Source organism: Hyalella azteca, unplaced genomic scaffold, assembly GCF_000764305.2.
Source record: "Hyalella azteca isolate HAZT.00-mixed unplaced genomic scaffold, Hazt_2.0.2 contig7570, whole genome shotgun sequence".
Taxonomy (NCBI): domain Eukaryota; kingdom Metazoa; phylum Arthropoda; class Malacostraca; order Amphipoda; family Hyalellidae; genus Hyalella; species Hyalella azteca.
In genome coordinates, this window is record NW_025937692.1 from 1 (window position 1) to 71514 (window position 71514).

At 39.1% G+C, this 71514-nt stretch overlaps 5 protein-coding genes across 6 annotated transcripts; 2 read left to right on the forward strand and 3 right to left on the reverse strand.

The window, feature by feature from the left end:
* Positions 1-3276: 3276 nt before the first annotated feature.
* LOC108665091 (beclin-1-like protein) lies at positions 3277-11263 on the forward strand. 2 transcript variants are annotated; one of them, XM_018151813.2, is made up of 10 exons: positions 3277-3483; positions 4248-4398; positions 4844-4934; positions 5817-6023; positions 6375-6483; positions 7002-7080; positions 7734-7878; positions 8796-8924; positions 9537-9757; positions 10055-11263. In XM_018151813.2, exons 1-10 carry the CDS (start codon positions 3375-3377, stop codon positions 10245-10247), a joined length of 1434 nt encoding a protein of 477 aa, XP_018007302.1. In that variant the 5' UTR covers positions 3277-3374; the 3' UTR covers positions 10248-11263. The 2 variants fall into 2 exon arrangements, with proteins under 2 accessions (XP_018007302.1, XP_018007303.1); XM_018151814.2 differs by having other exon boundaries at positions 3443-3504.
* Positions 11264-12999: 1736 nt separating this feature from the next.
* LOC108665087 (PIH1 domain-containing protein 1) lies at positions 13000-18072 on the forward strand. Its single transcript, XM_018151809.1, has 7 exons — positions 13000-13135; positions 13803-13887; positions 15081-15193; positions 15524-15599; positions 15802-15948; positions 16877-17364; positions 18037-18072. Exons 1-7 carry the CDS (start codon positions 13055-13057, stop codon positions 18070-18072), a joined length of 1026 nt encoding a protein of 341 aa, XP_018007298.1. The 5' UTR covers positions 13000-13054.
* Positions 18073-20142: 2070 nt separating this feature from the next.
* Positions 20143-26591, reverse strand: LOC108665089. Its single transcript, XM_018151811.1, has 9 exons — positions 26366-26591; positions 25605-25920; positions 24905-25137; positions 23782-23952; positions 23042-23091; positions 21933-22083; positions 21122-21220; positions 20839-20977; positions 20143-20371 (listed from the first exon to the last, which is right to left on the reverse strand). Exons 1-9 carry the CDS (start codon positions 26423-26425, stop codon positions 20217-20219), a joined length of 1374 nt encoding a protein of 457 aa, XP_018007300.1. The 5' UTR covers positions 26426-26591; the 3' UTR covers positions 20143-20216.
* A 1133-nt stretch (positions 26592-27724) lies between these two features.
* On the reverse strand, positions 27725-43217 carry LOC108665090 (general vesicular transport factor p115). The gene is made up of 14 exons (XM_018151812.1): positions 43006-43217; positions 39215-39349; positions 38895-38991; positions 38433-38598; positions 37698-37892; positions 37006-37231; positions 36029-36258; positions 35342-35496; positions 33497-33615; positions 32695-32904; positions 31710-32354; positions 30310-30534; positions 29845-30042; positions 27725-29597 (listed from the first exon to the last, which is right to left on the reverse strand). The coding sequence occupies exons 1-14, from the start codon at positions 43081-43083 to the stop codon at positions 29418-29420; spliced, it is 2859 nt and encodes a 952-aa protein (XP_018007301.1). The 5' UTR covers positions 43084-43217; the 3' UTR covers positions 27725-29417.
* A 19244-nt stretch (positions 43218-62461) lies between these two features.
* Positions 62462-63538, reverse strand: LOC108665088 (DNA-directed RNA polymerase II subunit RPB1-like). The gene is made up of 2 exons (XM_018151810.1): positions 63179-63538; positions 62462-63142 (listed from the first exon to the last, which is right to left on the reverse strand). Exons 1-2 carry the CDS (start codon positions 63536-63538, stop codon positions 62462-62464), a joined length of 1041 nt encoding a protein of 346 aa, XP_018007299.1.
* Between the last annotated feature and the right edge of the window lie 7976 nt (positions 63539-71514).

Below are 71514 nucleotides of genomic sequence, written 5' to 3' on the forward strand. Positions count from 1 at the left end.
ATCTTGCAATATCTTGCTAAAATCTTGCAAGACCTTGCAAGATCTTGCTAAATCTTGCAAGATCTTGCTAAATCTTGCAAGATCTTGCTAAATCTTGCAAGATCTTGCTAAATCTTGCAAGATTTGTAAGATCTTGTCTTCGCCATGTCTTGTTCACTTCAACGGGTTAGCCGTCCATGTTGTTGTGTTATTGTACTTTATATTGTATTGTTCTTTTGTTCTAGCATGTTTTTTTTAATTTTTTCTTCTCTTATTTCAAATTTTATTTTATTTTTTCATTTCATTTATTTTATTTCATTATTATTCTTCTTTTTATTTTTTTTATTATTTTATTTTATCATGGTTTTTTTATTAACATATTTTTCTTTTTAATTTTCTTTGTTTTTGTTATTTACTTTAATATTTATTTCATTCACTGCTTTTATCCTTATTATTTGTCTACGTTTAATTTTTGTATCATTTTATTTTATTTAGTTTTACTAGGCCCTACTCACGATGATGTTGAGATGATGCTGGCATGCTGCTTCTTTGAGCTCTTTAGTTTCCAGGCCTCTAGGCTCCAGCCATCATCAGCAGCCTGGACAAAGGAGATCTCCCAAGTGGGCAATGATATGATTAATTAGGGAAATTTTCAATTATTGAAAGCTTTGGCCTTGCTAGCAATTTAAATTTATAACCTCTGGTGCAAAGTAGCCAGATACAGATAGCTGAAGCACTATCCTTTAATCTAGTTAGAAATATATCAGTGCCAAAGCCAAAATCATATGTGAGTATACAGAAAAGCCATTAATGAGCCATGGACGTATTTACAAAATCTATGCACGTGTTACCCCAAATCTCTAATTTTACCCTAAAACAGTTGAGCAAAATTAACATTTGGCGTAAGTGGCAACTGAACACATGATAATACAGTCTGACCGCTCTGACGTGACCGCAGTTATGTGATCTTCAAGGTAACATTTTGAGTTGACTTGTTATTATGTTTTGCACTATATTTTGGTGGGAATGTTGAAAATTTGAAACGAAAATTATGAAACGACATGTTTGTGAAATTGCAAACTGGGATTTTTCAATCTAACAAAAATATGACATTAGAGCTGTGGAGATTTCATACCTACTGAAATTCTACGATATTTTAGCCAGGATATATAAGAAAAAAGTAGGACTTTTCCAGCCCTGGCTCTGATATCATTATCATTTAATTTTAGTAGTTATGAAATCTCTTAGCTCTGATGTCATGTATTTTTGTTTGATAGAAAAAATTGTGGTTCACAGACAGTCAGGATGGAATTCTAAAAATTAAGGTTCATATATTATTTTCAATCCACCTCCACTGCTTTTTTTATTTAAAAATTTTAGTTGAGATAGCAAGAATAAAAATAGAAGGGATTGAAGTTACACCAGGTTAGGAAAAATCCTACTTTTTCCTGAAATATTGTGGCTCAAATATCATATAATTTCAGTAGGTATGAAATCTCACAGCTCTAATGTCATGTATTTTTGTCTGATTGAAAAAAAGTTGCAATTTGCACTTTGCAAACGTGTCATTTCATACAATTTTCAACTTCCACAATCCACAGTACGGTACTTCAACTCTCCTGCCAAAATATTGTGCAAAACGTACCGTCAACCGGGGCTACTCGGGACAGGCGGGGTAACTCAGGACAGTCCTCAAACACAGCGTAAAACTGTTTTAGTAGCAAAACTAATTGGAATATTGCAAAACTAAATATAGTGGCATAAACGTCAACATTTTTCCTATCTATGTAGTATAAAGGAAGGTTCAAAAATACTACATTCACTAACTTTGAAAAATTCCTGAAAAAAATGGTGAAAAACGATATTTTGAAAAGTTACTTCTGCTAACGTCTGTAGTAAAAAAAATTCACTGAATTAAAAAAGTTTACTTACATAAAAGATGCACCCAGATATCAGCTTGAAAACATAATTGACAGATTTTGCCTATCTCATTCCAAAAAAAAATGGCGGTCATTTCCGCACGGCGGGGCTACTCGGGACACCCCCCGGGGCTATTCGGGACACCACCAAAAGCGCATTTACAGTAGAACCTCAGTAAGCAAAGGCTCCAGTTAAGAAAAAATTGATCAAAAACGAAGAATATTGATTATTTACCTCGCTGAGCGAAAAAAAGTTCATTTATCATCACACAAATTACAAGCCGTCCTGTAATCTTTCAGATACAGAAAAAATGCTGTAAGGCTGCTGATATGAAGCTTGCAGTGAACAAGGTTGTTGTAAATGCTCAATGGCATGTTCATGGATATGGTAATATAGCATCAATAATACGGTAATCCCCGGCGTTTACGACCCCGTTTTTGTTTGCAAACAAAATCAAAAACGCGGCCAAAGTCACCCCAGTTGACGGTAATTAATGTTTATGGTAATATCATATCAATAAAGGAAAAACAAGTAAAAACCACAGAAAATGTCATTTATTCTACCTCTACATCATCTACAATGAGAGAGGAGGACTTCAGAGTACTTTTTGTAATGTACTAATGGGTGAATACATTATGCATGTTGTAAAAGTTTTAAAATTAAGTTTTATTGCAAGTGTCCCGAGTAGCCCCGTTCGACGGGGCTACTCGGGACACCCTTTTTTTGCTTCTGGCACCTTACGAATAGCATATGGAATTTTTTGACGATGCCATTCGATAGCCCTCGCAAAGAGCTATAAAATGAGCCTAAAGTTGTTTATGAAATGTTTCATCATAAGAAGATATTAACAGTTATTAACAAAAACAACGCTCAAAACTGTCCCGAGTAGCCCCGGTTGACGGTAATGATAACAAGTCAACCCAAAACGTTTCATTGAAGACTGCATAGGTAGTTGCAGTCACGTCAGAGTTATCAGACTGCATTATCAGCTGTTCAGTTGCCACTAAAGTAAAGGCAAATGTTATTGTTGCTGTTTGACCGTTTTTAGGGTAAAATTAGAGATTTGGGATATCACTCACACAGGACTTTGTTAATAAGTTCACGGCTTGAAGTTTATTAGTGGTCATTGATAAAATAATTTCATGTCACATGCAGTTTTTGCTCATTTTATATCCTTAGCACAATTTTTAAATCTGGTAATTTCAGAATAATTGCATGACATTGATATGCTATGAATTTTGCCCATTAGCTGTGTGGTATTGTTAACAACTGGCAACTGCTCTGTCAGGTTGCCAAATGACCCAGCTTCCACTTCCAGTGCAGCTTACATCCACAATAAATTTAAATTCTGATCAATTCTTTCCTTTTGAAATTTCAGAAATTTTTCAGACTTTTGATATTTTTCCCAAATTCCAACTAGAACATTTTTAAGAGGATATTATATAGATCATAATATACACCATATATACCTCAAAATGGATCCAAAAGTTACAATCAACTATCCCTGCTCTAAATGTGAAGCTCCTATTCAGCTTGATGCTGGATTTTCTCACATGTCCGAGCATATCAAGGCTGAACTGGCATGTGAGTAGTTGATTAGCAAAGGTAACTTATAAAATTTTTATAATGCATAAGGATTTATCATATACTATAGGTATATAATAATTTTACATCATAAACTAACTTAGTAACAGAATAAGTTTTCTACTGCACATGCTATACAGTATAGTAAATATACATACCATACTTCTATGAATGTTGAGATGAAACTCATCTGAACCTAATTTTAATGGTAGGTATATTTAGTAACATTGAATGGTTCTTTTTATTTTTGGTTTAAGGTATGTTTATCAGAAATGATTAATGGTGTGTGTTAATAGAAACCTATAAAAGCTTGAGAGTTTTAGTCGATGCTTGCATACAGTACATACATACTTGACCTTTTTTCTAATAAAATTATTACAAAAGTCAACTATTTCAAAACTATGCAGCATTGATGTGATTCATTTGTTACTATTGTTTAGTGCCCATGGCCAAATGTTATATTATTAGCTTCCTTGGCAAAAATGTCATGCCAAAATATCCCAAATAAATTCTCCCAGAGAGAATTTTTTGCCTCATTTCTCTTGTTAAATAATGTTCCTTGAAAGTTCTAGGTGAATTAACTCAAGATCTTTCTATTGTGGAACTAGACATTAATTTAAATTTAATTTCTTATCTTGCTTTTTTGTCTTTCCTTCCTGTTGACGAGTCACAAATATATATAGGTACTAGTGGAAATTTGACAAGCCTTTCATTTTTTACAGCACAACTCCTAATTTAGGTCTAACATCTGTTATTATTTGCAGTAAATGTCTTCAAAGGAAGTGAGTTCCTCCTCCCCTTGGAGGATGAGATGGCTGCAGGGTTTGTGGATAGAGTTGTGATGCCACTGACGCTGTCCCTACAGTCACATGAATCTAATGGTGACACTCTGCTACAGTTCTCAAATATTACAGGGTCAGTACAGTCACATGAATCTAATGGTGACACGCTGCTGCAGTTCTCTAATATTACGGGGTCAGTACAGTCAAATGGTGACACTCTGCTACAGTTCTCTAATATTACGGGGTCAGTACAGTCACATGAACCTAATGGTGACACTCTGCTACAGTTCTCTAATATTACTGGGTCAGAAATCTGGAACATCTGCACATATATTTGAATAGACCTTGAAACAACAAAGTAAGTTTGTCAGTGTTATTTTGTAATGTATAAAATGTCAACATTGGCCTGTAATTAGGCTACACATAATCAAAATAGTGGATAAATAAAGACATCTATTAATATCTGCTTTGAAAAGCTATCTGAATTTTAGCAATTGATCTAAAATTTAATTGGTCTCAACTATTATACTATATAATATATAGGTATTCGTTACTTGAATGTATTTATCTTCTCTCAGATTGGAGTGCAGCAGTTACTCGTATTCTGATCATGGTTATACAGTGCTTGGCTGCCCTTCAAATTCTATGGAAAAAACGCCAGCTCTCAAAGTGAGTGTCATTTGTTTTTAGCGCATTTTCTCATTTATGGAAAAAAGGCAATATTGTGCTCGCCATGTCCGTCTGTTCGTCCGTGACTTCAAGTTTTTGTCGACGAGAAAATGCGCTCTGTCACTCACTGCAGCGAGTACTGAGTTACGTATATTTTTTTCAAGTTTTTGATATACTTTTAAATAGTCCAAGATTGGTTTGAAGAGAATTGTTAGCAAAGTTGAGATTCTTGCTAGCACATTTTATCCTCTCCAAAAAAAATTTACAAACATATGGCTTCTTGGTTTAACATTTTTCAGAATTGTGTGAAGTAGATCTTAAATTATCTGCAAATAAAAATAAATTTTTGTTACACTAATTTGTTTTAGGTATGTCTTGTATTTCTGCTCATGTGAAGCTTGCCTTGTGAAATCCAAGAGCATTTTATTATTCATGATAATTATGTATTATTCATATTATATAGCCATTTTATAATTTATAACATGAATTTAATGAAGAGATTGGGAACCTATTATTTATAACCTGGGAGCATAATATTCTAAATATTACCACTTGTAAATACTTGAAGGATTGAAACCAGTGCACTCAATCCCTATATAAACTTCCTCATGGTATCATGTACACTGTTAGAAAAATTACCGTTAACGGTATTATACCGGCGTTTCAGTGGCTGGTCGGCACGTGAAAAGAAACACCGTGTCGCCGTTTTTATTCTAATTTGACACTATAAATCCGTAAAACATCTGATAAAAACGGCGAAATAGTTTATTTTCACGGAGCGACCGGCCACTAGGATGCCAGTGGGACACCTTTTTCACCGTTTTTTCTAACAGTGTACGAGAATGTAAGATCAGTTGTAACAAATGAACGGCATTCTTGCAGGTTGCCAACACCTTACTAGACATCGCCAGCACCAACAGCTCCATAGACCATCCATTGTGTGAGGAGTGCACCGACTCCCTCATGTTACAAATAGAAGAACAGTTACACTTCACTGCCAACAAAGCCAAGTCTTATGTGAGGTTATTGGAAGAACTGCAGCAAATGCCCCAGCCTGACACCAACAGATTAGAAGCTGAACTTAAACAAGTGAGTTTTTATATTTTTTACAATTTCTTCTCTAGGTTTCTGAAATTATCAATGCAAAATTTTTATTGATAACATTCTTTGCACGTTTTATTGTTTATTGAGTTTTAATGTTTCTTACAATTTCTTGTCTAGGGTTCTGAAATTTTCAATGCAGTACTAAATTTTTAATAACATTTTTTTGCATGTTTTATTGAAAGTTGTTCTTACTTGTATGAAATTTTTTGAAAAAATTAATCAATCAAGCCTTTAGTTATTAATCTCATCAGAATTAAATTTGATATTTTTTTATTTATCAAATTAACTACAGTGATTCTATGTCTTACATTTGTATATAATTGAATTATTCTGCAGCTCAAGGATGAAGAGTTGGCCCTGGAGGAAGAAATTGCCAAGCTCCTGCAAGAACAAAAAGAGGCTGAGAAAATTTTAGAAGAAAAGCAAGACCAGGCCCAAGCGTTAGGTAAATATAACCACACAATCAAATATCTACAGCAATTTCTGCTTTGAACATTATTTTAGTCATCAGAATTCTTTACTTGAAACAATCACCTTTGCTTTTTCAGCAACGCCCTAAAGTTGTAAAAGAGTTCTTGGTCTGAATGATTGACCATTAATTTTTTGGGGGCTTTTTTAGCTCATTTTCTCATTTATGGAAAAATTCACTATTGTGCTCGCCATGTCCGTCTGTCCGTCCGTCCGTGACCTCAAGTTTTCGTCGACGAGAAAATGCGCTCTCTGTCACTCACTTCAGTGAGCACCGAGTTATATTTTTTTTAATATCAGGATTTAGCCTGGCAATATTTTTAAGTTCTAGTGTGGAGATAGTTCAAATAACTTATTGACTATCTGTTATCCAATTCGAAACTTAAGTTTACCTTTTATGACTTTCCTGCTAAGTTTGACAATTGTATGCCCTTCAAATGTTATATTTCCCCCGTCCTAATGTTGTTTATTCTTGTTTTGTTTAACATTGTTCAGCGGATGAAGAGGAGCGATACCAAATAGAATACTGCAAGCAGCGCGTGCTTTGGTTTGATGTGGAGGAGGAGAGGATAAGGTGAGTGAACCTTAACAAAATAATTAATAACTCTGACAAGTGCTCAGCCTGTCTATTGCATAGTACCAATATTTTGCCACCAATAGCCTGCCATTAGCGTGAAGTTGTACTGAACATTTGCTCGGCACTTTTCATAAAACGGTCTTTTATTTTAATTAATTTTATCAAAGAATTCCCTTCTTTGTTTTAAATAAGAACATTAATGCCTGTTTTTCACAGTTTTCATATTATTTATCATTAAATAAATGCATTATTGCCTCCAGTTTCTTAGACAATGAAAATTTCTAAGACTCTTCAGTCTTTAAAATTGGTTTTTAAATTATAAAAAAATTTTCGTTCTATGAAAATTCAGTTGATATTATTCCCTAAAAAATCTAATTATTAGGGAAATTAAGAAAATATCAGTAATTAATATTGTACTGTGCGCATTATCTTCATCAAGTTATAAAACCTTATTATCAATCCGTTGATGGTTCTCATTTTTTTAAATTTATCATTAGGTCATTAACATAAAACTCTGGCATAATATTTTTATGCCACTTGACTGTTAAATTTTTTTCATACTCACATAAATTTCATCCAAGTTCGCTCTGACATGAAAATGAAATCGGTTGTGACTTATCGCCTGTGTCTAAAACATTGTTTTTTTGCAGTTTTTACAATCAGAAGGTTCACACCCACCAGCAGCTCGAGAAACTCAAGCAGACCAACATTTTCAACATTGCCTTCCACATTTGGAAGGACGACCACATTTCTACCATCAACAACTTCAGACTCGGCAGGCTTCCTACCATGCAGGTGAACCCATTACTTCTATTTAACACTAATTCTCTTTATTTCAACCAATGATCAAACCCTCTTTTAACTGGCCTGTATACCTAATCTTAACGTTTATTAGCTGTGCAGATAACTAGATTTTCCAGGTTTCTGCTGCATTTTTGTTAATTTATTCCATTGTAAAGGCATGTTGAACTTAATGTATTATGCTGGCTGTGGCTGCCATCAATATTCATTTTTATGTTGCTCATGTTGAGGCATGAGTAATAATTGAATTTATTAAAATACTGCTGCATATTTAAGTGTGCAGATGAAAATGTTGCATTTACTTAAATACTTGAGAATGAATCAATGCGTTTGTTCGGATTTTTATGTGAAAGTTCTAAGTTACAAGTTATATTCACTGAAACACTTGAAGTTGCATGTGAATTAAGCTATTAGATAATGAAAGTCAACTATGCAGACCATGAAACTATCTTACCCAGTACGTAACGCACAGCTACATACGTGTTTAAAACATCTTGCTTCCCTATATAAGAGTAGATTTGTAAGTGTGTCACTTGTAACTTTGTAAGTAGAAAGGATTCTGCATCTCCTTCATTTTTGGATTCTAGCTGCAAAGATTCCATGTTTTTGGCCAGAGTACATTCATGACGGTGTTTGTTCTGCAATTTCTAGTATCCTTTATAATTCCGTCAACTTAGTTTTTTTTATTTTTGAAGATATTTTTATTTTCAATGAACTGTTCAAGACCACAAAATAGCGCAATTATTTTCTCTGGCACCGTTCAACTAACAAACACTTGGGAACGTTGGCTCATTTAATTAGGTTTTACGATAAAAAATGGAAGATGTACAGGGTTCATACATTTACAGTTCATACAGATGTACATGGGTTCATACAGATGTACAGTTCATACATTTCGCTTGGTATTTCAGGTGACTTGGACTGAAATAAACGCGGCGCTGGGACAGATGGCGCTGCTGCTCGTGTCTCTGGCTCGCAGATTTGAGTTCAGTTTCTCTAAGTACAAAATTGTCGCGTACGGCAACCACTCCTACATCAAGGTCAGCTCCTCTGAATAAATTAACTATAGTCTTTTACCGCTTCAATGAAGAGTTTTAGATCATAAGAATATTCGCCCATGGTATTTTATTTATTTCAAATTCACTTTGTCTACATTCAGCTGATTATTGAATTAAGAATTGTTAGGAAAATTCATAATTTACTATCCTGAAATACATTATTGGAGCAACACTTGTTGTTTGGTTGAAGGTTTTGGACTAAATTAGCCCAGGCAATACCGCCCCATCTCATTGCTCTAGTAATAACATTAATTATAATGAGTGTGACTAACGTTTCTTGCCTTGTTGCTATAGTAATAATAATACTAATAACGAGTGTAACTAACGCTTGCTGCCGTGTTGCTCTAGTAATAATAATAATAATAACGAGTGTAACTAACGCTTGCTGCCTTGTTGCTATAGTAATAATAATACTAATAACGAGTGTAACTAACGCTTGCTGCCTTGTTGCTATAGTAATAATAATANTAACTAACGTTTGCTGCCTTGTTGCTATAGTAATAATAATAATATTAACGAGTGTAACTAACGCTTGCTGCCTTGTTGCTATAGTAATAATAATAACGAGTGTAAATAACGCTTATTGCCTTGCAGGTGTTGGACCAGAGCAACACGGTGCTGCCACTCTACAGCCACTCTGGTATCAAGTACATCTTCGACCACTCGTTCGACACAGCCATGACGGCGTTCCTGGAGTGCTTCATGGAGCTGGTGCGGGCTCTGGAGCAGCGCACCAACACCACGCTCAGCCTGCCATACCCCATTGACAAGCACTGCCTCCATGACCCCCAGGGCGGCGCTCGATACTCAGTCAAGTCAGTTGCCTTACACAGTCATGTCAGTGGATTGCATAAATCCAGTTAGTTGCTTTACACAGTCAAGTCAGTTGATTGCCTCAGTCGAGTCAGTTGCTTTACACAGTCAAGTCAGTTTTTGCTCAGTCGAATCGGTTGCTTTGCCTAGTCAATCCAGTTGCTTTGTTCTAAGTAAATATTTTTCGTCAACTAGACTCGTTTTTCCGCCTATCTGCGCCATTATTTTCGTCAACTAGACTAGGTTTCCGCCAATCTGCGCCAAAATTTTCTATCAACCGACTTGTTCTGTTTGGGCAGGACGCAGTTCACGCCTGACGAGCAGTGGACGAAGGCCCTCAAGTTCCTCCTGACGAACCTGAAGTGGGCGCTGACGTGGGTGTCGTCGCCGCTGCTGACGGGGACGTGCCCTGGCTTCGGTCTGTCTTCATCGTCGCGGTCGACGCCGCGCGCTATCAACGCGCCCGATCCTACACGTCGTAATCAGCGTTGAAATTAATTACGTTCCTAGTATTTGACCTTCGTTGATTTTGCTTTTTTAAATACCTTGGCAAACATGCATACAATTTTTTAGTGTTATTATGATGAAATGAACACCGTACCCGTCAATGTAATATTTTTCGACGTATTCGCCACATGGGACATGACAGAGACTTGTTTCTAGTCATTTTTATAGGAAATTATTCATGGCTGAGGTTTGATATTCCCCGTCCGACTGAAACAAACCTAAGCAATTTGTGATGTTTCTCTTATAAAATTGGAAAATGCATGTCTGGGATTTAATTTACATTTTTGATAATTTTGGGGATTTTTCTACCTATTTCATTCATTCGAACAACACTTGGGGCATTTGTCGCTTTGAAAAATGATTACCTACAAACACTACCAGTGATATTATTTTTACAATTAGTGTACGTATGTATAAAGTATTTAATGTTAGTGTTCAGTTGGATCAGTGCTAATACGTAGTACTTTTTCTTGTAGGTAGTGTTGATGGTGATAATGCAGCATGGTTCAGGCCGTGCGTTGAGATGATGGTGATCGTGCAGCATGGTTCAGGCCGTGCGTTGAGATGATGGTGATGATGCAGCATGGTTCAGACCGTGCGTTGAGATGATGGTGATGATGCAGCATGGTTCAGACCGTGCGTTGAGATGATGGTGATGATGCAGCATGGTTCAGGCCGTGCGTTGAGATGATGGTGATGATGCAGCATGGTTCAGACCGTGCGTTGAGATGATGGTGATGATGCAGCATGGTTCAGACCGTGCGTTGAGATGATGGTGATAGTGCAGCATGGTTCAGACCATGCGTAGTGATGATGGTGATAGTGCGCTACTTTACACTAGTTACTGGGAAGAAGCTAAGTAGCTATTCTCTCCTCACTTAAGTTATCGTGGTATAGCTGTACTATGTTCACTTATGTTGTTGCCTTAGTATCAAATGTTTAAATATCTTCATTGCAGTTCTGCTACTCTTATTTGACTTGTGAATAAATGAGATTTTGCATCAAAATTTTTTACTCCTCTACTTTTTAATCTTAAGGTTGTCATCCGCAGGGAACGTTGCTTTATCTTGAATATTACAAGATTGATTCATGAATTATGTCATTATTCATCTTCATCACATGTTCACTGATGAGAAATTAGTAGATTTATTGTGGCCTTTTCATTCAACTTTGCTGAATTTGATTGCATTTTGGCCTGCAAATCATCAATGTTTTTAAGCCAATGAATATTATTCTTTTATGCATTCTTAATAGTAATGTAGTTGAAATAGCGCAGTTTTTCAGTCACTTGTTTTGCCAATTAATTGTACGTCACGTAGCCGCAAGAACAACCAGTGCGCAGAAATTTTTTCCCTTCATTAAGGCCGCTTCTATTGTATTGAAGAATTGATTTCACTTTTAATAAAGCAACGCAGGGGGTGTGTCGCAGCAACCCCCCGGGCCCCGATCGCTGCTATCTAATTATACTTCATATTATTGCTGCTTGTTTTTTCCATATTTATAAATTTACAGGAATCTTCCTTCTCGGTGTTCATTCTAGTGTCGTTCTCTGGGTTCGCTGTTCAATATCCTGATGAGAAGTATCACTAGTCATCAACGTAACTTCGTAAACCATCACTAACTCCGGACCCATCGATGTACTAGCTGCAAGATAACTTCGAAGTGTTCCTGTAAACCGACACAAACTATTTCGTTCATCTACCTTCTTTACCTGATCCTCTCCAAACGATCATAACTTTCAGTCAAGAGCATGTTTAAAACATCTTACCGATCCTGCATTTGGAGGAGTGAGCACTGGTACGGCCTTCCTGACCTGGGGCCCATACTTTCAAAAAAGTTAAAGAGATCGTAAGTTCATCAGCCAATCATTGACAGCCTTTCAAGCAAAATCCACCAATCATAGACAAGAAAATAGATCGTAAGTACTTACGTTCACTTAGCGAGTTTTGAAAGTACTGGGGGTCTCCACTGATCATTATGACCAGGTCGAACTGCGATTTTCATGGGTACCTTGCATGGGCCGTATTTTAAAAAGCCGCTAATGCACGCGAGCGCTTATTTCTCGTCTCTGTTAAGCATGTTTAGTTTGAATAGATCAGTGATTCATTGAGGTTACTAACTCGTAACTATTGATGATAGTACGGCCTCTGAACCAGTTACTCACCTATCGTGAACAAGCGACTTCGCTAATGCTGCTTCATCATCGAATTGAGCAGCACTGCAAGTTTACCGCAATAACTGCAAACGACGGTAGCCACCTCCAAATGACACTAAGAAAATTACTTTGACATAATAATTACTTTGTAGGCTAGGATGACGCACATGTGTGCATAATGTGCGTATTTATTTAGACTTTGTCTCACTTATTTCTCTTAGTGAAGAAGCATACTACCGTGTACTGACGCGGCGCCGATGCTACAAATGGCAGAGTTTGTGCCGTATAGGGCACCGTCCTTCCATCATCCTGTAGCAACAAGAAAAAATAACGTACTCTCGTTATTCTTCTATCATTTATAATGAATATAATTGCGATCCAAAGACTGATGCTATATTTCGGTGATGGATTCTTTATTCCACACGTGAAGTTACTTACCTCTTAACTTCTAACTCAAGACTCTAAATCCAAGTTATTAGTGACAAGTCTTCTCTACGGTTATCATTGCCCAAGTTCCTCGGTTCGTTGGTTTTAGCCTACTTATGATAAATAATCTCATTAAAAATATGTCCATTGTTCCAGATCTGCGTTTTCAGAGCAGTCAATATAATTATTTTGATATAGCACATCACAAACAATGAAGGGCCTCAAGAAAGACACCAGCGCTACGCTGCTCGACGTCGACGAGTCTATCCTCACCAACAGCCTGCGTCTGCACGTGAGCACGTTCAGCTTCAGTAGTTAATTAATAAACACTACATTTTTATACAACAATATTTTTTGTGCATTTTCTCATTTATGGAAAAAATGCACTAATGTGCTCGTCATGTCCGTCCGTCCGTCCGTGACTACGTTTTCGTCGACGAGAAAATGCGCTCTCTGTCACTCACTGCAGTGAGTACTGAGTTATTTTTTTTTTACAAGTGCTATGTATCATCCAGTTATACCTTATCCTTGTTTAGTTCGTCTACGTGATACGATATTATTAAGATCAGGTTATAGTTTTATTTAGATACAGGGCGATGAGACGGATGAATGATGATAATTTGAGATAAACTTGAATATTAATTTCATTTTCACGCCAGGAGGTCATTTATTTTCTTTTAGGAGTTCATGAAGCATGGTAATATATTTTGTTCTTCTGGACGTATTCATAGCTGAAGCGCTAGTAAACCATTCTACTACTTACTTATTTATAATTATCGATAAGCATCGAATACTAGTGTTGAAATACGCTATAGTAGCTATTTATTTCATTATATTGCTTAGATTATTTCATTAATGAAATTAATGTAATTTCATTAATGTAATCTATTTATTTCATTATATTGCTTAGATTACATTATTAGATTGCATTGCTTTACCCTAACAAACTTTGGTGTCAGGGCGGTGTTGATGCACCTCAGGAGCTGTCACAGCTGCTGCCAGATCCACGTCTCGCCAACGCCATCACCATCTCCCCTCTGCCTGGTTTGTCTACACGTGTTTCCTTCACTACATTAGCATTGAGATTAGTAGAAAAAATCTATTACTAATGTTGATATCAAACATATTTCAGCAGGCTTCATGCCATAAAACTTATCGTTTGCTGCTCATCGTAGAACGTAGAACTTTTTGCTTTTTGATTTTTTTTGCGTAGCACTTTTTGCTATTGCGTTAAGTGACAATAATAATACTGTTTACTTTTTATCAAGTTTACCGTTAATAGTAAGGACCCCGCTACTTGGTATGTCTTCCACCGTCTCGCATGTGTAAGTGATGGCGGGAGTTCTAACATAAATGGTGCTTTAGTCCCCACAGCACTATCGTCGCCGCTCTTGCAATATAAACGATCTATTTTATAAATATAACTGAACCACAACTTTCTTTCGCTCTCGATACCGCTTAGTAGTTATTTTGTCTGGCCGGTTCAGTTGCTGTGATAGCCGTTTTTTGTTTTTTAGTCTTGCCGGTTCAGTTTTTTTTGTATTTTTTCTTGCCGGTTCAGTTACACTATAATATATGGACGCTGCGCTCAGATGAACCTGCTTGCACGGCAAGAATATGCGTCTGTATTTCCTTCAATTTAAATTGGTTTCTAAGACCGCGATCTGTTCAAACTGTTATGAGACTAAAAGTTTCGTTGTGTGCTTCAAACTTGTTATTAATTTATTTGTTGTCCTATTCTTTAATCATTTCATCTATTGTCCTATGAAACTTAATTTTTTTTAATCATTATCGTCTCGGTCAGATTGAATTTGCGTAGTATTGCAATTGTATTGTGTTGTAAGTTGCCACCAGGATAATGACAGTATCTTGAAAACAGATTAATTCAATTTTAAATATTATCCTGGCAATAATATAGATAGTTATCGCTCAGATCTCGAGACGATTTCTGCTTGAACGTAATTTACGTCTGGCAGGTATGTGAGAAATCGGCCGCTACGTGTGCCTACATGGGCCGCCACGTGTACGTGAGCGTGTTTTGATAGTACGGCCTCAGAGCTTTATATGTGATTTCTGCTTGAACGTAATTTACGTCTGGCAGGTATGTTATAAATCGGCCGCTACGTGTACTTGGGCCGCTACGTGTGCCTGGGCCGCTACGTGTACTTGAGCGTGTTTTGATTGTACGGCCTCAGAGCTTTGTACGATTCCTTATGAACGTAATTTACGTGTGTCAGGTATGTGCGTCAAGACGAAGCTGTTGCGAGGTGACAACAAAATCTTTATTAACGTCTGCACGAGCGGCACCATCCCGCCTCCTGAGGACCTCACTGACGACGAACTCCTCGAGGTCACTTGTATGGAGTTTGTTATCATAAGCAAATTATGTTACCTGTAAAAATTGTTAATGAAAATCAATTTTATCAGGAAAGTGTAATGTTTGTACAATCATCTTCTAGAAATTTGTGTTCTGTTCTAAATTTATAAGTGTAATATATTTATTTTATTAGAGATGCAAATATTTTCGTCGGATCAAGTTGTATGAGATGATGTTAGACTCTTATATGCCTTCTGGATGATAAATTGGCCAATTTCTTTTGGTTATTAGTTGGCCGGGAATGTTTTTGTTTCGTTATCGCCTATCGCAGCGTTTAAAGCTTTATCTTCTCTTACAATGTAGATTCTGAACAGCGACGAGCCGTCCGATTTCCGCATCCCGATGTCCATCGGAGCTCCACATGAAGAAGTCGACAAAAGTTAGTCTTATATGTGTTTATTTTATACAATATTGATATTACATATAGTTTTTCATTCAATTTATCAGGACTCAGGAGAGAAAACTTCTACTTTGATATTTTTCTTTAGTGAAGCTGGTAAAAATTTCCTCAAACTGAAGACTTAAATGCCATCGCTCTTTATAAGAATTATTTTTTAATATTTAATGTTCGATGACGGCAGAGGGAAAGTCGTGCACTGCGTACGACGTCGTGGTCAACCCCGAGTTCCTGGACAAGGCTCGCGACAATTTGCTGTTCAACAACTTTTTCGTGATCGCCACGTGCGAGGCGCTCGAGATGAAGTACGACATCGAACTCGACAAGAACGGTAAGTTTCGTCACTCACAGAAATGAGCGATTCATTGTCCAACTAGTAATGAACTTTTTGAACTTGAGCTCAACAAGAACGGTAAGTTTCGTCACTCAAGAAATAAGCGATTCATTGTCCAACTAGTAATGAACTTTTTGAACTTGAGCTCGACAAGAACGGTAAGTTTCGTCACTCAGAAAAATAAGCGATTCATTGTCCAAATATTAATTCACTTTTTTGAACTTGTGCGGGTCAAAAAGTGCATGACTGTGTTGTTGTGTTACGACGTAACCCAGTTCGGCAAGTCAAAAGGGCGTATCCGTGCTACATTCGCTTTCTGCTGGCGATGTGGTTTAGGAAGTGGGTCACTATTGGGATTATATGAGCCATTCATTTTTCTAAGTGTGTAGCTGTAGCTTGAAGGTACAGTGTATGTTCCAAGTGCAGCTTAAGCTAACCCTGGAACATGCATTGTACCTTCAAGCTATAGCTGATTTAGTGTACCTGTTTGTTATGTAAGTACATGAAAAGGTAAGTAATCAGCTTGAAGGTACCCTGCATGTTCCATGTGTAGTTGTAATGTATCTGTTGGTTGTGTACGTGTACATGGAAAGCATATAGTATTTGTTCATATAAGTGGCGGCTAATGTGTGGGTCAATTTACCGTGACTGTTAATGGCATCTGAATCTGAGTGTTCAACGCATTATTTTAACCGTCTTGTTAGAAGCAACTTTTAGTATTTCGTTTGACTCCGAAATCAATTATGTTTTGTAATATATCGTTTTGTCAGGTTGAACAATGTAGAAGAAATTGCTTAATTTCTTTGTCATTGAGAAGCTTTGAGAAGGTTTTCCCTGATTATTCCAATGGAAACATCAAAACTATTATTTATACATAGGAAACCTTGAAATTAATGCATGGTCTTAATTATTTTCACCACACCAGGCTGGACCATCTTGAAGAACAAGCTGTACTTGGGTACTCTGGAGAAGCAGTCTGTGCGCACCGCCGTGCCCCTGGTGCAAGAGCTCAGCGGCAAACGCCCTGCCCCGAAGTCAGACTCCACAGAGTCTAAAGAATCTCTGCTCACTGTTAGATCATCTCGATCTCTGACAGAGTCTAAAGAATCTCTGCTCACTGTAAGATCATCTCGATCTCTGACAGAGTCTAAAGAATCTCTGAAACTGAACTCCACAGACGACCTCAAGAACATGGATGTGGAGGATGTTGTTTCTCAAAGCAGCAATCCAATAAGCAATAAAGATAAACACGCGCGACAACTAACCCCCCTGGAGACAAGAAAGTTACAAGGGGATAATGAGACAAAGAAGAAACTCAAACCAAAGTGTGAACTGAAAAGACTGTTGAGCGAAAATAAAGTTGGACCCAAAGAAATGATCGGCGTTGCTGCGTATATCGAGCTCCCTGGCCAGGTTCGTGTATTTTATTTCATTGAAAATTTTTGAGACGCTTGAGAATCAACCTATTCGATGCGTCATTTGCCATGTTACTAATTAATTAATGAATTAACGAAGAAATCAATAATGAACGTTGATATGGACAGTTAATTAATTAATAAATTAACGAAGAAATCAATAATGAACGTTGATATGGACAGTTAATAAATTAACGAAGAAAATAATAATGAACCTTGATATGGACAGTTAGTAAATTAAGGAATAAATCAATAATGAACGTTGATATGGACAGTTAGTAAATTAACGAAGAATTTAATAATGAACGTTGATATGGACAGTTAATAAATTAAGGAAGAAATCAATAATGCACGTTGATATGGACAGTTGAATAAATTAAGGAATAAATCAATAATGAACCTTGATATGGACAGTTAGTAAATTAAGGAATAAATCAATAATGAACGTTGATATGGACAGTTAGTAAATTAACGAAGAATTTAATAATGAACGTTGATATGGACAGTTAATAAATTAAGGAAGAAATCAATAATGCACGTTGATATGGACAGTTGANGACACTACGCATCATTTGTTGATACACTAGACACGACGCATCATTTGTTGATACACTAGACACGACGCATCATTTGTTGATACACTAGACACAATTCATCATTTGTTGTGCAGATGATGTTGGTGCGCGCGCCACTTCTCGCCACATGAGGGATCAGTTGATCTGAGCGGCGCTTCAATCAGCAGGATTGAAACAATGTTAATAATTTCGTCATCTTACTCTCATTATTAATGTATAGTATTCACTTATTTCCCATGGTCAAAGTAATTTATCCTGTGAAGATCCTCAATGGAAATATCATCGTTAAAAACAATCTACTGCACTATCCTGAATAAGAAGAGATTACAATTCAGCACAATTATTATTATTATATTAACATTATCATTATTATATTAACTGGAAGCAAGACAATTATTTTGATTTTACTAAATATCCATTGAATACCACTAAGACGGAGTCAAACACAGCTTATCTTGTGTACTCCAATCCTGATTCTTTTTGCACCTAGAAAATCTGATGAATTTGAATTTCAAACTATCATTTTGTTTTTTTTTAAGCTCCTCAACGTACTTGAAATGTTAAATAAATTGAATCCTAATTTGAAAATTTTTTTTCTTTATTATAGACGCCGTTTTTCCTAGTATAGGTTAACTTTAAAGCTACAATTGTATCAATAATATACTTTATTGAGAGGGACAGCGATGACGCGAGAGCATAACTTGACGTGCCTCGACGCGATCGGTGAGGGAGCGGTAGGGTTAATAACAAAAATTAATAAGAAACTTTTATCTTAAACGGAATAGTTACGAGGACATTTTATATAGTATGAACAAGAAGTACACGAAGTAAGTGAATGTTTACAAATGTGAAACAAAGGCTCTAAAATAAATGAACGCTACCGTCAGAGAAGCAACATTTGTATAAACAACAAGCAGCGCTGTTATAAACGTGGGAGGTTCCATTGGTCATATTTTTTTAAGCAATTCACAAGCAATAATCATTATTCTTTCGCAACATCGGCACAAAAATTAGAGTAAGCGTTTGGAAATTTAAATCGATCTCTAAATTCCAGTTCTCAATCTTATTTTCTTTTATTACCAGCGTTATGGAAAAACGTCTGAGAATCGTTCGCACATAAATCATTCCATGAAATATCAAACTCATGTTGAGTGTGAGAATTTCCACAAAAAATGGGTTATACCAGCACCCGATCGGACATTTGAGCTCTGCTCAATCTTATACAGGTTGGGGAAAATATCCAAGTTGAACAATACAATAACAATATTGTTATTGTTAACAAACAATAACAAATATTGACCTCAAAACTACCATTCTAGGTAATTCATCAGTGTCAAAGCCTATACCACTTCGAATTGTGGAATAAGAGATCAGTTTTAATTATTAGTGTATACAAATTTTTGACCTTAGGATAAAAGTTAGTTATAATTAAAACCTAACAAACGATCAATAACGTGAAATACATCAAGTGACCACAAACTGCGCAACTACTTTGATGCCACAACATAATCACTGTAATAAATAACATATAATAACAATGAAATCTTTAACAACTACTTGACTCCAATCTGCAATGTACTGTTAGTTGCACGAACTTCGAATTTTTTTTTTTTTTTTTTTTTTTTGTGGAGAAGTCGTAATCAATAAATGAAATTTAACGTAACAAATTTCCAGCCGATTCAATCCGCCTGAAAAGTTATATTAAGAGCCAAGCGAAACATGAGTGCCGTTGGTTTTTATTTCCATCTAAATCCTCATTGAGCGTTGCTTAATGGGACTTATTATTTGGCTCTCTATGACGGTAGCCAACTTAATTTATAATAATACAGTACGGCCAATATTATATTACTATACGGACAATACAATATTTTTACACGGCCAATATTACATTACAATAGAGCCAATATGATGATACTATGCGACTAATATAAAATTGCAATGCTGCTAATGTAACATAAAAATTCAGCGAATCTAATATGATGCGGGGCCAATTTAAGATAATAATAATAGCGGTCTCAGCGTTTAGTAGGCCGTAGGCCTGTCGCCAATTCTTAACATCGCAGAACATTCACAGCATTTTGCGGTCTCGAACTCGCAACGCACTGCTACAATTCTGCTGTGCTTAACCGCCCGGCCTCCTCGCCGATTCTGACCAGAAACTGGCGCACAGAGCTGGGATCGAACCCACGCCTCTCTGCGCCAATCTTGGTACTCTGAACTTTAACCACTGGGCCACCCTGCCCAGTGCCCACCCTGCCCAGATAACAAAAACAATTCAGCAAGAAGACGGGTTAGACAAGTCGTGGCAGCAGTCAATGTTGTAGCGCTCCTCGTGGTACAGCTTCAGGATGAGGTTGATAACGCCCGTGGTGTCGGGGTCGCTGAGCCACAAGTTAGCGTTGCTAGGGTTAGAGCACAACGCCAGCAACGCTGTAAGTGCAAGCTTGATGAGAACATGGTGGTGGATGACGCTTTAAAACGTCAACACGCTTGATGAGAGCATGGTGGGGGATGACGCTTTAAAACATCAACGCAGTATGACTCCGACAGAGTTCAGATGATGATACAAAACGAGTCATGATGATGTTGATACCGGACAACCATGTTGATATGGACCAATCAAGTTGTAGTTTACCGTCAACTTCTAAAAATATTCTTATCTCATGAATAGTTTACTATTAATGTTGAAAAGCGTGCCACGGTTAACTCGGAAATGGAGGGCAAGGCTCGCCCGTTCTTTTCACGAATAAATGGCAATTGCCTCCAACAATACAAAATGAAATTGCAAAAATAAATTAAACAAAATTAAACTCCAACAAAAATAAATGAAACTGCCTCAAACAATACAAAAAATATAATATTATTTTTTCCCTTTAGTATTGTAATATGGGCCTCACCGTACAGAACTTTGGGCTTCTGGAGGGCGACCTGGACGACGGAGGCGGCCATGATGCTGGCCATGATAGGGTGGTGGGGCGGGGGAGGCGTGTACAGCAGGTCACAGTTGTGCTTACGCTCCTCCTCTAGCACATCTCGCTGAGCCAACAACCAATCATCAACAATAAATTATCAATTAAGTATGAACATTAATCAATAATTTCTTCTTTTCAAAATTATTTATTTACTCACACCCTAATTTTGTTATCAAGTAAATTGCCGATGTCGCGACGCGGTACTCACGGCGAGCGTCTCGTCGTTCTCTGCCTGCATGAGCGCATCGAAGACGCGCGTGCTGGAGAAGCCGCGCCCCACCAGCCGCTCATACGACGCTGTGTGAGGCTGTTGAAGAGGCGTAAAGAGGCGTGTGAGGCTGTTAAAGAGGCGTAAAGAGGCGCGTGAGGCTGATAAAAAGGCGTGTGAGGCTGTTAAAGAGGCGTTTGAGGCTGTTAAAGAGGCGTGTGAGGCTGTTAATGAGGCGTGTGAAGCTGTTAAAGAGGAGCGCCCCACCAGCCGCTCATACGACGGCGCGTGAGGCAGTCAAAGAGGCTCGTCAGCGTCAGGCTTGTGAGCAGTTTTGATCAACGCGGAATATAAATACCGTCCGTCAATTGGGGATATTTGGTCAGAGTTTGAGTGATTTGGTCAGAGTTTGAGTGATTTGGTCAGAGAGTTGGGATAACTTGGTCAGGGTTGGATGACTTTGCCGGGTTCGGGAGGACTTTGGCGGAAATAGAGATGACTCGGTTGATATTTTTTTTTGCCTTAAATAATAAAGATATAATTTACTGTGATCAGTATTTTGGTGAATCTGTCCAGAATTATGGTTCCTGTCGACTGGGATGCCTCAAAGCAGAATTATTACAATTTTGGAATAAAAAATCGTATCTACCCCAGAACGACGATACTGAAGTGTTTTTTTCTGGTTTTTTGGGTCTCATCATTATTCGAACTCGGACGTTTGCTAGCATGTAATTATAATTCAACTCGCTCGCATTTAAAAAAAATAATTCAAGTATAATAAAAAAAATTGAAATATACCGTAATAGCTCACCACAAAGAAAGTCCTCCTGAAGTGCCAGAAGCGCGGCATGAGCACCTCGACAGGGTCGTCAGCGTCGGTGAGATCAACGAAGGGCGCCGTGGACGGCAGGTGCTTGTGAGGGTCGTTGTCGGTGAGCCAGCCGGCCGCCTCCTCCACGGAACTGAGCAGTGAAATTCATACGTCACTTATGTCGTCACTTATGTCGCCACTGCCCGGAACTGAGCAGTGCAATTCACACGTAACGTCACTTATGTCGCCACTGCCCGGAACTGAGCAGTGCAATTCATACGTAACGTCACTTATGTCGCCGGCCTTCAATTGAAACTATTTATTTTTAAGCCAAACTGATCAACAACTTTCGATCAAGATCGAAACAGCTTCGTAATCATCATGTGGCAATCAAACTTTACAGATCATTANCCACTGCACGGAACTGAGCAGTGCAATTCATACGTAACGTCACTTATGTCGCCACTGCGCCGAACTGAGCAGTGCAATTCATACGTAACGTCACTTATGTCGCCGGCCTTCAATTGAAACTATTTATTTTTAAGCCAAACTGATCAACAACTTTCGATCAAGATCGAAACAGCTTCGTAATCATCATGTGGCAATCAAACTTTACAGATCATTATTCTGGCCGATAATGTAAGATTTTTCATGAGTATCTGCTCATGCGTCATTGACGGTAACTTTATCTTTCGGAATTAACAACGAAATGCACAATTCGTCACAAACGATCAACATTTCAATGGTATCTTTCAAGGATGCCAGCTACTAAATTCGTTGCATATGTTGCATCTAAACTAGGAGGAGTGTAGGCCGGCCTCTCGCTACACCCCGGTGAGTGGAGTGGATCCCAAGTGCCAGATGATACTTGTTAAATTGTTTCTTGTTTAATAATTGTTTAGCCATAATGATAAGGCATCAGTACTAACTATTTTCTAACTATATCCAACCTAACTTTTCCAACTATTTCTAACCTAAATATTGAATAACAAACTAATTGATCAATAGTATACCAACTCTCAATGTATTAGTACCTTCGAAACATATCCACAGAGAATTTTGGTGTACTAGAGGTGTAACACACTAGAGAACGTAGACCGGCCACTCACCTCTTGAACTTTAGAGCGATGACGGCTTTAGCTTCACTAAATCCCATGTCCTGTGAACACAAGAAAATAATTCATATGATACGATGCATGAAATTTGACAAATAACTGTTTTCTTTCAATTCTGAACAAGACTTCTTGTAAGCAAAGCTCAAAAAAAAACAATTACCGTATTGTAGTATAGTTATTTTCGTATTAAGAAAGATTATGGTGACGACATCGCATTAATGATCGTGTTTGCAATCGCGTCGTTTTTTGTCTGATTAGCTATGAACAAGTGATTTTAAGCAAGGGATTTTTACGCCTGAGCTAAAAATGCCCAACATATAATACCTTCTTACGTAATGCGTGAAAAATTTGTTACAAACTTTCACTAAATATTTCAAGTTATAAATTAACTGGAGTATAACATTTGAATTCTAATACCGGCGTTAGGAAAAAGCACATCGTGTTCATCTCAAAAAACAATCGTAAGGATCTTGATGGTGCTGAGCTTCATAATAACTGAACTCTATGAGATCTATTAATAAAATCTTCATCAATTGTATTTGGATCAATCGAGATCTATTAATAAAATCTGTATCAATTGTATTTGGATCAATCGAGATCTATTAATAAAATCTGTATCAATTGTATTTGTATCAATTGAGATCTATTAATAAAATCTGTATCAATTGTATTTGTATCAATCGAGATCTATTAATAAAATCTGTATCTATAAATAAAATCTGTAATCAAATAACCTTGAGCTTCTTGATGCTGTCAGGCTTCATGCTGCTGCGGTGGCGGCGCTCGAGCTTGTCAAGGATGGCCAGGAACGCGTCCTGCGTACTGCGCGCGTCTCCCAGATGGCGGAGGCTGCAGTGTGCCATACCAAGCAGGATACGCCTCAGCAACAGGTGCTTCCCGTGCACCTGCACCACACAAACAAGTTCTAGCATCTGTCTGAACTTGGGCTTACATGGTTCAGAGTTGCAGCAACAGGTGCTTCCCGTGCACCTGCACCCCACAAACAGGTCTAGCATCTGTCTGAACTTGGGGTTACATGGTTCAATTTCAGCCATGCGATGGCTATAACAACCCGTGGACGCGACGGTCTAATTTCTAACTGAAGTGACAGTGGGAGGAATGTCATAGTAAGGACTGACCAGCAGCAGGAGAGATAGAGAGACTTTATACAACTTAAGCTTCTTTCTACACGATACTAACAATCCATTATTTGCTATATCATTACTGTGTTATTGTTATCTAGTTTCATAGATTATTAAAAACAACTTTCATAAGCCGGCATAAACTCCATACACTTTTTTAAGAGGCAAACTGTGTTGAAATTTATTTAATCATGGATTTAGAACACATGAGATGGTACTACTTAACTGCAGGTACTACTAACTTTAGGTACTACTTAACTGTAGGTACTACTAAACTTTAGGTACCTCTTAGCTGTAGGTACTACTTAACTTCAGGTACTACTTAACTGCAGGTACTACTTAACTGTAGGTACTACTTAACTGCAGGTACTACTTAACTGTAGGTAATACTTAACTGAAACTAATACCCCAATGCCTCACCAATTACGGGTGCACTCAAGTGAGAAAGACGACAACATTGTGGATGCAATCGAAAATTGTGGGTCTCTGAGACTCACATGTGGTGTCTATAGCTTAAGATAGCAGGAGCATGTCACTCAGATAAAAATAGGTCACGTTGTACAAATAGTGGTAGACTTCGTAGAACTCATACGCCCTCATTCCGGACAAAGGTAGGTTAAGGATGTCCTACAAAACGGCAAGAAGAGCATTAATATTAGGACAAAGTTTCTCTATTTTTCTGACTGTAGAGCTAAATTCATAACGGGTACAGCACCTCCAGAGTTCTGCAGCTACAGGTGTTGGTGCTGGCAACTCTAGGTTCGTAGGGCACGTCTGCCGTGGCCCGCCGGATCTCGTCTTCAGAAGGAGGACCTCCGACCAGGTACTCCGTCATGAGGCCTTGTTCCTCTGCCTGCCTGCGCAGCGCGTCCAGGCTGTCGTCGGGCTGGATGAGGCGGCGAGTTGCCTGAGACACTTGCTGCGGCCGCTCAAGTAGCAACAGATTTGCTGGTGAAAGAATTAAAACGAAATAATTTCCCTTCTGAAGCTATTTATTAATAGAATTAAAATTGTTCAAAAAGCTCGGATAAATTTTGGAGCACTCTACACGTCCCGAAAATGTTCGAGAATGATAAACCTTATGAGGCAATCAAGAATGGGGATACTTCTAGTGGGCCAATCGAGTTATTCAAGACGTCACCGAAAAAAAACACTCAACAGAGTAACCCCATAAATGTTCTTTATTTAAAGACAGTTTAAATAGCCGGGTGAGCACACGCTACTTTTGCAATTATTTCGACGCTTTTAAGCGCATTTTCTCATTTATGGAAAAAATGCACTATATTGTGCTCGTCGTGTCCGTCCGTCTGTCTGTCCGTCCGTGACGTCAAGTTTTCGGCGACGAGAAAATGCGTTCTCTGTCACTCCCTGCAGTGAGTACTGAGTTATATTTTCTATTAAATGACGTGACATACCTCCACTGCGAACATCCTCCTGTGCTAGCGACGATTCGTCTGCCAACTTGCGGCGCTGGTCAGCGTGAAGCAGCAGGTACTGAGGAGTCTGCTGTTCAGCGGGCGTCAAGTTCAGCTGATCAGCGGGAATATGGTACATATGATCAGTGGGTGTGCGATACATCTGATCAGCAGGCATCTGGGGCAGCTGATTGGCCACGGCTGCCGCTGGAGTTACAAAGCGCCCCACCAGCAGCCGCTTAAGCTGCTCCACAGTCATGTTCGATGGGATCGTCACCTCGTACTTCTCTCTGGCGTTGCAGAACCGCGCGGTAACCTAAAGTTGCAGATAAGCGTTACTAAATTTTGCGCTAACCTGGATTAAATTATCATGGTGACAATGTTTTTTTTTTGCAGTCAGGGTCGGGTAAACATCACATATTGCACCAATAAGTGTAAATTGAAATGAACTAAATGAGTTAGAGTTGTGCTGCATCGTTAGATTAGATGAATGGCATTCACATTGCAACTATATGATGTGTACGTACCATTGAATCTATATGGCATTGCAGCTATAAGACGTGTGCCACGAGCGCAACTTCCCCGACCAACTACTGTTATTTTCCGCTCACAAGAAACATATTTTTCGCTATTAGGTAGAGAGTAAATCAGTAACCATACAAAACAATAGTAACATCTCTACACAGAAAAATATCTTACTTAAACAGTTATTAGACGCTATGAAGCAGCATCAATATTAACAAGGTGGTGTGAAGGCTCACCGAAATGGTGTTATCACTCAAGGCTGAGTTGAGCGAAGCTGGCATCGTCTCCATCTTCATTGCTGTCGCAGGTACAGAGTTAATTATTGGTCACTGTTGTTCTCCAACTGATGAAATGAACAAGATATTAACTACGAGAGATCTCATTTTCAGGAGTGATATTTCTTTACAGTTCATTTGTTCCCAAACTCAACTGTTATTGACTACAACTTTTGACTTCGCATCTGAAAAAATGGATGAAAAGCATAATTGCGTTTAATCTCCACGAAATATTTTAACTTCTTATTCCAGTTGCTTTGCCGTCGTTGTTTTCCAACGACAGCTCTACCGAGGCACAAAAATTCAAGCTTGGAGGAAAGTGAAATGTTTTATTTTGCTGACCAAGAAGCAAGTTACAGACGTTATCAGTGATGATAAAATTTAGATCTCGCACAGAGTTCCAAATTGGTTCGTGCGAGTTCCACTCGCACCCGGTAATGCGAGTTCCAAATTGGGACATCGGGACCGGGGGATCGAATAATCCCCAAGTAGGAGTAATCCCTACCCCCTGCGGATGTGTACTTAATATTGCGTGTGAATTCAAGTGCACGAGTCCGAGACATTCTACGTGTGTATGTCGTGCCGAAATCGCGGAATTGCCGATTCTATGGAAACGGCAGCCAGTTTGCAGAATCTGTAGAATCAGCATTTCGTTGCTGATTCAGAAAATTGGATGTTAGAGTTAGAACATGAATCACAGTTAGAGTTAGAAAAGGTTAGGTCAACTTCCTTTATATTTAAATATTTAAAAAAAACTTGGCTGACTGACCTAACCCCAGATTCCTTTAATACAGAAATGCTGAATCTACCGGTTCAGCAAACTGGCTGCCGATTCCATAGAATTGGCTATTCCGCGATTTTGGAACGACATATACACAATGCTGCGTTCACGCATCGTTGTGCGTGAACCCATAATTGTGCATGCGTAAGTTACTGTGCGCGGGCATGTAATTGTTGGTGTGGGTTAAACTAAGCATTTCTCTGCTATGCCAAAAATACAAGACGCGCGCTTTTCAACATATTATTGAACTGAAGGCACTTATGAAGCGCAAGTAATGTTCAGAACAAGCAGATCAGTCTCGAGTTTTCTTTAAATTACAAACTTTATAGCGCTTTTCCATCTGCGATTGTTAAATTAACGATTAGACAAGAATTAACGATTAAAGAAAGAAGAATTAACGATTAAAAATAAATTAATAATTATTAAGCATCTTGTCAAGTCATCATTGGATTCACATTTGACAAGAAACATTTAAAACGAGTAAGAATGAACCATAAATCTAGGCACGACTTATGATAGGTCAGGAGAAAAATACAGGGTTCAATAAATATTTACTGTATAGTTTCCCGATAACCTCAATGTTTTATATTAACTTAGATCCTGGCTTGGAAACGACATAGTGTTTCGATTTTGTGGGCACAAAATCGTTTTGCGCAAAATCGAAAGTGAAGTCAAACTCTCCTCACATCAACACAAAAGGCAAGATTCGCGACAAACAGCATCATCCTTGCTAAAATAAAAATAATTCAGTATACAGTCACAGGATATTTAGATGCACAAGCTAAAAAAAACATTCCATAACTCCACTAGAAAAATTAATTGAAAATATTTTGTTGGTAAAAAACACGATATATTTTGGCAGAAATTGTATACAAATGGGTCAGTTGTTTCGATGTGATTAAAAAAACTTGTGTTCACTTGCCAGCAGTTCACTCAACTGCTCGCCAACAGTCCACTCGTTGTACGCATAAAACAAATGCAGCACAAATGTTACACACGTCCTTGCATCACAGGAAGCACAAAGCCCGATTGCACTTCAGTAAATGTACATAACTCCTGGGCAAATATTGCCGTCAAACAAACTAATTTGAAGTACCCGAGCTATGTGAAAAAATCTACCCACACTGTACAAAAACTGCAACTACATTCAAAGGTATAAAATCTACTGGAAATGAACATATATTAACATTATATAAAATTTCTACATGTAGAAAACAAGAACATAACAACCAAAGAACATGGACGTTCACATGCCAGATCTTATAATATAACTGAAAAAGATAAAGTCACGACAGCAAAATCCGAGAACAAGCAAGGATTGGTGGAAAATTCTACACAGTGTTTGGTTTCCTGGCTTAGAAAATATATAAGTTACAGATGAAAATAGAAAAATGTATTGTGATGATACTTCCCGGAACGCTATTATGATTACCGGTATTGTTCTAAATTGTAAGCCGGTTATGGGATCGTTCACATAAGTTGATTCTAAATTCTAATTCCTGTCTTGATCGAAACTTAGACAATATTTTGGGCTACAAAAGACAGATGCAAACTGACGATAGAGGTTCACGGTTGAAGGTGAGGGTGGAATCTCATTAGCAAGAAAGTGGCTCCCTGGAACTTGTTGCTCATAAGAACAATAAATGAATGAAATGACTGCGGCATCGGCAGAGAACACTGCAGGGAAAGCAACCGCTAAATTGATAAAAAAATCTTTTCTCCGTCATTTCGAAATGAATCTTATCGTATCAGACTTTCTTTTAGGTATATGTTAGAGATTTCATCACTCTTCTACATCACCAGAGTAAAATTTCAGGATTGGGATCATCTCACATGACTCAAACGTCTCGTACTATTCCTGGTATATCTCACAAATCTCTACGCTTCTAACTGCCATGTAAATCATCAACTAACCACTTCATGCTTCCCCACACTAAAGAGGCAAACTATATGTCTTTAATTAACTACTGTATACCAAATAATAGCACACGCTCAATACAACATATACATGCATCTTTGTCTGCAAGAAATTCATGTTCAACTTCACTTAAATCCTAATCGCTTTCTTTACTCCGTAGGCAAAGAAAAGTTATTTGCAGCAATCAATTACTCTAACTTATCCCTTTCGTGACTGAGGAAGAACTCTTCCACGGCGATGCCCCGCTCGTCTCACTGAAGAGACACGTCGTCTCACTGAAGAGACACGTCGTCTCACTGAAGAGACACGTCGTCTCACTGAAGAGACACGTCGTCGTCCTCGTCCTCTTCCCCATCATCACCCAGCTCCTCCCCTGGCGGGGGCGTCACGCCTCGCATGGTGAGGTGACTCTTGTAGCGCTGCAGGCGGCCGTCCTGCTCCGTCAGCAGCAGCAACAGATCCTCCTGCTCCGCCTGCAGCGAGCTCAACTCCTCCTGCCACATGAATATTGTTAGCAGGGCACGATTACCACTTATTGGCTCAACAGCGGGGCACGATTACCACTAATTGGCTCAACAACGGGACATGATTCCCGTTAAGAGGGGGCTACATCAAGAAACGCTACAGCGGGACACGAGTACCGTTAAAAGAGACCACATTGGGACACGAATATTTAGAATAAATTTTGATTCGCTTATTTATAATTCATGTCTCATGATAATAAAAATCCTACTTCCTGACCTGGATTTTTAGTCGCTTTTTACGTTCTGCTTCAAGTTGCGCAGCAAGACCGTCATCGCTACCTAGAGTCTTGTTCCTGTCCTCATCTTGAGTCTGAAGTCTGAGCTGTTGGAGTTGATTCTCGAGCGCAGAGTTGGTTTCTTGTAACTGAAGGACTAACTTCTCCGACTTCTCGAGCTTCTGCTTCAGATCCTCCAGCTAAATGCCAAACAATGGGTTGAAATTTCAGGGGAAAACATTTATGGATGAACAATTAGTTGGGTAAAGATAGGAATTGTGGAATGGATCGGAATCACACAATCACAGATAGGAATAGTGGAAAGACAGGAATCACACAAGATTTTCAGAAATACAAAATTTATTTCATGTCAATTGATAGCTAATTCTATGCTTTTGTTGATACTAATTAGATTGAAATCAGACGTCATTCATATTCGCAAGATAGCTTCACCAAAGATGCCCAACCTGATGCGAGTCTCCTTCAGCAGAGCCATTGTGAACATTTCCTTTCTGTAGCTGGTACAGAGCCTCGTCTTTTTTATGCAGCACCAGCTGTAGATCTCGCAGCTGGCACCGCAGAGTCTCCAGCTCAGGATCAGCTGATGCTGGCTTCGAGTCTCCACTCTCTGCCGTCTGCTGCTCCTGTTCAACTGACTTCGCTGCAATCTCTCCCGCTTTTTCAAGATGTTGCTGCAGGCAAAAAGTTTAAATGAAGATACAGCCTTAAGTTTGAACACATTAAACAATAACAGTAATTTAATTTATGAAGCAATCCTTAGGTGCGTTGCTCATACGAAAAATAAGATGATCTGCGTAACATAACATAGTGATGTCGGCGCTGAAGTGTAGGCCAGATGTGGCCTGTCGCCGATTCTTGAACTTTTCGTGACTTGTTCACAGAAGATCTAGAATCGAGTCATTTGACCGGATCTTTTCATGACTGGCGATAGTTTTAAGTAGCTACTAGACTTCCACCGGGTTCGATATGGTGCTAGGCATTTCAAGGCTGAACATATATTTTTCCATGCAAAAAATTCATGTTAGGAAGGTACAACAACGGCAGGTACAGAGCCTCAGCTTCTTCTGCTCGAGCAAAACGTCGGCCAGAAACTGCCAATCCATAGAAACGAGACTGACCTCAGAAGTGGCTGTGAGCTAACAGCGCTATGACCAGTTTAGAACTTATGGCATGACCTGGTGCGGCATGACCTGGTGTGGCATGACCTGGTGTGGCATGAACTGGTGTGGCATGAACTGGTGTGGCATGTTGTATTCCTAGCGTGGTCTGTGGATTTGTAGCTCTGAGGCTGAGTGTAGCTGTGCCTGTTTATGCTGACCGTGAGTTGCAAGGCTAGTCCAAGACTTGAATGTATGGCAAATTATTTTTATTATTTTACAATATTTTAAAAATATTGTAAAATTATATTTTACAATATTTTTGACAATATTTTAAAAATTATTGTCAAGACATTTGCTGCGCCCTCAATCGAACATGTGAGCTTAGCGAATTTTAAAATCTTGGGTTGATTTCAAAAAGAAGCCCAGTCCCAAAAATTACATTTATTTCTCATTTGGTGCTAATTTACGTTATCTTGTTTTTCACTTGTCAAATTAACTTTAAAGATCTACTTTGTGAATTCACTTGGGCTAATTTATTATACCTTTATTCAGGCTATTCAAAATTATGATGAATATCGATTCCTGATCGCTATCCATGAAAATATGACGAATTTTCATGGCAGAAAATTTGCTTATGAGTTCTCGATAATATGCAATTGAAGCGAGAATTTTTAATACTAGAACTCCATTAATGAAAGTGAACAACATGAAGGTGAGATATACCTATAATAATGTTTTAAAATCACCTGAATTTGTTTGTCGCGTTCGATCATTTGGTAGTAATAGTAATCCCTGGCGTACGTGAGCTCTGAAACTTGTTGTTGCAGCATCACCATCGCTCCGTCACTACCATCTCCGCCTCCATTACTGCTGCTATTTTGCTGATGAAGTTGTAGCTGCTGCTGATACTGCATCTGCAGAGCATGTTGCTGCTGTGTCAGCTGCTGCACAGTGGCTGACAGGCTCTGCTTGTCAGCTGTCAATGAAGCCACCTGTTCAATGGCAGCTGACAGCTGCGCCTGCAACTCCTTCACTTTCTGAGTCAGTAGCTCGGCTGTGTCAGCCTCGCCGATATTCACGGCACGTAGAATGCTTCCCTCAAGACTCCTGAAGGCGACAACAAAGGAAAAATCAAAGCAGAGATCCGACTTTTTCTTGGCGGAAATTTTGGGAGATTTTCCGCCTAGCAAGAAGTGTTCAGTTCGTGCCAGAGCCTCCAGTTTGTTCCTGAAGACGTGGCGGCCGATGCGATCGGTTACCATGGAGGCGAGCTTCTCGCGCGTCAGAGTGCCAGGGGCGCCTTCGTTGTACAGCGCACACACGCCCAACACGAACGCGCTCAGCCCTTGCAGAGCCTGGCTTTCGGGGTCTTCTGTTTCACTGCTTGATATCTGCAAGTGTGAGCGGTAAATATGAAAAAATATAACTCGGTACTCACTGCAGTGAGTGACAGAGAGTGCATTTTCTCGTGGACGAAAACGTGAAGTCAGGGACGGACATGACGAGCACAATAGGGCATTTTTTCCATAAATGAGAAAATGCGCAAAAATAGGATCAAGGATCATTTCATTAAAATTATGTTTTCTATCGATATCGGAGGCAAAAAAAAAAATTAAACAAAAGCTGAATATGACAGTGATTAGGTCATGGAAAATATAAAAGTAACACTAACTATCATTTCAATGACAGAACAAGAATATAATGAATGCACTACTAATGGGCACCTCGTACCTGAGCCGTTAGGTACGGCATGACCTGAGCCACGTTCAGGAACTGAGTGACGGCTCTGGGACACTGTACGAGCCACAGAGCCAGCAGCTGCAGCAGCCCAACCTTGGCTAGGAAGGCAGGCGAGCTGAGGAGAAGCGAGCAGCACTGCTGCAGCAGAGACACGCACGATCCTCCTCCTCCTGTAGCCAGCTGAACGCGCAGCAGCTGGTCCTGGAACGCAATGTTAACATGGTATTACTGAAAGAGCAATATTCCAGCAGTGACACACACACTCACGCTACTTTTCATGCAGTCATGTATGTCCATTCTATCATCACAGTAAAGTTCATTTGAACTTGCTCTCAATAATTGTTCAAACACACAAGAGATGAAAGAAACATTTCTCCCTTCGCGAGATTCGTCACTGTTACAGCAGTGACACTCACGTTCCTCGTCATGCTGTCATCTGTAAACAGCTTGTTAGAACACAATTAATTGAACATTTGTACCTGGAGTTCTCCAAAAATCACACCAACATCAAGATAAAATTTTTTCACAAAACCTGCACATGTTCTCATCTGTATCCAGTTTATTAGAGCACAGACTGCACAGTTTATTAAAAATTTGTAGCTAGAGTTCTCCAAAAATCACACCAACATCAAGACAATTTTTTTCACAAAACCTGCACATGTTCTCATCTGTATCCAGTTTATTTGAGCACAGACTGTACAGTTTATTAAAAATTTGTAGCTCGAGTTCTCCAAAAATCACACCAACATCAAGATAATTTTTTCGTTCACAAAGCCAGCAGGAAGTATTGCACCTTCTGCGCGGTGTTGTCATGCAGGGCGTGTGAGAGAGCGATGGCACACAGCCACGTAGACGCGGCGTCGTTGGAGAACAGACCGCCACACAACAGCTGGCCACTGCTGATGTCTGTCGCTGTAATAAGACAACCAGAGTTTCAACATTCACAAGAAATCAAATGTAACGGCAAAGAGAATATTGAAGTTTTATCGAAGTAAATGAAAATGAAAGTAATTTGTAACTTCATTGCGAAGTTTTAAAGTTCTAATTTTGATAAGTAACCATACAACTTCTTCGAATCAACTTGAAAGAGATTAAATGCATTTTACTCATTATGAAAACTTTCTAAACAAAGTGTAACTTTAAAAAATCAAACGATTCCTCCCGTAACCATGGTAATGCAGAGATCATGTGGACAAAAGAATGCAATTTATAATAAATATTCCTGTTGTAAAATCAAAGCATTTTGCATGAATTTTTACATTTTCCTTTATAGATTAAATTTCGAAAGAAATGATTAATTCTCACAACTACGATACCTACTCACCATAACTCCACGTATATACTGTTTAGACAAAATAAACGAAACACCTGAGAAATCCGCAAAATATACCTATTTTAGTACGGTGTAGACAGTCTCAATTCTACGAGGTATTGATTCATACAAATTGTGAATTATTTCTGAAGAAATTTTAACCCGTTCTTTAGTTTAATACTCCCTCCAACTCTTCTAATGACGATGGCGGCGGAATCGACTTCTTACTTGCATCTCTTAAATCGACCATAAATGCCCTACAATATTCAGGTTTGGTTATTGTGGTGGCCAAATGAGATGCTCAACTTCATTAGAATTTTTCTTGTGCAATTTTTCAACAATTCCAGCTGTATGGATCAGGGCATTTTCATCTTGAATGGCGTTACCCTCCGGAAGCAGTGTTTAAACCATTGGAGGAACTTGGTCCTCCAAAATTCCTAAATAATCACGGCTGTTGATTCTTCCATGAAGAGAAATCATAGGTCCGCCGGATACCCAAGAAATATCACCCCACATCATGACAGATTCTCCGCCATGTTTTACGGTTGGGAGGAGGCAGGCGGAATTAAATGACTCTTTTGGTCTCCAAACGTAAACTCGGTCAGAGGTTGGAAATGAGCCAAACGATGAATCGTCAGAGAAAATTACGTTTTTCCACTGGTCGAGGGACTAATCCAGGAGGTTTTTACACCACTCTAAACGCTTCATAGCATTTGCATTTGAAACCAGAAGTTTTCTAATTGCAGCTCTACCATAGGATACTAATCTGTGCAGCTCTCGGCGGACAGTCTTTATGGGAACTGGCCTCTGTATGTGTCCATTGAGGTCTGCAGTAATTTTAACAGCCGCGGTCTTTCGATTGTCCCTTACAATTCGATTTAGGTGGCGACGGTCTCTCTCAGACAATTTTGACTTTCGGCCAGACCTGTGCTTTGCTGAGGACGTTTTCCTTCTCTTTCATAAGCAGTCATTACTCATAACCATAAGACAGTACTTTGAAAATCAATACTGTTGTAGACAGTACTTTGAAAGTCAGAGAGGATTGCTATCACTAGGTTATAGGTTAGGCTATAGACTCAAAATTTACTAAAAATATCTGTGCACGAATAAAATTGGCAGCCAAAATAAACAATGACAGATAAAAATATGTCACATTTTCATTGTTTATAACATTTTCAAAAATTCCGATATCAAAATGTCAGGTGGTTTCCTTACTTTGTCCAACTCCTGTACATAATGAAGACAGATTAGTAATTTCCCCAACTTGTTGGCCTCTGGTCTATCGTATGTGCATATTTTTCTACTCGGAACTTGACTGTGACTCACACTTGGCTGTCTGGGGCAGCAGAGTGGCGACGAGAGCAGCTTGCAAGGAAGGGTTTTTATAGAGGAGGCAATGCAGACAATAAAGCACCGCGCTGCGTAAAGTTACAGGCTGCTTCTCGTTCACCAGCGACATCAGCAGCACCACCACAGCTGGCCTGAGAGATCACCACAGGTATTAACTATCATAAATGTAGAAGCTCAGAACATTATGGCTATACATTATAATAGCGGTTTCAGCATTTAGTAGGCCGTAGGCCTGTCGCCGATTCTTAACATCGCAGAACATTCACAGCTTTTTGCGGTCTCGAACTTGCAACTCACTGCTACAATTCTGCTTTGCTTAACCGCCCGGCCTCCTCGCCGATTCTGACCAGAAACTGGCGCACAGAGCTGGGATCGAACCCGCGCCTCACTGCGTCAATCTTGGTACTCTGAACTGTAACCACTGAGCCACCCTGGGCCACATTACTCATCTTCTACATGAACTTGTTGTTTGGGTTATATTTTCTTTCTAATAAACCAAAAGTTCTGTTTAAATCAGTGTTGAAGATAGAACATTGATAAATTCATTCTTAAATAGAGATCAATATCACAAATATTAACTGTTCTATACAGGAGCAAGAGATAGTGAAATTTCATGTAGATTAATTCAAAGTAACCATGCGAGACCATAAATGGAGAGACAACCTGGGCGGGTTGGATGGAGCCATGACATTATTGAAGAATTTCTGATTATCCTCATTAGCCCTGATGACGTCAGATAGCGTGGTGATGACGAGGGTGAGGGTGATGGCGGGCACCCCGCTGGCGAGGAGCATGCGGCACAAGGACGGCAGCAGCCCCGACACTCGCAGCACCGACTGGCACGCCTGCACCTCCGAGCTGCAGCCTTCCGGCTGAACAAGACAGTCCACCAACTGCAAACATAATTTCGTGCATGAACAAACTTTATGAAATTTTAATGAAATTTAAAAGCTACAAAAGCAAAAATGCTGCTGGCTTTACTGTAACTGCAAACATAATTGCGTGCATGAACAAACTTTATGAAATTTTAATGAAATTTAAAAACTACAAAAAAAAACACTACATAGAAATGCTGCTGGCGTGAACCAGAAATGTTGCTGATGTGAAAAAAAATTTCTCATGTTTCTGATGGCTGGAGAAGGCAATCCATTAACTATAATCTCGTTAGAGAAGATCGACGAGCTTGAGAATCTAGCACTGAGCCCTGAATGGGCAACTCACTGAGCTTCAGTGCCCAAGATTCAAGAAGCGAACGATGCTCAAATATAAGTTCACATCAAACTTAAATTTATCATGCAAATGATAAAATCATTAAAAGATATAGTACCACTCTTTGCACATTTCACGAATCCATGAAAGAAAAGCTAGTAGGATCAAACACTGCAAGAGATGTGATCTGATAGGCTAGGATTGTTTGACTCGACATTTTCACTCAGTCATTCAAGCAACAAGTTTTTTCCTAAGAAATGATGGAAGATTTCTGTAAAGGCTCACATTTCAAGCACTTTTTAATTCAGAACATAGATAACATTCCACTCCCAGACTTTATTTCAATTGAAAATGTCACAGTGAAAAAATAAATCCTAAACAAATTGAATAAAAAATAATTTGACGATAAATGAGTTCTACTAAAGACACACCTCTAACATTTTATGAACATTGGCCATTTTTTGAGCAGACCAAGCAGAGGACGCTTTAGCTGGATCCTCAGCCTCGTCGAGCAAGACCGTGAAGAAGCTGGTGAGCTGAGCCACGTGGTTGCCTTCCCTCAGCAACGTCTGGTTGGGGGGACTTGACTTGAGCAACGTCACCAGCAGCTCCAAGCAGTCCTCCACCACAACGCTGCCTTCACTGTAGCCTTCCTCTCTGTTAGACATTAATTAACATGGTAACTTCAAGGTGTCGGGGCCATAATACGTCTCCTTACAACGGACACGGAAAATATTGTGGAACATGCAATAATCAATTAGCTCATGCGATGGCAGTTACATCATAGCAGAATATCTCGCTTCAAATGCAAAATTATTAGTTACCAAAACTGTTTATGAACAATGTACAATTGTTTTACATTTCATAAATACATAACATATTACATGCATTAGGTATATATCTATGTCAAGCATATAATAATGTCAATTGGTACAATAGTATTGTACTCAATGCATCACTGTCGTACTTGATGCACCACATGAACTTAACTTAGAGTTGATCAAATTTCATCAGGGTTGCTTGTGATATCATTATCATATTGATTAATTTAATCCAACAAAGTTAAGTAAGATTTTCTTAACAGCATAACTGAAAATATGCCTTTGGATTTTCATGAACAAACCTGATAATCTCGAAGATGATATCATAAACGTTCTCAAAGACGACAATTTTCTGCAGGGTTGGGTTGCCTCTGGTGAGGTTAGTGAGCACAAGCAGCATATGGTTCCTGATGACTTCTCTGTTGTCCGATAGCAAATCCATCAGCTTGGATACTCCTCTTGGGACTTGCAGCACTCCATCTTGTACCCCACGAGCTCTGAACGTATGGACTCATATTAAATCAAATACTGGTAAAAAGAAGCAATTTACAGATGCAAATTGGCCTTGCAGAAAATAAATGAATAGCATCATGCCACGTCACTGAACCTGTCCTGAAATTTCAAAATAATTGACATGAAATAAAAGTTCTCAAACGGCCAGTTCATCTCAGCGGTATAGCTGTTGGGGATAGAAATGATAAAAATTAATATACTTATTTTTAGTACAACTGAAGCTAATGTACTGCGCATGAATTGGCTAACAAAGCAGCACAACATGTAACGACATCTAATGGCACCTTAAGTTACATTACGAGCATTAAATTAAGTCATATCATTATTTTCCTTAATTTCCTCACAAAAAGTTCATCCTCAAAATTTATCTAAACAAGGAAGTTCAGCAAACTCCGAAAAGTAAAGCCATTACGGTTGCGTGTATTTCCTTTCAACAAAAGCAACAATTATTGAAAAAAATATATTGCAGTTAAAACAACCAACAACTCAGTACGTACTTCAGAGGCACTCAAACTAAAACAAACCTGTTCTCCAGTAGATTGCTGAGTAACTTTATTGTAGGGAAACGAACTTTAAAATCAAATTCGTCCAGTAACTCTAGGAATAAAGCAATGTTTTCAGTTTTCTTGGTGACAATTTCAGTGAACTGCTGGCCTAGCCCTCTGCAGGCCTCAGCACTACCACTTTCCTCTGCAAAAATAGAAGATTTTGTAGCAAGTAATGCTTAAATTAGTCACCCAATCTAGAAATTATTAAACATTTAAAATATTAACTAACATTTTATATTACAAGTACACAGAAGTTTACAGGATAATATATATTATCCACATATTCATAACTGAAATCAAAGTAATTCAAGTTTTACAGCCATTGTAAACAAAATATTGCTGCAGAAAACACAAATTACCAATTCCAAAAGACTATCACAAAAATATTCTGTGAAGTGAACAACACAACTGATACTCCAATTCTATACCCTGCCTGACCTATTTCTTCCTCAAATGGCTCCGGAGATGTGATGGATATGAGAGTTTCCAGAGCATAGTTTACCAGCTCATGATCAGACCGATCATTTGATAGAGCCTGAAAGTAAAGAATGGTAGAAAATTGAAATGAATTGATGGGCAATTAAATAAAATAATGGCTCAAATTCATGGCTCTCAATAGTGATTAGCATAACTCTAACATGAATGAAACTTTATAACTCCATTTTAAATGACAAATTTAGAAAATTTCAGAAAGGCATATTCAGAGATAATTTTGAGTAATTCAAAGAATTTCAAGAAAAAACTCAATGGCAACTCACATGAAGCAATGCATCCATTGCATGAGCTCCAACCAATAATCTGTACTTTCGAGCCAGGGCTCGTAAAGCTCTGCAGCCATCTCGTCTGTCCTCAAGTAGTGAGGAGGAAACCACTCGCTCAACAACTCTCTCAACCTGTAATAATATGATGCATTTAGTATACAATTGTAGGAATTATACATGTAAAAAAATATTATGACCAATTAAATGTTGTAAAGAATGTTATGTATTCAGAAAATTGTATTTTCACAACTATAGCACATGTTGCTTCTTAAAACACACATTGCATTCAAAGGCTAAGTATTTGCTACTAAGATCTTGGAAGACTACAATCTCCTGACTGGCCCAAATAAACAGTCAGATTCTGTGTATGTATGCCAGAAGGAAATTTGAGGCATACTATAATATTCTTCAGTACCAAACTATTTGCACACTCATGGCATTGTCCTATGGATATGTATCAGGTTTTCCATCAAGTTATAAGCTACCCAGACACTGCATGATATCCAGACAGAAATGAAGCATGACGACTGTTCAATTCAACTCTCTGTCGACAACAATATTTGATCAATTATATAATTCACTGCATAAAGTGTTCATGGATGCTCAGGTATTTCACTATTTTAGTGCCCTGGTGCCAACTGACAAACAGTAGGATGCAGAAATTGAGTTAATATCTAAAGATGTTTGGCAAAAAAAATCAGCAGCAAAATTTATGTCTTCAGAAGATTTTGCCAACACACTTACTTTGAAATTATTGGCTTTTAAAAATTTCCACATCTTTGGCAATGATTACAGCTGAAGCAGAACAAAAGAAGGTACAGTGTGGCTGAGGTATTTTGCAATCCATAAATTGCAATTTACAATTGACATGACTGATGCGTAAGGATCGGCATGGGTGTACACACAGTACGATCAATATGGCGGATGCATGATGATAGACATGGACATATGCGCACTATGATCAATATGGCCAATACGCGATGATCAGTATGGCCGTACACTCACTATGATTAATATTGCTGATTTGTAATGCTCAGGTACAGACATATGCTCATTATGATTGATATGGCCTATTTGCCATCATTGGCACAGACATAGGTAGTGCATTACAATTACTGCGGGTGATAGATACCAGCAATCAAAAAATGGGGGAAATACATGAGGAGATGGCCGAATACTGCTGGAAAAACTTAAGGTTTAAAAAACACATCTTGCCAATGCATTTGCAGAAGTCAGGCAAAATTTCCTGACAGAAAACTATGACTGGAGCCATCTATGAATGAGCCAAAATTGCCAATGCTGATGGATAATTTGATCTGTTCTTAACATGTTGAGTGTGGTACAACCCACCAGATAGCTTAAAAACAGCCTAGTCAGAGGACAAGAAAGGCCAAAAAAGCCTGTAAGTCAATATTTACTGGTAGATTTGTGGGTTTTGATGCAAAAATTTAATTTAAAATTTTTCATACTTTTTAGAATTTAATATGGGAGTACTGGTAGTCATCATAAATTTTTGTGGGCTGTTGCAATTGAAAAAAATTTATGTAATTTGTCTGAAAAAAAAGCCCCTGCAACCCACCAATGGGTTGTATCACACTGAATGTGTCAAGGCTCTTGCCTAATTTCTCAAGTAAAAATTACAATTGTCTCATTTTCATTCATGACTTCTGAAAATCACATGTGAAAAAAATTTATAACCAATCTGGAATATTTTACATAATTTTCTGAATACTGAACATAAAAATTATCATTTCATATGTACTTTTTCATAAATTATTTGGCAAAAATACTTGTTTTTATAAATTTTTACATAAGAAATTAGACAAGGGCCATAAAAACAGGTAAAATTGATGATTCAAGTGTGAGTCTTTTGTCTCATAGTCCTTTACTCCTTTATGGGCCAGAGTGCGCTCAGTGCAGACTTTCAGCAAATGAATCACCAAGATATGGTTTTTAAGTCAAAAATATTGCCAACAGTATTCAAAATGTCTCTCTGAATCATCAGCAGAATTTGGGAAGTGTTGCCAATTGCCAGCAATATTCAGCCATCACTGCATGTAATGCCATCACTGGGTGTTTCTCCTGCTTGATTTGATTGCTTGTATCCATCATCATAGCAATTTTAATGCAAATATGTCTGTGCAGATCATTGTGCATTGGCCATATTGATTGTAAACCAGGTACCGTAAAATGGGGTAACTTAGACCACTTTTTTTTTATAAATGATGCCATTTTTTTACTAGCTAAATTAAACTTGAATTGAAACATGCAAAATACAGGTCTATACTCTAGCTTCACTCACCATAAATTGCTGGCTCCTGAGCCTCAGTATTAGGCCTTTAATGCCCATTGACAAAATTTTTCTATGTCAAATAGTTTTTGAGTTGTGGGGGTTTTTGTTAAAAAAACGAAAAGTGGTCCAAGTTACCCCGCCGGTCTAAGTTACCCCATTTTACGGTACATCTATGTTCATCATTGCCAATCATTGCGCATTGGACATGGGTATCAATTGTAATATGTATGTGAATGCCATTCATCCCACATCAGCCATATTGATTGTAAATTGCTATCTATAGATTGCAATGAATCTCAGCCACCAGTTTAACTTCTCTTGTTCTGATTTTGCAGTAATCAACTAGTCTTTGCCAAAAATATGGAAGTATTTAGAAATCAATATTTGCAAAGTATATAAATCCATTGGCAAGATCTTCTAAAGACATAAATTTTGCTGCAGATGTGTCAACAAAGATTTTTACATATTTGTTTACTTTCTGCATACAGGAGACTGATCCACGGTTGGCTCAGGCATGGCATATATCTACTTGGCGAGTTGCTACTGAATTTTTTAAAGCATTGTTTTATGGATTTGTCAGCCGTGATTCCATTTCTTCAAGCCCTGAATTTCATATCTTGGCCATGAAAAGCTATTCACCAGCCTTGAACCGTTGAACTTATTTACAAAGTCTGTTTAAGTCTTGACCCAAATATCTAATTTTACCTTAAAAACAGTCAAAAACTGTGACAAACAGCAAAACTAACATTTGTCTTGACTTAAGTGGCAACTTAACATGTGATAATGCAGTATGACTAGATTGACTACTCTGATGTGACCGCAGCTATACAATCTTCGTGGAAAGGTTTTAGGTTGACTTGTTATGACGTTCTGCAGGATATTTTGGAGGAAACATTGAAGTACTGCAGATAGTGCCATCATTGCGGAAGTTGAAAATTTTATGAAATGACTTTTTGCAAAATGCAAATCCCAATTTTTCCAAGCAAACAAAAATACGAGATTTCATACCTACTGAAATTGAAATAATATTATATTAGAGCTGCAATATTTCAGAAAAAAAGTAGGACTTCTCCAGCCCTGGGTTGGCTAACTTGGCTTGTGCCCAATTTTTAGGAAATTGGACCAGAATATTTTTTACCTATAGTTTTTGGTTCGGTAATTTCCTATTCTATTGATATGGTCTATAAAGTTAGTCCATAAAATTAGGCACTTCTGGCTTATTCAGAGATTGCAACACAATGTTATGATTCAATCATTTCCATGTAATAAGTATGAGCTCAGCAGAACAGTTCAACAGATTACATATGATATATATAACAAGTATAACAAATATAAAATTCTTAAATCCATTACAGTTCCATCATTCAATCTTCTTCCCCATATCAACTGTTATCAACAGTATTTTGACCTTAATGCCTACCGCCTGGTAAGAATGAGTTACTGCAAGTAGACAGAAATTAATCCCTTCAAATGAATATTAAGGATTAGGCCTTACCGTTTCTGCACCAGTTGGAGTTTGATCAGCCTGCACATTTCCCAACACAGTTTGGGTCATTGAGCGGATCATCTCCATGTTTGAAGACTATAGGCGTAACCAAACAGCAGATATTAAAATAAACATGCTCAAAAAAATTATATCTCGAAGCGAGAGCCTACGCAGCTAATACAATATCTTCCATCGGATCGGAAAGGTTGTTCGTCCACAAACCACAAGGCCACACAAAATCCAGTTGTAAACAAAAGATGATGCCACTTTCGGATGGAAAATCTTTTCGAAAGTAAGTAATGTCGTTAAATATACATGCTTAATGGCTTCGAACTGTTTCAAAAGCTTGATGTGGAATTTTATTATTTCCCAATGAAAATCAGACAACGATCCAATTCAGTTAAATTGTATAAATTATTTTCGAAGGGTTTAACGAATCCCAATCCATGTCCCATTAAAACAACAATAACAACTTTTCACAAAATATTTGTTAATAGAAATTCATCAGGCGTTCTTGATGGATACCCAGCACTGATTTTACAATCATCTTTCAAAACTGTATGGAAAATAGCAGCTGACTGATGATGTATAACATGACGAACCTTGGCGGTTAAGACCTCGATGTGTCAACACTGAAATTAAACGTCACCTCCTGCAGAGGCAAGTCACTGGATCAACGTTCCTTCAAGCTCAACCACGAACTCGTCAGCCGACTCAAACGCAATTTTTGCACAAACGAAAAGCTCATACGCCCTTCAATTCTGAGCAGATCTTCCTGAAACTCAGAACAAAAGCTTGCCTACTTGTTGCCGCTTAAGGGAGTGGCAGACATGCTTGGTATTCATAATGACTTAAACCCACAACAAAGTCCCGCAGTCAGACACCGCAAGCAATGTGGCGGAGGCACTCGATGATCCCGGGGGCCGGGAACGCAAAATCCCATAGGCATAGGACTTCTGACGATCACACAATCATGAAGTTGACATATTGAACTTTTCGTTTATATTTCACAATAAACTAGCGTATGCGAGACATTTTATTTTTTAAACGCATAAATCAATTTTCTTCAACAAATCATGGGCAGTGTAATGTTATAAAACTAAATTTTTATTTACTTAAGTTTCTAAAAATGATTTCGTTCCCACATATTAACACTATAATAAAGCTCTTTCTCCCACTCGACATTTCTTCAAACTTTTCATTAAGTTCAGTCGGCAATTTGCCGCAGTTCAGTATAGTGTCCGAGTCAATCAGAAAATGGTCGCAACCAAAAACAGAGGCGGCCGCTCCGTTGCACTTCGATATAGCGCTGTCGTAATCTTACCAGAGCCAATGTACTATGAATTACGTAGTTGTGTCAGGAAAGCGCGACACGCAACTTCAGTCTTCATCACCATTTAAATATCGGTTGCCCCATATATTTGATACGTTGTCTTATTTGAGTCTTCGTTTTTCCTCCGTCCAGTTTGAGCAGGTAAAGTTCATCCTCCAAATTTCTTCTCCTGCTATTCTTTAAGGGCCGCTAGCTTTTAAATTGTCATCATTTTTAGATTTTCGCTTGCGGATTCCTTCTATTTTAGCTTTTCGCCGACTTTTCGAAGCTTATTACTGCTTTGAATGCGGTCCTCATATTCTATAAAGAGCCTCCCAAATTATGGACTCATTTTCTGAAGAACTTATCTGATCGAATAATTCTTTCATTTGAGAATAATTCTTTCTTTTAATGGTGACAAAATAGCAGACCACGTTTAATAACTCAAAGCGCTTTGGTTAAATTTAAATTGGTGCAGTCATTATAGTCAAACATGGCCGTTCGATGTAAGGGTAACATTTGTAGTCCGAGTCGGTCACACATTTACGAGATCCTAATTTTCGCAGATATTTTTGTTTATCAATATAAAAATTAACTATTCATAACTGATAAACAAAATTTCTAGTCATTATGTAACTATTCTAAAAAATTTTTTTTTACACGGGAAAGTCCTAATAGCACGGCCGAATGATTAAAAGTGAAATGGATGCGAGCACTACTGAAGTAAGTATTAATAGTAATAATAATAATAATAGCGGTTTCAGCGTTATTAGGCCGTAGGCCTGTCGCCGATTCTTAACATCGCAGAACATTCGCAGCATTTTGCGGTCTCGAACTCGCAACTCACTGCTACAATTCTGCTGTGCTTAACCGCCCGGCCTCCTTGCCGATTCTGACCAGAAACTGGCGCACAGAGCTGGGATCGAACCCGCGCCTCTCTGCGTCAATCCTGGTACTCTGAACTGTAACCACTGGGCCACCCTGCCCGTACAATAATGAATCACCTATCATGCTTGAGTATCAAATTCAAGGCCTTAAGTGAGCCTTGCTTAATTTTAGATCATTGAGAGGCATTCTGTATCTCCTTAGTTCCACTAAAATTTCAGTACCAACTAAATGTGATCGTGACACGACCATGATAAACAGTAAAGAAAATTATTATACATTAAATATAAATAAGAAATGCATCAATTCAATATAATACTAAAGTGACTGAATAGGGAATAAAGATTGAGCTATAAGAGGCCCTGGGCCTATTTCTTCAACGCCGACACTTCTATTCTATTCTATTCTATATAAGCCTATAAATATATATATGCACTATGTACCTCTCCGGCAATAACCTTTTCTCTACTCGTAAGATAAAAATCTGAATTTAATGTTCATCCAGCTATTTATTTGGATTATTTTACGTATAATCAATAATTAATTAATTTCAGTCTATAAATGAGACATCCAGGATCGAAATTGTTTTTAGAAAAATGTATTCATAAAAAAAACTATCTCTAAAGACCAAAGTTATAAACATCGACTCATATTTTTTGGAAATTATCATTAATATCTAATAAAGCGAGAAGAAATAATTCAAAATTGGTAAATCTATTCTAAGAAACTCATTATAGATTATCACTAAAATATCACAAATGAAAATTATTAAATCCGCAATTAAAAGTGCCAGTGATCAATTGCGATCTCAGAAGAGAAAAATGCTTGTTTACTGGATCGATTCTTCGAGCTCTCCTCCGAACTCGGACAGCAGACGCGAACGCAAGACTCAACATTTTCGCAACCGAACAACTCAAAACTCCCTCAAAACCTCAATTCTGTACGTATTTACTTCAAATTTAGAATATGAGTAAATAGCAGCAATAGGCCGAACTGCAAATAATTACAGATCATTTTGGCATTTCGTTTCTTATTAAAATGAAAAATTCAAATTCTGAGCAACTGAACACTATGCTCATCAATTCTGAACAGATCTGCATGAAATTCAGAACATAAATATTAACAATTAAAAATAGCCCGTATTGGAAATGATTACATCTTTTCACGTCATTTTATTTTCAGTTACAATGAAAAAACTGAACAGCTCATAAGTCCCTAAATTCTGAAGTTATCTGTTATAAAATTAAGAAAATTACAAATTAATAGCAAAACGCCGAGATGGAAACTTTTAGAAATTTTTGCGATAATTAGTTTTGAACAAACCGTCAAAAATTTAGATAATGTTAAGTTAACTTAGGTTAGGATTGGTTAGATTTCGCAATTTATTTTTAAATCATAATGATATGAACGATCCCAGCTTAAGCTATTGAAACCTAACCTCTTAACGAAATTTTTCGAAAGTTTTATTTCAATCAGGAACGAAAAATTGAAAAAAAATCTGTAATAATATTTATTACGGCGTGTTGCTTATGTTTTCTTTGGCGAAAGTTTTTTTTAATTGAAGACGAAATAACTTTAAAAATCTATCATACTTTCTTATAGATTTCGAAAAATTTCTGTAAACCTTGCGATATAAAATGTATAATAACGTCGCAACGTATTGCTGATGTTAACTTATGTTCCGAGGTTCAAGGAGATCTCTGTTGAAGGACTTATGAGCTGTTCGTTTGCGAAGAAGTTGTGAGCTCGAAGATGCTGTCTAGTAGACAAGCCGAATTCTCTTCCAAGATCATAATTGACCATTGACACTTTTCAATGCAGATTAAATTTCATTCGTATTGGTCCTGTCCGTGCCTCGTGCTCGTGGTTCAAGGATGGCTCAGTAACCTTTCACCTACGGTCGGGTGTGTGCGCGTCGTTTGTGTGCTCTGATGCTGTTTTCTCGCAGGGACAACTCTCGCTGCGTATCGCAGAACTTTTGCTCATCTGAGAAACATGGCTTAGATTAATGATACATTTCCGCGTAATTGGCGTATGTGTTTCTTTTTCAGTGCAAGTGTAACTTAAGATTTTTGAGTGTACATGAAAAATTTGCGTTTTCGCGTTCGCCTAGGACTTAGATGTATACTGTACAGTTCTCTCCGAACGGACTACGAAAGACTAGGTAGGCTAGTTAAGATTGTTCTGAAACATCACACGATCACATTTGGTGATTTCCTCTTATATAAGAGGAATCTTTTGATTTCCTTTTGATTTCCTCTTATATAAGAAGAGTTTGATTCAGTTGCCCACTCTCTTATCATCCAGTCTTTTTGGCGCGTAAGGAAGGATTACAGGACACAGTATTTGGTTGTTGGCGTCACTTAAGCAGAACGTTCGCTATAATCCACGAACCAAAACATGACAATCTCCTCTTCGTCGAATTATCGAGTGATTCATTCGTTCTTCTATTTATTTACTGACATAAACACTTGCAAGAACAAACCGATGCCTAGATTTGTAGCACTCTGAACAAGTAGTCAAGCTGAAATATGTCGAGTCAATGGCACCAATTGATTTCTAAAAGTTCTTTAATTCAATGTTTATGACACTCCCGGTGTCCCTAAAAGCACTGATGAAGGATTACGGTGAAGTGGATTACGCAACTCATTTTATTTATAAGCAATAAGCAAACTGCGTTTAAATTGTTCACAAATAAATATTGGAAACTATTGGAAAATCAAAATCGTGTGTAATTTCTGAAATTGGGGCTGACCGAGACCTCAGGCCCGACCTTTAAATTGGTCAGCCACGTGATTCGCTTAATTTAATTTTAAAAATTCTCTCCTTTACTCATGCGGCTACTTGGTATATAAAAATATTCGCTAAAATGTCCTAAGTGAGTATAGAAACTATTGGAATAAAAACTTTGACATGAGCCTAAAAAATAAAAGTGTAGGCATGGTTAATCTCTTTCTTAACTGTTGCCCTCACCACTCTTCAGGAATGATTCTGATGACGATGTTATCTGTTCCCGCTTGAAATATATTGGGTATTCTACATCGGTCAAATATGGGGGATATAAGTGCGTTTGTAAGCAACAAGCAAGTTCTTAAGTGTGGCGTTAGGACCATTGGACATCGGTATAGAATTTGGCATTGTAACAGTAGTTAAAGAGTGTAATAAGTACATCATTGGTATAGAATTGAGTATTGTAAGAGTTATTATGGAAGTGTTATAAGTATACATTTGCTAGCTAAGTTCTATTATTGTACTCTCGGAAATTCCCCAACCACGTAAACAAATGAAGGCTGCGTGCTGCGCCTCATCGCGTGGGTCTCCACATGGAGATCAGAAATAAAGTCTTGATTGAGGCAGTCGATTCCGGGTGGTCCCATTCCATAACTGTCTTGTTTTGTTGGAATTAGACAGGAATTGTTTGTTGGCGAGATATAGGCACATAGCAGTGGTGTATTGGCGAGATATATGTACATGACAATAGGTGGGATTGAAAATTCATTATTCTTATTATTGTGACAATTTGTCTACTTTTCTGGCCATCCATCTCGTTTTAATATTTGTTCATTCTTTGCCTATGTATCGGCGATGTTATCTGAACACTTGAGTTATCAGTTTACACTTCTACTTAACTTTATTTCTTTACAAATCACCTCGGTTGATAAAATTCTGCCTCCGCGAGGTTACCTTCATCCTTCATGGCAGAGCATTTTCAATGCAGGCGATCCCGCAGATCAGGCGGATCAATTTGCAATTTCTGAGCCTCGACCTTCATCGATCACCTCAACTTCAAAGGATCCTACGTATTGGATTTTATTTCAATCGTATCCTCCGTCACGCTATTATCATTTAAACTATAATTCAACTTTGACCTGAATTATTTTAACTTAGGTACTCGTAACTGTGTTCCTGCGTTTGTGATTTCCACTCGGTATAAGTGGATTTGTAAGACATTTACAAATGATCCTTTCACGAAACTGAAGAAATTTAATCCAGAATTATTATTTGAAATGTAATGTTTTTAATGCACTGGAGCTTTTTATTTCATCGCATTAGAATAAGTGTTATTCATAACCTAATTTAAAGCTGAAAAATTATTCAGTGTGAATTCCACTGAAATATTTTAATCGTAATATATATTTTCCTAAGTAAATCTTTATTATTTAACGACTGTATTTTGGATCTACTGTATTTCAGGTTCACTATGGAAATCTTTCCATCTAAGTTTCTATATCTTAGCCTTAGTCTAGATCCTAAAGTAGTTAAATTTGGTCTCTCATATTTGAACTAACGAAAACAAATTATCTTTACTTCGTTCCGAATTCCTATGCTTGCGGTGCGGAAAATTGTGCTGCAATTTGTTTGTGAAATGCTCGGATAATTTTTTAATGAGATCAAAATTGCGGATATGGTTTCCATGATGGTAGATACGAAAGGAAAGGTTTAGCTGCCGGTCACGCCATGAAGACAAGTTCTCTTGTCGGTCAATTCACACATTAGTCGAGTTAAGGACTCCAGCCATGACAGCCATGCCTAATAACTAATTTTCGAGAACAATGCTACCTCGTCTCTATAATTTGCCACCGAAAAGTCTTACGTATTTAAACTTATCTATGCTTTGTTTCAATGGCATGGGCTAAGACATGCAATTGAAAAATCAGGACCAGTCATCGAATCGGCTCAAATGGGAGCCATTAAAGTGTTTCATCCGTTTTATTGCATCCATTTTCACAAACATCAAAGAAGCACCGAATGAATCGCCTGCTATTGAGCTTCGGCCTCGCCTCTGCGTTTGTATGCGCGCGTGAGGACTGAACCTCATTTGCCGCGCATCGTCGAAAATGACTGCGAGCCGAAAGAAAATTTTATGCAAATGAGGTTGGCTTGTACTCATGAGTGAATTTCTGAGAACCAAGCGCATTTTGATGCATTTATAATGACTGGAGCTGTGAGTATAGACATAGCCTCTGGCACTCATTTTGCCGACGCTAAATCAGTTATATATATATTAAAGGGGAAATAGTAAGACACGTTTAAAAAGTTGAAATAGCCACAGAAAAATTAGCATCATCTGCTCTCTTTCTTCCGAGAACATTTAGATCAGTTGCTGGAATTAACAAAGATGCGTGACAGACAAGAATTGAGCAACTTTTCTGCTCTCGTGGTTTGCGTGGAGAGCTTAAACAGAAACACGAAATCAAACTTTCGATCGTCCCGCATCGATATTGTGAAAAATATTACATAAATCTTATCAAAACATAAAATATCACATAAATAACGGCCGTTGACTTGCCGATGGCGATTTTCAACGAATATTGTGAAAACTGTGACGGTATGAAATATTATATTGAAGCGTCATGTATGAGTTTGAAGCGGAATGAAGCTTTTTTAATGCTGAAAATAGCTCTTTTTGTTTGAGTTTGGAAGAAAATAGAGTAGGAGGCGCCGCCAGAGATGACCAAGAGACGTCTAACGGACGACGACTCGCCCGCAGAGGAGGTGGCCGTACCACTGTCCATACAGACGTTCCTGTGGCGACAGAGCAGGTCAGGGTTTGCATTCAAAATTTGCTGTGTGTTTTACTTTATTTTATCGTGTTTTACAAATGAAATTTATTCGTTTTAATTCATTTTTATAAGCCTTTTCAGATATTTGTTTTTCTTTAAATCTTCACCTACTATAATGAGATGTTTTGTAAGTGACAGAATTCTTTAGAATGAACTTTCTTCTCCTTATTCTACATATCCTTGCATTTCAATAACTACTATTGATGTTTCAACGTTATCCGGTATTCGCTGCTTTAGTTTTGATACAACGTCTCAAAATTTTGCATTTATATGTTGTATATGATAATTTCGTCTTCATATGATTCAGTTATAGGTACATGAAATGGTAATGAATTTTTGCGTATAAATGAAAAAGAGCTAAAATCAGATACGTTGGCAATAATTCAAACCAATTTTGCGGTTCAAATTCAAGTCCTTTATGCGTCTGAATCAGCTTTACATTTTCCGAGGAAAATAACGCACCTTCACCTATCACTCATGTTAGTAAATCTGTATTGAAAGTTAGTGCAAAATCATCTTTATATAGTATTCAAAAACTCGACAGTGAAAAATAATTAAATTTCTCTGGATTTCTTTCGTTACTAATTGCGAAAACAAAATGATGAAAAAAATCACTGATGTTTTGGAACTCTCATTTACTTTTCAATCCTAAATTGTACTATAATGATAGATACCAAGCATTAATTAAATAATGAGTTGTCCAATAGGCGCTTTACATAATTCATCACTGAATTTGCTGCTCGTATGCTGCTCCCAGTCGTTCATGGTACACACTCGCATGCTGCTCCCAGTCGTTCACGGTACACACTCGTATGCTGCTCCCAGTCGTTCATGGTACACTCGTATGCTGCTCCCAGTCGTTCACGGTACACTAACACTCGTATGCTGCTCCCAGTCGTTCATGGTACACACTCGTATGCTGCTCCCAGTCGTTCATGGTACACCTCGTTTACTAAGCAGCGCGAGTCGCTCTGTATCAGGATGAAGCATCAGTGCGCCTCTCTTGCATGCTTATGTTGCTACGAGTCTCTGATGACGATGATAGAACAGCGTCTCTGTCGTCCCGCTCGGAGATTATGGGCGGGCCTTCGGTGGCCAGCGATATTTCGGACATGGCAACTCCGAATGAGATTCTAGCGATGAAGATAGGACAGCTACTTTATGTTGCTGCGTGAGAACTGCAGCGGAATACGAAGTATATGTACTGTTGATGTGCAGTATAACTTTATTCTCTGTGCAGTTTACCGCTCATAAATGTCCTGGGAATATACGCGTAAATCACGTTCAAAAAAGCTGGACGTTGCAGTTTCAAATTATTCTTTAATTTTGACTTTAGGGTACTCAGATCTGTGGGAAGTAATTCGTAGGGAAAATCTTTCAAGTTATATTTTCAAATAAGACATTGCTTTCAGTGGTGAAAAATTGTGTGTTTTTTGTGTTGAAAAGATCAGTGTAAATTATGTAATTTTCTTCTTTTTCGTCTTCCTGGCAGTCCGTTCATTCGTCCGAAGCTGGGCAAGCTGCACGAGGCGACATGCATGGTAAGCCTGCTTCTCGATTACTCTTTCTTCGCTGGATTATTAATAATTAATCTAATATCTATCATTTTGATTAAATAATTAGTCTCTTGGAAAGAATAGTTGGTAAAAATCATTTTAAACAGGTTTTTGTTTGAATAAGAATTTCATGGAACTTGCTTAACAAACGTAAGAGTATAGATTCTAATTTTTTTAACACATTAATGTTTCTGATTATCTGATATAATTTGACTTTTATCTTCAAAAATCCTATGTTTTTAGGGTCGTATTTGTCTACAGCAAAGTCTCATCACCCACCGATCTTATATAATCATCATTATAGAGTATTTGATCATAGCGTTACTTTGATCTATTGGAGTGATTTCAACCTATATTAATAGACTTCGCTAACAATTAAAGTTTGGGGTAACATATCTATCTTGTTTGTATATGGGCACGTGTCCCTTGGTAGTACAGATTTAATTACTATAGGAAATGCCATTCAATCATTAATTATGTATTATCCATAGTTCGGTTACTTGCGTGCGCTGAGGCAGGAAAACAAAAAAATCGAGTTTCAGTTTCATGACAATTTCTATGTACTTAGGTTGCATATAAAAATAATAAATCGTGCATGTTTCACCTTGGTGGTACATGTGAAGGGCAGTTAATTAGAGACTTACAAATGAATTGAATTGTAAAATAAGGAATAATATCATACAGCTTCTCATAATATCAGTGGTAATATTAGGCAGATGCAAATTAGAAATGTTGTTAAGGTAATAGAGATTTTAGACCATCTGAATAATGACTGAAATACTTAATTGAATCTCAAAAAAAAATAATATATTGCGGTTTAGGCGCTACTCTCCCCCTTGTAGGCGATATATTGGGAGCTAAATTCACTTAAAACTTAAAAGCAAAGAAAACTCCATAAAATTCATACTATCTTTATTAACGATAGTACCTATGAATTTTATTTATAAGCTTTATACTTTATAAGCCTTAAGTTTTTTTTTTTTGCTTCTAAGTTTCTAGTGAATTTGCGATTCAAGCAACGAGCGAAATTATTACTTATATAAGGAGCCGTTGCAGCCCCGCGACTCTCCCTCAGGTTTCCTGGGCCCATACTTCAAAAAAAATCAAGAGATCGTAAGTTCATCAGCCAATTATTGACGGCCTTTCAAGCAAAATCCACCAATCATAGACAAGAAAATAGTGCGTAAGTACTTACGTTCACTTAGCGAGTTTTGAAAGTATGGCCCCTGAACTTTATTGAAAACTACAGCTTCCTGAACTGTAATTACCTTCACTTGCAACGCGAGAAACCATTTCATTCGTATCTCTCAAGAATACATTAAAGTTTCGCCGGGGAGTTTAAACAGAGGAAATATTTCTGGCATTTTAAAATTTAAAATTACCTTCTGAAAGTCATTTCGGAAATTTAATTCTTGATAGAGTTCATTATAAATCCTATCGTCACACTCGTTATCTTCTTGGCTGCTTTCAACATAAGTGTTTGGTGGGATTTCAAATTTCTGTAATTATCAGCTGTTAGCGCAGTGGAATTGGAATTAAATCGTTACCAAGTTTTGTAAGCTTTAAGTTGTTATGTTACTGTACTACTGTAACATAAACTGTGTAGCAGATGAAAAAATAAACTAATTTAAGTTAAACTAATATTCGCTAAGAGGAGTAATTCGTGCTACCTAATCAAGGAAAATTATTTCTTAAGTACGAGTATGTACTTATCCTTACCTTTAAATTTATTTCGGTGTAGAATTACCAACGGGGAGAAGAGTATTACGCAGTTTGAATTATAATTGTCAAGTAGCCGAACTAAGGCTTTTTTAAGGTTTTGGTTAGGTATATAACTCAGGTTTTGAAGGGAATTTATAGGTAGAAAAATTCATGTTTTTAAATAGGTAGTATTTAGACATCAAGGAAACTAAAAATTGTCTAGGGAAATGGCTTGAAAAAGATTAAGTAGGAAATTATACTGGTCTGATAAGTTTTGGATACCTGTTTACCGTCTATAAAATTCATATATTCATGTTTCATAAAATTTGGTTCTATGCTAATAATTTTGGTTTATTCAATCAAGCACGATTATACATAAAAATGTTATAACATTCAAATGAAGTTCCCTAAAGAGAAACTCAACACCTCTCGGGACGAACACGAACGCTGTGAATTAGGAGAATGAGCTGCAGTCATTAATTAAGGTCTGGATACGAATAGATGACCTGGAAGAGATAAGAATAAATAAATATGCACGTTTGTGCCATATTTCTACTTCGTAAAACGAATATATCAATAAGTATAAAAACAAGAAGCTCGGGTCATAGCATGTCACGAGGCTCTTATTTTCAGTGCGCGAGAACTTGATTGTCAGTTCAATTCAATTATTATTATTAAATAATTTACAGTGTTAACGTGCCTGTGGCGAATGGTTCGCTGCAAAAATAAAATATCGGCATTAACAGCACCTCAGATATTTATTTTATAAAAATCGGCATTAACAGCACCTCAGATATTTATTTTAACAATGTAATATTTATTTAATCTTATTTTTATTATATCATTACAATAATTTCCGGCAGCTCTCGTGGTCCGAAACGCGTTTCAGTCGCATCAATAATGTCTCAATTCCTCAGCCTTTATCATCGTCCGAATTCATGTTACTCTCATGATTTACACATTCAAACTCGTGCACCGGCGACAAGATAACACAGATTCAAATGATTTTTCTCGCTTTGATCTCCTAAAGCCTTTAATGCGCTCTCAATGAATAATCGAATATGGAATGAATAATCAACAACTTTATCATTTGTAAAAGAATTTTTAATTCTTTTCTCATATCAATCATATTCTTTTCTAATCTATTCTAATCTATTCTAATTCTTTTCTCATATCATATTCAATTTTTAATTCTTCTCTTAATAGAAATCCTGCAGATTTGAGATGAAGAAAACCCAAAGCTGGAGCTAAACTATTTTTGGACCATTAGAGAGCATATTATGTATATGACGATGCATGATGAATTCTTGGGAGGCTGTCAAGTGTTTACTGGCAACTCGAAACTTGAAAAACCTCAGGACAGTTGTCAGGAAAAGATCTGCTATCGATTATTCGCTGTGTGACCTTTTCCGGAGCTGCGTGACATTTATCCCGATGCTCTGGAATCTTCACCTGATTTTATTGTTCAAATATATAATTGATTAAATTTAGAACATTTAGGCTTTCTTGCATCAGAAACTTGCGCAGACCATATTTTATTGTTCAAAAGTTTTCTAAACATTCATTTTCACAAAATATACATAATCTATTTGCGCGCTAGCCAATTCTGAATTTCTTTTTTACTTTGGTTTAAAAAATGCCAGAATTTAAAAGTTATGTTGAATTTACTGGGCTTTTCTATGCTTTGGCGAAAATGCCATTTAAGCAGACTAATGATATAAGTGCTTTTATACGATGTAAACCTTAAAAGGTATAAATAATTATATTGTTTCTGTAGGTTTATGATGCAGTAGTTATGAATGAAATAAAGGAAAAAAGCAATCCTTCTAATTCGATTTCTTCAATTTAAATTAATCTTCTTTTTCAGGTAATGTTTAATTCTAGTGCTGGAAATTTTGAAATTTGAAGTTCGAACAAGTAACGAAACAATTTCTTAGGGGCAAGAGCCGTTGAAATACAGAAGGCAATGCCTTCAAATGAGCCGGTAAATCCCTTCGAAAATAATCGCACTAGCTGTCGTGAATGACGACCAGGCTTGTAACACCGCAGCTTTAAAAAGAGCTGTCGGTTCTTAGCGCTGTAGCTACGACCACACGGAAACATCAGGCCAGAGTATTGAGCATTTTATTGGCTCGTTGCATTTTGACATTTTTAGCACGTTTTCTCATTTATGAAAAAATGCACTATTGTGCTCGCCATGTCCGTCTGTCTGTCCGTCCGTCTGTCCGTCTGTCTGTCCGTCTGTCTGTCCGTCCCTGACTTCTCGTTTTCGTCGACAAGAAAATGCGCTCTCTGTCACTCACTGCAGTGAGTACTGAGTTATATTTTTTTCAATTGTTTAGCATCAATTGTGCCCTGTGATTTGAAAGGTAAAAAGTTATTAAGCGTAAAGTTTTGCGGCTCCGCTTAAGATGTAGTCCATTTTTATGCCAACATTCGCCAGTCATAAAGTAATGAGTGTATAAAAAGACCGCTTTTCTCTCGCCATAATAATTTTTGTGTAAGAAACTCAAATAAATTCCAAAAATAGTAAACTTGCACCTCAATGGAAAGACTGATGTAATATTGTCGATTGTAATGAAAGCATCAGGAATTTTTTCTTGATGTAAAGTTTAATGAAAGCTTAAAAATGTTTTTTTTTTTTTTCAAGCAAAATTCTCAAGAGAACAGCTTTTTCTTGATGTAAAGCTTGATGAAAGCTTTAAAATGCTTTTTTCGAGCAAAATTCTCAAGAGAACAGCTTTTTCTTGATGTAAAGCTTAATGAAAGCTTAAAACTGTTTTTTTTTCAAGCAAAATGCTCAAGAAAAAAGCTTTTTCTTGATGTAAAGCTTGATGAAAGTAAAGCCTAATAATTTTTTCTTGATGTTAAAGCGTAAGCTTAAGAACAAACATCAATCAATGAATCAAGTTGCTCGCTGGTAAACATCATCTGAGGGAGGTCAAGCGGCTAGCTGGCTTACCTGTATAGCGCGGCTGAGGGGCGGTAGCGTTTCATCGTCGGCGGCTGCTTGCGTCGTGTTTGTAAACCAAACTGCCTTCATTAAAGCTTTGACTTTCTTACTGCGTGAAGCTTGCTGTAACATAGCCGTGCTGCCTTTTATTTACCTGGGGTGGGTTTTTAGCGCATTTTCTCATTTATTGAAAAAATGCACTATTGTGCTCGTCATGTCTGTCTGTCTGTCTGTCCGTCCGTCCGTGACCTCAAGTTTTCGTCAACGAGAAAATGCGCTCTCTGTCACTCACTGCAGTGAGTACTGAGTTAAATTTTTTTCATTTAGTTACGTACCGATGGGTTTTTAGAGTGTTTTATTGCAAAGCAACGATTGACGGAACAAGTTTTGATGATGAAGCATGTTTCATGGCGCTGCAATGTTTTTAACATAAGAAAAATTAACTATGTATGTTGGATGCGTCAGATGAATCTTGCTCGCTAAAGAACCATGTGCCAATTTAGAATAGCCGTTATAGGAGAAACAATACCTACATGGGCGCACGGTTAAGAACTTGAAAATGCATTGTTATGTGCCGATATATTTACAATGGCAAATCATCTGGTTTCATCTGGTTATAAGCTATTGTATTTATAAAATTCAACTCTTTGTCGTTCAAACTCCAAGTCTGTAGTCTGCTTCCTCATGAACTTCGGCTTAGAGTCGAGCTTTGGAACTGAAGTCCCGTTAATGTACCAATAAATTAACTGAGCTCTAATGCGCTCGTCTGAAATTCATGGATCGCAAGTCTTCATTACAGCCCGGGGATGCTCGGTTGTTCCTTCCTCAGCTGCCAAGTTAACTCGTTAGGCATCGCCTAATTCGAGACAACTTTTGCGATTACGGAACTCCCATCCACTCGTGTGTTGCTTCCATGCCATTCGTGTGCCGCATTCGTGCCTTTCGTGCTATTGTTCGTCTTTCTTGCGCCACTCTCCTTACTTTCTAATGCCGCCCTTGAGCTTTTCTCGAGACACTCTTTTGTCTCTCTCGTGTCGTTCTTCAGCCGCTCGCGTGCCTCTGTCGCTGAACTCTTGTCAGTCTTGTCCCGCTTTCTCGCCGCTCTTTTGCCACTTAGGAGTCTCAGTCGCTCTTTTTCCTCGCCATCCTCCTCCTGTTCCGTGCGACTGCTTGTACACAATAGCACACACTGAAGTTACGTGCCATAATTGTCAACTTTCCCAAACAGTGCTTTTAATTTTTAATTTTAGGGGGGAAGTAACCTCTTCGAGCCGTCCGTTCTAGACGCAGGAGTTGTTCCATATTTAGGACGGACCATGTCTACTGTATTTTTCTCGCTTCTGACATCGCGTTCAACAAAGGCTCGTTGCTCGCTGTATTTCTTCGGGATTCGCATAACTCGTTCACCTGGAACCCGCAACGGACCGCATTTCACTTTCAAATACACATCGATTTTGCTTGAAGCTCACGGCCGGCATAAGGCGGCTTCAAAAATAGTTACTGCTGTTGCCGCGACGCTCATCACCGAGCTGCAGACAATTGCTGAGTCAAAGACGGAGCGACTCTTCGAGCCCGACAGAACAAAGGGTCTTTGTTGTGCGCTTACTGCATAGACCCTAAGCTTGATTCATGGACCCTAAGCATGCTCCATGGACCCTAAGCGTGCTTCATGGACCCATTACGAGCTTCATGGAAACTTAGCAGCAATAACGGACGAAGAGCGCTCTTCACGCTGAGGGTGTAGTGGCCCTCTTGGGGACTTCTCGAGCGTACTCTGGATCTCGAGCTTCCTAGACGGACTCTGTTTCTTGATGGTCATTTGTTTGTACTCTATTGGTAGACTTTATGCTGACCATCATTACGTTTAATTTAGCTTATTTGTCTCCCTACATATCCACATTGTAGCGGGCCTACTATTGCCCGCACTTGGAACGCACAACGTTCAATGTTTTCTCGTTGATGCACTTCTTAAAAATCTACCGGAGAGAATGATGTTGATGCAGAACTGTTTCCGTAGATGGCTGCACTTAGTCTGGAGCCAACCTTCTCCTACTATTATCGTACCATTCGTCACTAAATATCATCCGTTATTAGTATTAAATACTAATTCAAGTGGGCATTATCGACGGTAGAATTTTTCTTCAATCTGAAAATATATATTTCAGCCTGAAATACTCTTTGAATTGTTTTATACCATCCACGTGTCACCGGGCCCACGGTCAGAAACCCTATATGCTTATATGTAGCTAATCCTCCCGCTACAACGTCATGTTCACTTGTCCTCATGTTGACCAAATGTTCACGTCATGTTCACCTGCCCTGATGTTGACCAAATGTTCACGTCATGTTCACCTGCCCTGATGTTGACCAAATGTTCACGTCATGTTCACCTGCCCTCATGTTGACCTAATGTTTACGTCATATTCACTTACCCTCACGTTGACCAAATGTTCACGTCATGTTCACCCGTCTCGCTGAAGACATTTCCAGTGTTTACGTCATATTCACCTGCCCAGATATCGACCCCATGGGGTGGCGGGGGGTGCTGGCGATGGTCCAAGTTTCGGTCTCTGCGTTGGGCTAATCTTCGTCCATTATCGGGCCGAAATGGCCAGAGAAGACGACCGTGTCTCTGCAGATATTCTTCTTTTGCTTTACTTCCTCTTTCCGCGACCGTGTCTGACGTGCTTGTTCTTCATCACATTTACTTTTCCTCCCTCTCATTCTTTGCATTTCAATGGCAATACTTGTCTTGACTACTAGTTTTTGTCTTCATAGCAGTCCAAAATATAATATTTATTATTTTATTCTTCAATAATTTCAGTATTTGATTAACAAGGCTTCACAGCCTCAGCAATTTGGCCTAGATGCTAAACTTTAACTCAGTAATTTTTTTTAATTATTAACTTCGTTTCACACTCCTACTATGCGGGACTTCATCTCACCAAGTACTTAATATGTTGCACTCCTGGAGTATCGCCTGTAAAAACATTTTTCCCCAAACGTTTGCTTGAGATATTTTGCACTGACCTGCTGCTCTAGAAATCATTTCTTTGGGGGGCCCAACTGCTCTTCTGTCAGCATTTCGTTATTTGGAACAGACTTCCGACTCGACTTTTTATAAAAAGCTGCTTCCGTTTCAATTGTTCGATCGCAAACTGGACTTGAACGCATTGTCTCTAATTTGAGACGCTATCTGAAATTTTTTTTCGTTGTATCGACGGATTTATCAATAGGTTTATTGGATTATACCACTTCTCTAAAAAAATTTGAAAAACTAAACTTAACATTGATCCATCCTGAATATTTACTTCACGTGCATGAAGTGACGAGATCAAACCACGTCTGATTGAAAAGTAGGTAGAAGTAGGGATATGTTGAGTGAGGGGAGAAGGTTGAGTCCGTTTACCGAGCGAGAATGGAAAGGTAAGTTTAGAGATTGAAATGAGAGGTATTACAGTAAATGAGTGGTATTAGAATGTTCCATTTAGAGAATGGAAGTAGAAAAGTTCGTGTATAAAGTGAGAAAGAGAAGGTCCGCGTGAAGGGCTGCAGGGAAGGTCCGTTTAATAAATTGGGAAAATACGTAGTACGTTTAGGAAGTGGTGAAGGAGGGGTGGGTTCGGGAAGTGGAGGGCGAATGAGAGTGGGAATGTTTAGGTAGTAGAGGGGCTGACAGGAGACTGTTGGGGGAGTAGAGGGGGCTGACAGGAGACTGTTGGGGGAGTAGAGGGGGCTGACAGGAGACTGTCGAGTGGGGGAGGACTATCGAGAGGGAACGAAAATTTGGCTGGAATTCGTGCAGGCTGTCGGCCACTGACCCCATCGCGTAGGTAGGCTGGTTTGTCTGCTTTCACTTGCGGCGTTTACATTGATGTCACTAAAGCATTAATTTAAAACATTTATAATTAGCGATTGGCAGCACATACATGAGTTGTAAACTAACAACTCTTGAAGCTTGTGCCCTCACGCAAGACCGAATTGTTTGTTGCTGTGATAAAATTTGCAGATATGCCTGCAGTTATGATCAAATTATGTGTTTGATGACCTCACGCGTCATGTTCTTAGGTCTATGTTTTCATATGATCTTTGAGCGAAGCATGGCTGCGTGCCAGCTTGCGGCATGAGAATAACTTTTTCATTGTATGTGTCTCTTTACACTCATATTACGGGCCAGAAACTTTTGCTACAGCCTTTGTTGTATTAAAATTTTGCATCTGCTACTTTATATGGAGATTCATCTTCCTCCATATTCCTCTAACATAGTGCCGTTGTTTAATACAATCCTTAAGATCATAAAAAATTAATTATTAGCTTCAAGTAATTTATGTGTGCATTTTTCTGTCATTTTGTCTACTGATGGGTCAAGGGTATTTTCCAAGACATGCGATGTCGCGAAAGTAAACTAAATGCTGGGTTTATTTTCCGTAGACTAAATAAGATGGGTGTTAATAACAATGAGTATATAAATTACCTGAAACTCCGACGGATCCGGTAATTTCAAACTGGGTCGGGACAACCTATGCAAGTGCTAAAAGTGCTTTGATGTTTAGACCTGACCTCTCCTTTTTTTCTCTCTTTGAGTCCCTTCTTGTTCCTATAGTTATTTAAACCGAAATGTGGGAATTAAAATAAGAAATCAATATGACATTATATGGGCTTGCAAAGTTCGCTCCAGTCTGAATGTATTGCATGTTATTTGACGCTGAAGATATTTTGTTTCGAGCCAATAGCTGCTGTTGGTATCTCATGTATTAAATGCAAGTTACTTATAAAGTAGAAGAAAAATATTAAATATGAATAAAAAACGATAAAAAATTGAATAAAACGGCAGAGTAAAGCAAGAACATTTTCATGGTTGTTATAAAATCTGTGTAATGAAATATCACAAATAATTACGTTCGGTATTTGTTGGGATATTTTTTATGTAAACTTCGTATATCGTGTAGCGGGGACTCCAGAATTAAAGAAGATGCTGCCGACGTTAGTTGAGAAGTAAATTGACTGAAATGCTGAAAAGTGATTTCAAATAAATAAAATTCTAGAAGCAATGCGGGAAGTACGCAATACTTGCAAATATAGAGGTGCTTGACTTGAACAAAGCTGAAACTCCAAGTGTAACCTGAAAAAAGTAAACGATACGCCTATCAAAAAAACTTGTACGCCGCAAAAAACCACGCTCTGCATTTACAAGTTTACTCGCAAATGCGTAGCGTGAGTTGGACCATGCAAGTCTAAGCTGTCATTGTTACCATGCCGTGCTACTGCCATCGTTCGGTCATTGCTGTAGCTCTCAAGCGACAGCAATGGAGTATTTTTTCCATGTTTTCCCCCAGTGCATTTGCCTGTTGCCCATACAACGCAGCGGACAGCCTCATGCACAACGGTTGCTAGTCGTTTATGCCGTGAACGGATTGCTCTCCCTTCCTCCGTTTCCGTTTTCCAGCATCCTTGCACACATTGCTAGCTCGTATATATTGCTTGCATTTTTTGGTCATGACACGCCAAACGAAGTATTTCCCGGTGTGATGCCGGAGTGTGTTAGTGTGATGCCGGAGTGTATTGGTGTGATGCCGGAGTGTCTTGATGTGATGCCGGAGTGTGTTGGTGTGATGCCGGAGTGTGTTGGTGTGATGCCGGAGTGTGTTAGTGTGATGCCGGAGTGTGTTGGTGTGATGCCAGGGTGTGTTAGTGTAATGCCGGAGTGTGTTGGTGTGATGCCAGGGTATGTTGGTGTGATGCCGGAGTGTGTTGGTGTGATGTCAGGGTGTGTTGGTGTGATGCCGGAGTGTGTTAGTGTGATATCGGGGTGTTGTGGTGTGATGCCGAGGTGTGTTAGTGTGATGCCAGGGTGTGTTGGTGTGATGCCGGAGTGTGTTGGTGTGATGCCGGGGTATGTTGGTGTGATGCCGGAGTGTGTTAGTGTGATGCCAGGGTATGTTGGTGTGATGCCGGAGTGTGTTGGTGTGATGCCGGAGTGTGTTGGTGTGATGCCGGAGTGTGTTAGTGTGATGCCGGAGTGTGTTAGTGTGATGCCAGGGTATGTTGGTGTGATGCCGGAGTGTGTTGGTGTGATGCCGGGGTATGTTGGTGTGATGCCGGGGTGTGTTGGTGTGATGCCGGGGTGTGTTGGTGTGTTGGTGTGATGCCGGGGTGTTGTGGTGTGATGCCGGGGCTGTCTCTTATACACATCTAGATGTGTATAAGAGACAGGTGTTGGTGTGATGCCGGAGTGTGTTAGTGTGGTGCCGGGGTGTGTTAGTGTGATGCCAAGGTATGTTGGTGTGATGCCGGAGTGTGTTAGTGTGGTGCCGGAGTGTGTTAGTGTGGTGCCGGGGTGTGTTGGTGTGATGCCGGAGTGTGTTAGTGTGATGCCGGGGTATGTTAGTGTGGTGCCGGAGTGTGTTAGTGTGGTGCCGGAGTGTGTTAGTGTGGTGCCGGAGTGTGTTAGTGTGGTGCCGGAGTGTGTTAGTGTGGTGCCGGGGTATGTTGGTGTGATGCCGGAGTGTGCAGGCTGCGTGATGCTGTGGTGCTGGAAAGTGAAGGCCACTCGCTGCTGCCAAGTCCTCATGACAATAGCATTACCATTAGAGATTACAGCTTTTAAATGCAATTAAAATTGCAGCGTTTCGGATTGTTAGTACATGTTTTACTGATTACATAAATGATCCCTCTATATTTTTTAACATAAATACCAGGATTGACAGTTATTTAACGAAATATGCACCAGAGTTACTGTGAATGGTCCCACCCTCACAGTAAGAGGATATCGATGTGTAAATATCATTTCATTTCCTACTGTTGTGTTTGCGATGCAATAAATGCATGGGCTGCGTAGCTAATATATCGCCGCAGCTGCTGTATTGCCGTGCATATCTATTGGCTTGGCTTACATCATTAGCATATAAATTAGATCCTCGCTCCTGACCTGAGGCCTGGGGGCGGTGCGTACGGCTTCAATATTGCACATTCATTACTGGTTCGAAGGTACAAACTCGGTTAAATTATCCATTCCCCATTTTCCCACTCTTAATATACATAATTTCCAGCGTCCGTGATTGTAGCCTGCTTAAATAACTGAGGCCAGACTTATGTTGCACGTTTTGCTTCTCAGAGAAGAACATCACGAGTCTATTATTCGCCAGGAAGCTCCATATTCTGTAATATCATCGTTGCATAAGATGAGATTTTCTTCGAAGCATTAAAATTTCAATTGTCTGAATAATTTCAAAATTCAATTGATAATATTATGCTGAAATGAGTACTTCCATCTCATCAATGAGTTATTTTGTACGAATCCGTGTTATGGCCGTCACGTGGCCGTGCCTTTGGTCGGGAGATCGCCCGTAAATTTAACTGTCCGTGTTATGGCCGTCACATGGCCGTGCGTTGGTCGGTAGATCGCCCGTAAATTTAACTGTCCGTGTTATGGCCGGGCGTTGGTCTATAGATCGCCTGTAAATTTAACTGTCCGTGTTATGGCCGTCACGTGGCCGTGCGTTGGTCTATAGATCGCCTGTAAATTTAACTGATTATACGACCCGTGCAGCGGGCCGTTATACGACCCGTGCAGCGGACCGTTATACGACCCGTGCAGCGGGCCGTTATACGACCCGTGCAGCGGGCCTAATAGTACCAGTTCAGTGGCGTGCCCTGACATGAAAGTGATATGGCCGTAACTAGACCGTAACATGACCGTGACTATACAGTAACACTGCCGCGACATGACCGTGACGCGGCAGTAACACGGCCGTAACCTGACCGCGACGCGGCAGTAACAAGGCCGTAACATGACCGTGATTATACCGTAACACGGCCGTAACATGACCGTGACTATACCGTAACATGACCGTGACTATACCGTAACACGGCCGTAACATGACCGTGACTATACCGTAACACGGCCGTAACATGACCGTGACTATATCGTAACACGGCCGTAACATGACCGTGACTATACCGTAATACGGCCGTAACATGACCGTGACGCGACAGTAACACGGCCGTAACATGACCGTGACTATACCGTACCACGGCCGTAACATGACCGTGACGCGACAGCGGCCGTAACATGACCGTGACTATACCGTAATACGGCCGTAACATGACCGTGACGCGACAGTAACACGGCCGTAACATGACCGTGACTATACCGTACCACGGCCGTAACATGACCGTGACGCGACAGTAACACGGCCGTAACATGGCCGTAACTAGACAGTAACACGCCGTAACATGACCGTGACTATACCGTAACACGACCGTGACTACACCGTAACATGACCGTGACTACACCGTAAGACGGCCGTAACATGACCGTGACTACACCGTAACATGACCGTGACTACACCGTAACACGGCCGTAAAATGACCGTGACGCGGCTGCTACATGACCGTGACATGGACGTCTGATGGCCGTGGCCATGATGGCGATGGTTGTCCTGAGGCGCGACATTGAAGGCCTCGCAGGAGACACTCGGACAACCTGAAGCTGCCGAGCGCCGTAGATTGGCACGGCAGCTTTAACATATAATACGAAGCCAGCTTTAACGCGCGCGTCCTCACATGTGTGTTGTGGGTGTGTTGGTGTATTGGTGGTGTGTTAGTGTGGTGGTGGTGTGTTGGTGTGTTGCTGTCTTGATGGTGTGTTAGTGTGATGTGGTGTGATGGTGTTGTCCGTGTTGCTTGTGTATTGATGGTATGTTAGTATGGTGCTGGTGTGTTGGTGGTGCTGGTGTGTTGGTGGTGCTGGTGTGTTGGTGGTGAAATCATTGGTGCTGCTTCTCTCGTTCGAAATGTCCGCCATATCCACCCCATCCGTTGCCGGCTGCGCGTGACTATGAGGGCTGTGGGTGTCGGTGTTGTGTTGCTGGTGTATTGGTGTTGTTGGTATGCTTTTGTTTTTGCTAATGATTTTATTGCTCCTCATCTGCTAGTTACTGGAGCTGATATGTGCATCAGCATCTATAGCTGCCTGACTGACCGAACGTGAGATGCAACTGCTGCATACCTGAGCATTCCTGCATACCTTACATCTCCACTGCCTGCATACCTCACACTTTACAACATTGCAATAATTTTCATTATTCTCGAATGCTGGCCAATTTGTGTGCTTAGATCTTTTATTTCAAACTTCACAAGGCTGCTTCACGTGACGTGCGTTGCAAGTAATAGTTGGTTATACGTGGTCAATCTGTTATATTATAACTATGCTCTAACCCCACAAATTTGAAAGCACAAAAAATGGTCAATTAAATTTACCTTCATTTCGTAAAATTCTATAAATTTCCTTGTTATTGCTGTCAAAATTGGCTGCTCAATCTTTTTGTCAATATAGTTTATGCAACTTTTTGATTCAACAATTATGATATAATTCAAATTATAATAAGCATTTAATTTTATAATTATATATGATCGCCATAGAGAGTTCACTGAGCTGTCCCTCTCGCCAGTAGCTCCACTAGCTCTCCTGACAAGCTCTGCTCTCAAACTCTTCACATTTTTTTGTTCTTTATCTCTACGTTTATATCTCCCCCTCAACCCTCTTCCATCCTAGATATTCTTTTTTTTTATTATTTTCCGCAAACTCTTCGCATTTATTTGCTCTTTATCTCTACGTTTATATATACTTTCGTTCTACCCAACCCTCTTCCATCCTAGATAGTCTTTCTTCCTTTTATTTTCCGGTTCGCTTTTCTCCTCGCAATTTGATCCCACATGTGTAAAATATTACTGAAATATATTCCTTTATTATCCCATTTATTCGCACTTTATGCGCACAACTTCAGCTTGCATGGCTCTTCATTTCTAGATTATTTTTTCTCTTGCTATCTCTTTCTTATGTAGTCTCATTAACTCTCTTTTTTTAATTCTTTCCTCTTCCAATCTTCCCCGCTCGCTCTTCCTCTTTTTATGTTTCCCCGCCTCACTGATAGCCAGCCTGCCGTCGTCATGGCAACGCTCCTGGCCAACGCGTATCAGGTTAAGTGTGTCGCCCCGCCTGCCTTCTCTTGCTGCCTTCCTCTGCTGCCTTCCTCTGCTGCCTTCCTCTGCTGCCTTCTGTGCCTTCCTCTGCTGCCTTCCTCTGCTGCCTTCCTCTGCTGCCTTTCCCCTGCCTTCTCTTCTTCTGCTGCCTTCCACCTGCCTTCTTCTGCCTTCCCCTCCTGCCTTCCACCTGCTTTCTTCTGCCTTCCCGTCATACCTTCCTCTAACGAAAAACTTATGGCGAGATATAGAAAATTCAAGACAAAATTAGTAAGTTTATTCAAGGATGTTCGGCCATGTTTCGCTCCTGTTCATTCGAGTCTTGAGATGAAAAGGTATACAGCTGTTTGAGGACGTGCAAATCCCGCCAAATTCGTTCAACGAAGCGCCGATGACGGATAACGTCAGAGCCACGTCGTCACCTCACTGGTGTATTTAATATAAATCAGAATAATCAATCAATTATAGTCATAGAACATAGGGAAGCTTTTCTAGCGCCAGTAAAACTATGACCTTTTTTCAATCTTTTTATCAATTTAATAAAATAAAATGGTTGCAATCAGTTTAATCAATTATTACTTCGTTATCGATTATCATTTTGCTTTAATAAAACTAAATAAGGCACATGGTCTTTATTATAGGAACAGGCCGTAAAGCGGCTTAGGATCCTCACAAACACCTTCACGGACATAGAAATGCACGTACTTCCTGCCGGACTTACAGTGTATGGATTGAGGATCAGCTGCGGATGGGTCACATGGAGCGGGTGGAAGTCGACAGTCCTAGGGGCGGCTAGCGTAGCAGGCTTTGTCTCCATTAGAGTTCCAGAGATGAAGATATTACAACAAACTAGTAGAGTTGGACTCAAGACGTTCAGTTCTGATCAATGCAAGATAGAGTCCCACGAGAACACTGTGGCATCCAAGGAAGCTGCTGCGGTGTGACTTACAAGTTTTATCTTCACTTCTTCATAGACGCTCCTTTTTCTTATGAAGATTGATTAGAAGTGCGTATGGAGAATATATACATTGCTACCTCAGGAAGGTGTTTTGTTTGAATGAAAATTAAAATTTACTAAAGCTAAATTAGATTATTAACTCAAATTTATTTTACGGTAAATTTCTTTATGCTCACATTAAGGTTCCCTCAAATATCAAGATATTTGATATCCTCTGCTGCCTTCCGCCTGCCTTCTTCTGCCTTCCCCTCCTGCCTTCTTCTGCCTTCCCCTCCTGCCTTCCCCTCCTGCCTTCCCCTCCTTCCCCCTCCCTCAGCCCTCTGCTGATCCCATATTCCCCTCCCCGTATTGGGAACCAAATATACTTGCATGCGCGCGCGGTAAATGAGCTGCCACATCCCCTCTTGTAACGCAGCCCCACGTGTTGGGGCTGCGTTAGGCAGGGGTTGCTGCTCAGCCCCACGTGTTGGGGGTGCGTTAGGCAGGGGTTGCCGTTCAGCCCCACGTGTTGGGGGCGCGTTAGGCAGGGGTTGCCGTTCAGCCCCACGTGTTGGGGTTGAGGTTATTTATACCAGCGCTGAGCAATCCTTTGACCTCAGAGCCTCTTGCTGGCCACCTTCCTGGCCGTCCCGGCGTCCCCGCCTGTTATCCTGTCTCAGGATCCTGTCATGTTTCCAGTCCAGGTTATAATAGAGCCGTTCTCTCGCTCTGTTAATGTCTGCATCCCCAACAACTCCCACTCAACCAATCAACTCTCACTCAACCAGTCACATCCCACTCAACCAATCAACTCTCACTCAACCAGTCACATCCCACTCAACCAATCAACTCTCACTCAACCAGTCACATCCCACTCAACCAATCACATCCCACTCAACCCATGTCCCATTTCTGTACCCTAACTTACTCAAAATAACGTAATTGCGGTGAATATACCAGGCTCGAGGAGCAGGAGTTGCGGTCAGGTCGATGGCCGGTCGTTGGTCATGCCTTATAACCTACCGTAATTTTTTTAGCAATTACAGCTTGCTGGGTAGGAGGAAATAGCGTGATAATTCCGGGCAATTAAGAACTCATCTGCCATCGATGATCTGACGAGCGTTGATCATTATTCTGACAGCACTAATTAAATTGACTCGCGATTTTCATTATTCTGCCAGCAGTCTTGGAATTGAACAGCGATGTTCAAAATTCAGCCAGCACTCATAAAATTGAGCCGCGATGTTCATTATTGAGCCGCGATGTTCATTGAGGTCCGGATGGGATTTTTGGCTGGACGTGCCCGGTGATAGTTTAAAGTTATATTTTAGTATGTCAATGTTCTATCGTCGATTAATCACCGGAAGATCTTCTGAGGGTTACTGCAGGGTCCAGGTTAATTGATATTATAGAGGGTTGTTCCAGAGTTCGTAGTTATATCCAAATAAGAGGCATGAATCGTTGAGAGGCGTGTAGTCTAAAAGTATATTAATAACTAGATAGGATTACAGGATGAGGTTTGGTGATGAGTTACACAAGGTAGTTTAGTTATTGGAGTAACGACGTTTGTCTGAACGCTGGAGTCAGGCGACGTCCAGTGGACGCTTCAAAAAGTGGTTATGACTGTATGATGGCTACGCCTGCCCAAGACTGACTGAGGGTCTGCTTGAAGAGCTTATTTAGGCATGCAATATAGTAACGTCACAGAAGGTGACGTGGCAACCGCTAACGCAAGTATGTGAGGTGACTGTAGGCAACCTGACACTGACAGCACTCGTGAACTTGATCCGCGATGTTCATTATTGTGCCAGCACTCGTGAAGTTTGGCCGCGGGCTGTCCATTAAAACTGATGGCCTCTCACGGGACCAGCGCGCCTGTTGCTCAGGTGCCGTCTCCTCATATGAGGGAATTATTCAAATATATATGGGCGCTCTCGCCCTCAGGTTATGAGGCCCTCATTTTTGAGGGCCCAAAAGAAATGGCTGCGATATTGAGCAAGCCTGTTGAGCTCAGAGGGCGCAGGTATAATGAAGTGCGGGCGCGTGCCTTCATTAGACCAGGGCGGTAAATAATTTTTTGATCTTCATTTTTTTTCGGTTGAAGGGCAGAGGAAACTGTGAAGACCATAACTAAAGGAATTGATAATATCATATGAACAGTCTTTTCTCACAAAAAAAATATTATTCATAAATATTCTTTGATAATTCCGGTGTGGATTTTAGAATTTTTCTGGGTTCTTTCCAGTGTTTGATCTGATCTTCTTCTTCAGTTGATTTTCTTCCTAAAGCTTATGAGTTTATTGTTAGTTTCCCCTCGTTCATGACCGAGAGAGTTAAATTGTTCTTTGTATTATTTCATGAAATTAGTTCTGAATGCTTTCATCAAGCGGTTGTTTGTGCTCGATTTACTTACGTTAAACTAGATCTGAAGACTCTGTCACTTACTCATGCTTCCTTACTCCGCTCGAGCAATGTTCTTTGACGTTGCGCAATCGGGCTCCTCAAACTCAATTGCATATAATTGGCCTTCACTTTCTATCACAGTCTCCGTACCGTGTAAGCAGAAGATGATGCAGTCAACTTAACGCAGTTAGGCAGGGCATGACTCCGGTCATGGATTTTTGAGTCTGGCATGCAGCCTCATTAGCGCTTTAAAGATGACGCCTCATTCGCCAGCCTCGGGCACAACTGTGCTCGCATGCACTCTGCGTTTTCTTGCATTCAGGGTAAAGATTTCAGTGTACGCCTAATTCAGTGTACGTTATGGTAAATGGTTTGGGGGACGAATTTTGGCGAGAAAGATGGCGTTTAATAAATTCTGTATGTTTAGGTTTTCCAAAATTAAAATTTGCCGTTTTCGATACTGGGGCGTATATATTTTATAAATTCAAATAAGACTAATCACGTCAAAAAATAAATAGCGCAATACGGTATTTACTATGTTAGTAAAAATTTCCAACCTTGGAGACAGCTTAGGTTGAAGAAGAGTGGACTGTTCCGCCATTGAAGATAGAATATTAGATCGTAGAATGGATTTTTTGATGAATGAATTTTCTTTTCTTCTAAAATGATTTATTTGTTGCTTATCTATTTGGATGCAAGAGCACACACACATACGTTACGACTTTGAAGTACGGATGCGTGGGCTAAGAAGAGCGGACAGTCAAGGGATGAAGCATCCGAACAAATTGCTGGCTACCATGAGAGGATATCGAGGGCCTCGCTAGGTTGCTGCGCTACCATTTAGCCAATTGTGCTGAATGCCTTTACGGATGGCTATAGTGGTTTTTTCAACATTATTGTAGAATTTCGAACCTAAATTTTACTTTACAAAAAATAAGTACTGTCGTTTTACTGGGAGCACTGCGGTTTAATGTCCAATAAGAGCTCATGCTTACAAAGTTAATCCCATAATTTTCCTAAGGATATTTGAAGCCAATAAACATATCTGCCAGCGTATTAAGATGTAAAACCCTTAAGGGACATTATAACGATTTTAGGGCTGGCGGTGATTTTAAAAAGTAATTCATCTCGTTCTATTTTCCCTTTTTGATTTGGCTGTCGCCAATGACTTGATGACTTTCATATATTACTTTCCATTGACTATACAAATATTACTGAACATC

What these genes read in the sequence shown, in the direction of transcription:
- LOC108665091 (XM_018151813.2), top strand. Translation starts at nt 3,375, where the DNA reads ATGGATCCAAAAGTTACAATCAACTATCCCTGCTCTAAATGTGAAGCT. An exon ending in GCAGGCTTCCTACCATGCAG is followed by an intron (nt 7,879 to 8,795) that starts GTGAACCCATTA and finishes TTGGTATTTCAG; the next exon opens with GTGACTTGGACTGAAATAAA. An exon ending in GCAACCACTCCTACATCAAG is followed by an intron (nt 8,925 to 9,536) that starts GTCAGCTCCTCT and finishes ATTGCCTTGCAG; the next exon opens with GTGTTGGACCAGAGCAACAC.
- LOC108665087 (XM_018151809.1), top strand. Translation starts at nt 13,055, where the DNA reads ATGAAGGGCCTCAAGAAAGACACCAGCGCTACGCTGCTCGACGTCGAC. An exon ending in CACCATCTCCCCTCTGCCTG is followed by an intron (nt 13,888 to 15,080) that starts GTTTGTCTACAC and finishes TACGTGTGTCAG; the next exon opens with GTATGTGCGTCAAGACGAAG. An exon ending in CATCGAACTCGACAAGAACG is followed by an intron (nt 15,949 to 16,876) that starts GTAAGTTTCGTC and finishes TCACCACACCAG; the next exon opens with GCTGGACCATCTTGAAGAAC.
- LOC108665089 (XM_018151811.1), bottom strand. Translation starts at nt 26,425, where the DNA reads ATGAAGATGGAGACGATGCCAGCTTCGCTCAACTCAGCCTTGAGTGAT. An exon ending in GGAGGATGTTCGCAGTGGAG is followed by an intron (nt 25,138 to 25,604) that starts GTATGTCACGTC and finishes TTCTTTCACCAG; the next exon opens with CAAATCTGTTGCTACTTGAG. An exon ending in GAAGCCCAAAGTTCTGTACG is followed by an intron (nt 20,372 to 20,838) that starts GTGAGGCCCATA and finishes TTGCACTTACAG; the next exon opens with CGTTGCTGGCGTTGTGCTCT.
- LOC108665090 (XM_018151812.1), bottom strand. Translation starts at nt 43,083, where the DNA reads ATGGAGATGATCCGCTCAATGACCCAAACTGTGTTGGGAAATGTGCAG. An exon ending in GCTGCCCCAGACAGCCAAGT is followed by an intron (nt 33,616 to 35,341) that starts GTGAGTCACAGT and finishes GTCTTATTACAG; the next exon opens with CGACAGACATCAGCAGTGGC. An exon ending in TGCCGTACCTAACGGCTCAG is followed by an intron (nt 32,355 to 32,694) that starts GTACGAGGTGCC and finishes TCACACTTGCAG; the next exon opens with ATATCAAGCAGTGAAACAGA.
- LOC108665088 (XM_018151810.1), bottom strand. Translation starts at nt 63,538, where the DNA reads ATGAGGACTTGGCAGCAGCGAGTGGCCTTCACTTTCCAGCACCACAGC. An exon ending in CCGGCATCACACCAACACCT is followed by an intron (nt 63,143 to 63,178) that starts GTCTCTTATACA and finishes TATAAGAGACAG; the next exon opens with CCCCGGCATCACACCACAAC.